This window comes from Enoplosus armatus, chromosome 24, assembly GCF_043641665.1.
Source record: "Enoplosus armatus isolate fEnoArm2 chromosome 24, fEnoArm2.hap1, whole genome shotgun sequence".
Lineage (NCBI taxonomy): Eukaryota > Metazoa > Chordata > Actinopteri > Centrarchiformes > Enoplosidae > Enoplosus > Enoplosus armatus.
In genome coordinates this window covers 6,023,185-6,091,417 of record NC_092203.1, presented here as the reverse complement: position 1 = coordinate 6,091,417, position 68,233 = coordinate 6,023,185, and the positions used below count along the sequence as shown (strand labels likewise).

The following is a 68,233-nucleotide window of genomic DNA, read 5'->3' as shown; positions in this document are numbered from 1 at the left end:
GGAGGGGAGCAGCCCGATTTCACTGTCACAAGAATGCAAAGGATTAACTTTGGAGGGTGCTTGCGCGAGAGACTTAACTAAGCACAGACAAAAATGAACGCACAACCAGAAAGACACTTATCACGAAGCTCTGAAAGCAATCAAGCGCAGTTCTCCCTTCATTATAAACTCTCCTCAGCATTACTGCGAGATTAAGTATGTGACATTTGAGCTGCAGAGGCCTTCTTCATTTCACTACAAAGCCTCATCCACAACAGTGCTGACTCATACCAGCCTAACTGTATTTTATCTAACACAATCTAGATGCTGAATCATAGCCAGGTAATAAAATATAATTAGGGCATGTCACACAGCCTGACGGTTGTAGGTTACAACATGCTGAGCTGGCCAGGAAATATCAATGCTATGAATGCTATGATTTGGTCATAGTGTGTATTTACTTTGTGTGTGTGTGTTTGAGAGGTAGGCAGCTGATGTTGTGGCTAACTACTAGGAAGCTATTCCCGCTGGCCTCAGCTGTTCCTTCGTTTTTTTTCTACACACCAACTGTTGTTCAGCCTCAGCATGTGGCCCTTCTCTTGGCAAAAAAAGTGTGTGCGTGTGTGTTTTTACAGCAAACAGACTTCTTGTAGCAAGGAGAGTGTGTCGGGAAGAGTATGACTTTGTGTTTCATCTATATATGTGTGTCAAAAGCACACAATTGCCTGCTCAGATTACGGGTCACCCCACCCCCTCCATCTCTCTGGTGTAATTTGCACACAGTTAATGTGTGAATTCATTCAGTCAACACAAGGCCATTGAACAGGTGTGGCAGTGACACATGGATCTGTGCAGCTGCAGGGAACACAGTTGCTCCAGTCACAACAGCGCTGGGGCCGGTAGGCAGCTGCTCCAATGCTGAAAACAAAGGCGGGCCTGCAGCACATGCACAGACAAACATAACCAACTTATGATCGAAAAGCAAATGGTCAGGACAACAAAGATCAATTTTAAAAGACTCAAATCACACAATTCTAGTTTCCCCACTAAATTCTGTAATAAAAATGGCAAGAGTATGTAACACTACATACAGAAGTGAGTCTAACAAGGCTTGGGTTAACTAAACTGCTCACAATGCTGCCAGCCAATACTGGCATTTTATATATAACATTCAGATCCCTGATTCTTCCGCAGCACTATTACAGGTCTGGCACAGAACTTGAATGTATAAATGCTCAGGTAGATACACAGAAGATCTGTGGTTATGGAGCCTGTGCATTAAGCTACATAAAGCAACACGCTCTGGAAAAAATATGTATCACTGCCTGTACAACAGTTAGTTTCAACAGACTTTTTATGTGGCCCAGATTGGTGCCCCACTTTAACAACAGACCAAAGGGAAACACAGGGTCCTATGTGGTGGACACAGGTGTGTCCTTGTCCACCCACACATCCCCCATTAACAGCAATCCTTTGGGGCAGCTAATTTCCTGTCGGGGCAGGAAGTGGGAAGGAGGGCAGGGCACTGAGCGAGCAGGAGCGATGATGATGTCACACCAGGAAAAGAAAGACAGCATTGTTGTAGGGGAAGCACAGCAAATGAGTAAGCAGACATCAGGCAGAGCTAAATGCACGATACATGTGTACAGTGAATGTTGGTACTGTATATTTGTCAAATCCCCAATATGTGCCTTCTACTAATCACACTGTGAGAAGTATTTCCTGTGATGAGAAGTTAGCATGATAGATGGGTCATCTATATAAAGACACATACTGTAATATGGTTTTTATGTGACTACATAAAAGACTGGTCCCAAACTGACATTAAAGAAGGGCACAAATGACACACAAGCTACTACTCAGTGTCTTTGTTGGTTAGGATGACACACCACATGGGCAGATACTGTGTACATTATGCCCCTTAGACACCCATTCAAAGAGAGTAAACCCCTCATACTGATATTCATTCACAAGGACTCCAGTTTTGGAACGTTTATACTGTACTGATTATATCTGTGTGCCTGTTTGTCATTCTACAACAATATAATTATCAAAAGTGATAGGAATGAAAAAAACAACAAAACTAAGGCCCTAGTAGTAAAAAATGGATTTTTTTCTCTAGGGTTTTGTCACACAGACACATTAAATGAAAATTCCAGTATTTTTCAACCTGGGTCTTATTCGCATCATTGGTGACATTCTGACTATGGGTCATACTAACTTTGGACTTGCCACCTCCGTTACAGAGACCCCTTTGCTGTGCACTACATCAGTTAATCCAGGCAGCTACTTTTTTATACTGGACTCTGGGACAAGCGTTTGAAATTATTTATGTGAAATGTATTATTATTTGTATTGTATTTGGACAGCTATAGGAGGCTTGCGCATGACCCACAGTATGAAAGGCCAAATTACGAGAATCACACCCAGTTTGAAAACTATGTGAAATTCCCTTTAAATGTGATCTGCTAAGACTACTTGCATAGCTGTTATTTTGTGATCTTTGATCCACAATTTATACCAGCCTAATTTTACGAACATAGTGTTTCAACCCCACACAAAAAAGCAGAAACAACATGTCATAGTGACGCAACTGAGACAACAGATTAATGATGAAAGATGCATTCCACTCATTCTTGTGTTGCATGACAAGATAGCATCTGGAAATGAGATACTACCACATTGTGTTTTGTGAAAAACGGAGAGGAAAAGACCATCCAATGCTATAATCTTTTCGTGACCTCTAATTCACAACAAGATAGATATACTCCCCAATTCACTGAAGATCTGTATAACAATGGCTGGACCAGGGGAGATTTATTGATCAGAACTGCCCAACAGCATCTTAATCTGGTTTCAGAACAAGATAAGGCCTTTGCAGAGAGCGCTCAGCACCCTGAGCGTTCTGGTAAGGGCATTGAGGTAAACCATCAGTCAGCTGATTGATGGTTCGCTCCAAACCCAATCCTCACTGGGAAGGTGCATTAGTATTGATCAGGGCATTGCTTTTATACTAAGGCAAGTGCAACTCATGGCTGCCTGACCTCTTCAGTAGTTCAATACAAAATCACTTCAAAAGTTGTCAATGTCAAATTCCAAGTCTGAAAGGCCCTCGCTTATAGATCCATCTAAGTTGCATATGCCACTTCAATGTATAAAAGATGTTAAAACAAATAGGTCCTATATAATAATTTCATATTCTTTTTTGGATTTCAATATCCACACACTGACATGGCTGTCTTTTGAGGTGCTTTCCTGGTGGATTTCCTGGATGTTTTCGACTCATCCATGACTAACATTAACACAATCCACGTGGGTACTTAATTTCATTCGGTGTAGCCAACATCTACAGACACCAAAGCGCCACTGGGTCACATGACAAGCGAGTCTCCGTACCTAGGCTAAACAAACAACCTGCTCTCTTTATGAGCTTTACCCCATGGTGAAGGTGCTATTGAACTGACCTTCCACTATCACTTACGGACTACTTTTGCTATTCCCACTCACACACAGTGAAGTCTGGTTGCGATTACAAGGAGTTGATCTCCTCTCCTCGGTGGGATTCTCCACGGTCCGTGCAGTGAGCACTCGGCTCTGGAAAAACCACACATGGTGGGAATTATGGAATAATGCTGTGTCAGGAATGTTCCCACGATGGCCAGTGGGATCTGATGGAGGTCCCACTGGAGGCTGGCTGATGGGGTTTATGGGTAATGTAACACACACATACAGAGTTACGTGATCAAATGCCTCTAGTGTTGGTCTACATTTGGACCTCTTACATTGGATCAAAATAGTCCTTTGTGTCAGAGCACTTGAACAAGTGAGCTGGTTTCATTTAGCTGCAGATGGAATGAGTGTGCTCAACTCTCAAACCTCATCATTAGCACAGCTGGCTCACAGCTGATCAGCTTAAGGACAGAAATCTCACTTCTCATCTATGCGGTTTTGTTCTGATGACTTCCCGACGGGGATCACCAACAGCAGTGAGGGGTCAAGCTGACTGACCACAAATATGCCAGTGATCCTCCCCATAGCCTCAAAAGCGGGTCATGGTGCCAAACTCAGGGGTAGATCCCGATTCAGGCACTGAGAGTAGAGTTGCCTGTGTGGCACGTGGGCCGAAATAATCTGAAATCACTAGAGAGTGAAGATCAGCGGAGCAGAGGAAGATTAGCAAGCTACTCAGCCACTAACTTAACCCAGAGACTCAGTCAATAGAGGCTTGGGCTCACTGGCAGAGCTGCCAGGGTATTAGTCAATGAGATTCGGCAAGAGGAAGCCTCACAAGCACACACACAGCGCTATTTTGTGGGATTAAGCCTGCAGGTTTGAGGGACTGTCAAGGGATTCTCTCGCAAAAATGTGTCAATCCAATTCTACTATGGCAAGCACGGCTGTTTTCACATGTATTCTCTCTGCGTTGTAGGTCACTGCAGAAGTAACTGACTGAAACTCCAGATTCCTTCAGTGTCCTACATGAACCCTGATGTAAAAAGAAAAAAAATGAGTAGCCTGCCAACATCAGTCTGTACAGTAAATGCAGAGCGCTAGGCTTGAAGCCAAGTGTTGTGAAAAAGTGTGACTTTCAGATGTTGGCAGAGGACGCAAGGAAAACGGAGAATGACCTCAGTGTTTCCAAGCCGTCATATTTCACATGACATCAGCTGCACTGAGGAACATTTTATTGGTTCTTATAAACCTCTCTTTCCTGTCCTCTCCCTCACTCTGTCTGATATGTCTTTCCTCTCACCATTTCACATTGCTCACAGGTATTCTTCCACTTCCATGAGCCTTTTTGGCAGCTGGCTCAGTTGTGGAGTCACTGGTGACATGGCGATGAGAGGTGACCCTTGTGGCTCTTGGCTAAGGGTGTTTTGAAAGGGCCATGTGACTACAGCAGGCTGCTTTCCAACCCCCCTCTCGTTTCCCTTCCTTGAGGTTTCACCGCACGCTTAAGTACCGCCTGGATAGTGCAGTTACTTTCTAACATGAGCTGGGGTAACTTTCATGATTATGGGTGAGGGCTTAGTTAAAGATTCTGAGGGGGGAAAAGTAGGCTACAGTGCATATTTAATGGCAAAACAAGCCATTTCAGCCCCAGTTTTTGGTGTACTTCTAGTTCGTGGCTTGAACTGAACACAGAAAACACTTGAAACAGTTGGAACATTTAAATAATGTAAGGGAGCCTGTTTCCGCCTTCAGTGTATGAATGTAGTGTAGCTGAATCCCTACAATTGCTACAATTCAACAGGATGGCAACTTAAATCCAGTGCACGCTCAGGTCTAGAATCTATTTTCTATGCGTGGCAAGATATTTGTTTGTTCCAGTGATTCATTTGTAACCGCACATACAAACATGACACCCCCAACACAATATGATGCTCCTAGAAGAGATGCCAGGATAGAACACTGTAATCACTGTAACTGCATCCTTGACTTTCTCTGATAGCCTTATAATGCTGCTATTGTTAGTGTTTTCTAAGTGGTATATAAAACTGAATCCTTGGTGGATTTGACTGGGATGTAACACAGAGGTCAATTGTTGGAAAGAAACTGTACGAGCATAAACTCATCTAAACAGAGGTCATCTAAACATTTTGGGCCAAAAGATGCAGGCATTTCACAGTGGGGTGAGGGAAAACAGTAGAGTTCACTTTGTTTTGCGTCTGTGTGTGTTTGGTGTGTCTCTCTATCAAACCCTTTGCGTGTGACGGACTGTAAGTGTTACCAGAGGAGGGCAAACAAACGGCATCAAACCCTGTACACACACGCAAACTGCTGTTATGGGTTCGTGAGAACTAGCTGAACTCATCAGACAGAGATGAGCTGAGAGGACACAGGAAGTGGCAGTGCTGCTGATGTTTATCGCAGGCTAGAACGCATGGCATGAGCTGCTACAAAGAACTGATTGAATTAGGGATGCAAAATAGCACATGTGAGCAATACAGAGAGTGGGAAATAAATCCACTTTCTCCTTCCATATGTACGCCTTATACCAGACAGATCATACATCACCCAGTCAATAATGCATTTCTTTTTCTATACAGCAACCAGACAGCACATGTATATTTCCTCTGTGTTAGCACTTTGTGTGCTCTTAATACAACTCTCTCTGAAGCACTCCTGCTTGCCTTAAGCATTTTTGTGTTCTCTCCATGTCAAAGACCCATTATCCATGTCCATCCACACAGACAGGCTGTCCCATCCATCAACCCATCCCGTGGCTGTTGCGGTGGAGCTTTAACTGGACTTTGCGACGGATTACATAGGCAGGTGGGGTAGAGAAAGAAACATGATACCATAAATCACCTCCTCCACTCCTCCCTCCGCGTTCTACTTGCCGATACCTGATGCGGCTGCTGGAATTCAAGCTGAGAATTCCCACTGGGATGAGATTCCCTTTTCCAACCTTGGATGCTAAGATCAGTTTCAGGGTGATTACCAAACTTAACTTAAGGATAAATGCAAGTGCCTCAAGGCTTTGTGACAGTCACAGGTGCTGATCATGCGGACTGCATGATCAACTATGTAAGGGAATAACAATCAAGGAAGTATGTTTCACAAAAGGGCCCCCCATTTCCTGTCAAGCGCACTGTTGAGTTAACAAAGACTGACCCCCCTACATCAGAGAACAGACCATCTGTAATACAGTAGAGGAGGAGGGGAGGGGAGGCACAGCATGAGAATCAGCCACCTGCCATTGTCAAAGTCATACTGATTAGTAGCTGCCTAAGCTGCTTAAATAAAATGTACAGTGGAGAGAGGTAGCACACAAAAGGGACAATTAATGAATGAACAATACAACAGGCTGGACATGTATCATAGCAGATCAGAGAGAATATAGGAAAATAGGTCATGGAAGAAGTGGTGTGTAGATAAAGACTGACAGACAGAGGTGGTTATGTAGTTTAATAAGTGGATCACGACCCTATTCATTACATCTGTGTCAAATATCCCCTAAAAACATGCTTTTGAAAACAAAAACAGTGTCTGTTGCTCTGAATCAAAAAGTAAAGGCTTATTTCCAGACCTCCAGATGTACTGATGCTTAACAATTATACAGGGAGACATCCATCTTAAAAGAAGCAGAGGTAACAGTTTCTCCTATTACAGTAGCCTCAGTAGACCAGAATATAATGCAGCCACAACAAGACATGTACTGAGTAAGGGGTCCACTTGTCCACTTGAAACTTTGTACTCACTCCCTCCACCTACAAATTATCACCCACAGCAAGATGCAACAGGTGCAGACCTGTTCTCCGATGGTTGATGAAAGGTCATCTGGGACATGTAGGAAGGTAGACAAGGCAGTTTGAGGGGAAATTACAACATTTCATCATAAAATAACTCCTGGAACACACTGAAAACCATGAATCAATAATATCCAGCAATGTAAACGTATCTAAAAGTGGACTTTTGTGTTAAGAGTGTAAATCCCGTCAGGGCTTACCTGTACTAACAATGCATACACTCGTGATACTGCAAAGCGCTTCGGGGGAAAAAAACGTTCACCCACAGGCACAAATATGAAAACTAACAAAGACATCCAATTGTAGGTCAATCTTCCCCGTTTGTATCTCTAGTTTTCTTTATATAGCGGTGTGTGTGCGCCTGTGCGCTTGAGGGCACCTGCTGAACGAGGTCCCAGATCATGTTATCGGAGAGGAGGGTGCCCTCCATCTGCCTACTCCGATCAGCACTGCAGCCACAGGATAGAGGCTGGTTTAGTAGAGACGGATCTGTATATATATATATATATATGTATGTATATGTATGTGTATATATATATATATATATAGAGAGAGAGAGAGAGAATAGAGAAACTGAGGCATAAGAGTAAAAGAGCATGTTTTTTCAGGCTCCACTACTGACTACTATCCTCACTATTCTCCTTGTCGAAGATCAGAAATCTATCATCACAAAAGAAAAGGCTGCATGTGGATCTCAAACAATTGATTTCCTGCCATAGAGGGCATTGATATTAGTCACTCACTATGTATGAAAAGGCCAACAGGAACAGCAACTCTATCTGGAACAGTAGAGGTTTTGCAGGCTGCAGGCGGGCTGTTTAGCCATTTGTCTTTGTCTCCAAATGGCAGGGGCAGTTGCCACCAAAGGTCAGCAAAATGTTACCAGAACAAGGCCCTATAGAGGCTGGAACCACGTGCCTGTGACAAGAGGGGGGACACACCCAGGTGGAATGACACATAGACACTTTCTCTCTCGTCTTCACCCACACACACAACACACCCTTAATGTGGCTTCTTGTTTGGCATCAAGGAGCTGGGCCCTGATGCAGCTGGCGGAGCTTTCAAGTTTATTCCCCACTCCCCAACCCAAGCCAAGGTGCCTCCTATCTCTGGAAATATCAGCTTACACTCTCCCCTTCGGCTCTCCATCAGGGTGTGTTGAAGCCTACGTTTGAAGTGCCATCCACCCCCTGCCCTCGTTTACCCACCTACACCCCCGGCTGTAACACAACCTGGGTAAACTTACACTAACCACCATCACCGCCCCCCCCCCCAGTCTCATCTCTGGAGCTTTTGTGCAGAGACGTCTTATGCCCAGGGACACGGGTGGATGGAGGTCAGACATGGCCCTTGCAACTCGCACGACAGAGGCAGTAAAGTGCTGACAGCCGGACAGACCCGCACACAGGAGATGCTAACACACACACACACAAACCAAGAATAGCGTTCAAATCCCTAATGCACGTGGTCTCTGAGGATCATTCCTCAAGCCCAAAATTTCTTTGACAACTGTTTTTCTCATCTAATCAACTACATCCCAAGGAAATCAAGCATACAATAAAAAGGATGAAAGGGAGTGGAGGGATAGAGGGAGGAAAGCAGAAGGTTTTTTTTTTACCCTATTTTGGCAAAACAAGACAGAGTGGATGAATGAGAAAACCATGTTTCTGGTTATGTATTTTGAGCTGATGTTTCTTCCAAAATATATACACTCTCACTCCCTTGCTTCTCCTTTCAATGGCCTCAAGAAAGAAAGCTGACAGTTAAAAATTCCTTACATGTGCTTTTAAAACAGGGGCAGTGAAATGACACGGCCTCTTCTAACATATGTTTTACCTCTGTGGCTGGAAATTTAATCCATGACTGAGCTTTTTTACGTCTGAGCTGTATACCATACTGCCTGAATGACTTCAGGACTATTAAGTCTACTGAGTAAGATCCTATTACATGAGGTGCATGTCCATGGTTTCTTTTGAAGTCGTTTTTGTGTTTGCACCCATGCCATCACAACAGAATGTTGCTCTTATATATAGTCTTATATATAAAGTTGATATGAATAATGATACTGAATCTAACAGGCACTTGTTGAACTTAAATTACGTGATATTGCTACAGCTACGACGACAATCATCCTGTTGGAATTCAGCCACAGGCCTAAAATAAGCCCCATCAAAGTTGCCTCTATCATCAAAAACAGAGCAAATACTTTCAAACCCTCTGTTTTATATAACCAGATGATAATTAAGTTCTTAAGAAACACATTTATAATGGGACACAGCACAGGAAACAGAGACACAATAAAAAAAAAATGCCCAAAGGAACAAACACAAAATATCAGTGTTTTCCAGATGTGCTTGTGGCATCACTGATTTTCTGTCCTCTTCTGTGTCTCTGACCAGACAGTAATTGAAATCTGACTTCAAATTTCTATTTACCTCTTGCAAAAGAAACATGACAAGCTTGAAGGCATCTGCCTGGGGGCCAGTAGTTATTTTCAACCCATTAACTGCACTGTAAGCGAATGGGTTGCATTGTTGCTGCACTGTCTCCATGCCCAGAATAATGTGCTTCTAGTCTAGTGCTTTGTGGATGCAAATCAAGCGTGCCTTAAGGACACAGACAGTCTATTATAATGCCACTGTGGGGGATTAAAGGCTTGGCCAAGTGGCTTCTTAGTGGCCTTTTTCTTCAGCAAATACAGTTTGTTTTGTGTATTCACCCCTGAACGGAAAAGATACAGTTAAAAAGCTGTCCTCGCCTGGCCATGGCAGTGTAAATAACACACACAGGGAATGTTTACAGGGTGAAAACCTGGGCCCATATGGTAGCCAGCCAGACAGTGGTATGGTGTGCAGCCCCTCTGCAAATGACCTTTGAACCCCACTGACAGTGAAGGGTCATTATCTTTCCAGTGTTAATGTCTGAATGCAAGCAAAGGGAACCTCTAGTTATTTCTGCCAGTAAAGCAGCACTATAAACACAGTGTGTTTGAGATTTAACTTTTCCACCAGACTTCATTAAGCTTTCTGAACAAATAAAGCTACAAACACGGCATAGTTTTTAAGACTTAGGCTACTTCTTCTGGCTAAAGTGGATGATAGCATTAAACTGGAGATAGCCACTGGTCAAGCTGACTACATGTTATCCAATCTGCTGAACCGGCGGCGTCATCCAACAAAGGGAATTAAAGCAGTGTTCACGAGCTGCAGTGAAGGAGGCAGCTAATGGTGAACTCAACACAGCCACACTAACATACATTACAGGTTTTTAAAGACATAAAATGTGGCATTTCAAAAAAGCCACCAACAAGTTACAAACATAAAGGCGACAAAACCATCGGCCATTACTAGAAGCCGATAGCCTCCTCCCGCTAAACAGGGTGGAGACTATACATCTCCCCTCTGTTCAGATGCAGGGGAGGAAAATTAGGTTGAAAATACGTCCAGCCGGCCACGGCAGAGCCCAAGGGCTTGGCTTTAGCAACATAGCTAACAAATGCAACATAATAATAGGCTCATGTTCAATTGCCTCTCCCATGAAAGCTGCGGCTCTTTTCCAAGTCGGCCCAAACGCTGCACGCCCTTTCTCCCCAAGAAAGGGATTGTTCAATGGCCGCATAGGGGGGCACACAACCCCCCCCCCCCCCCCAATTCAAACAGCCTGCCACAACACACACACTTTCTCTAACAGGCAACAACACATTCATAAAGGCTCGTTTCTTAATACCTAGCGGTCCTTGTCTTTAACAAGTAAAGATACAGTATAGCTACTCCTGTCTCCTCTCCAGAGGACACAATCTAGGATGGGCTGCCAGTGTACGGCATAATAAACTGACATTTATCTATGATTGACATCTTTTTGTCTCTGAGTATGCTTATTTAATGACTAGAAAAAGGGCGTCAGACAATTAAAACATTCCGGAACAGTAAGGAAAAATCCACTTACAGTCGAATGGGATTCACAAAGAGGGTCCTCTGCTCTCCTGTGTTCTTCAATGGGAGCAAATATCCCTGCCCTCAGGGAAAAAAAGAGGAAAAACACCTACTATGATATGTGTAATTATCTGTTTTAAAGAGGAATCTCGTTAAAAACTGCCCGTTGTCCTCATGTTTTCACACATTGCCTCGTCTACATATACAGTCCCATTCCCTTTTCCCATTCTTCTCTCCCGGAGCTGCTGAGGAGACACGCTGCGCGTCTCCGTCGTTTCCTGTCCAGCCCAGAACCCGACGCTGCTTTCAGGGCCTGTCGGAAATATCTTATAGGCTGGTGGAGTCGGCCGCAGAGGAGAGGAATGACCTAGCTAAATGGCAGATATGACTGGAAAAGCGACAAATTGCGGTGATACCCGAGTTGTGACATATTATAGCGCAGTTTTCTGCTGATTCATTGGTGAAAACGCTAATTATATGCCAACTTTCGCTTCTTCATCACGACGCTCCAGTGCGAAGTCATTCTGCGCTCCTTGTTTTCTAACATAAAACAGATGAAAAATACTGTTGTTTCAGGGTCCATTGGGCCACCTCCAAAGCACCAGAATGAGCATTTTTTTAATTTTATTTTACAGATTATAATTCGAAAATCGGAGGAACAGTGAAGGCAGCACCAGCATCCAGTAGCTATTCCCTTAAATCAGTGGCAGTACATAGTAGATAACAACAACAACAACAACAACAACAACAATAATAATAATAATAATAAAAAAAACAATTTATATTGCTCTTTTCAATGTACTCAAATATCCTTCATTTAATATTAAAAAGTAAAATATGTTAAAAAAAGATATTAAAATGAGTGAAGCAGACGCTGGAGCTCTGCATGGGGTCTTGCTGATGCTCGCCTAAAGCCACCACCACCAGACAAAAGGGACTTGTTCCAGATTAGGAGATTATTGCATGTTATCCATATGGACACATGGCATTATTAACCTGTCAATCCCCCTCATCCATTTTCTGAGTTAGAATTACAGACAACATTTTGGAAATGCTTTAATCCTCACTTCACAATCCCATGAATCCGTCACCATGTGTTGCCACACAAAGTAAATATTTCTACCCTTTAATGGTCCCTAATCCCAGTTAAACCGGCACAAAACAGGAAAAGGCTTTCAAGAAAAGCAAAATGTGGTTGCAATCAATGTAAGATTGTTACAAATAGCTATTTTACTGGTTTGTAGCAGTAAAAAAAAACTGTTCTCAACATGCTGATCAAAATAAAATGCTTTGTTGCCATCTAGTGGACCATGAAAGCTATTGCACTTTGAACTCAACCCCATTTTATGGATATGGAAATCAAAGACTCAAAACTTGTGTCTTGATACTGCACCACAGTTACCTTCTCTTATAACAGTACCATTGTTTTCTCACTGATATGTTAACTGTGCCAGTGTCTGTACAAGTGCCTCACTCAATGACTCATACAGTACAGAGACGGTTTCTTGTTCACTTTACCTGTAGGCTTTTCACACTGCATATTCTTAGTACAGGGCTAAGTGCGAAAGTGAAAAAAAGCCTACTAGGCATATTCTCTCTGCCAGTCAGCCTCAGGGCTTCCTCTGCCTTTTTGTGAGGTAACGACACTTTGGCAGTCACACAAATGTCAGTTCAAACTTCTTCTCATTGTGTTAAGTAAACCTTTCCACATGGTACACAGAGTCATTGCACTTTTGGTCACTCACTCCACCTCCAACTGTGGCTGCAACATTATTCTTTCCATACAGCTTGCAGCTCCATGTTGGTATCATCTTTTTTTTCTTTGCACTTTGCTACTATGACCAACATCTGTCTGTACGTGCAAAAGATGTTAAAATGTTGTTTAAATTAGGTAATAAAAGGTGGATGTTTTGTATAAGTCTACCGTGCATGTTTGTGTCTCCACACAATAATTCAATATAACACCCTACATCAAATGTGCAGCAGCTTCCAAAATACTTTATTTGTCGTGCATAGACCTTTGGCCTAAATGAATACACAACCATAGTCTTACCATTAATTACACTTGAGGCATCAAAGGTCACAAACTCTGGGAGAGAGCGGAAACTTCAGAAGAAGAGGCGTTTCTGCCACAGGATGTTTTCCCCTCAAGAGAAAATACGTGAGGCTCAGTCGCTGCAGCACCGTGGGAGTGCCTCAGTCAGAGGCAGAATGAGGATATGATGCATTACAGTCGAAGGAACGCGTGCATGGAACCGGGGTTGATGATATCAGATTGCCACATCTGATTTCTCTGCAGCATACAGATTAATGTAGTTTGTTGGAGGAGCTTGATGTTTTAGGTGATGAGGGAAAGCCTCGTTCTGCTGGAGGCAAGTTCACACTCAGTGCAAAAGATCAAGATGAGTGCTTGCTGGATGTTCATGATCCTCATGGGCTACAGATTATTTCATGCTGCTCAGTCTCAGAGTTCCTGCACCTGCAATGGTAAGTTGTAGACTTTATTGCAACACATAAATTCATATGCTCATTGTGGTAAACATTCAGGTAGTAGTTATCGCTAAGAATATTAGGAATTTGGTAGAAATTAGTATTATTTGAATACTACAACTTTACAAGCCACTTTACTGTGCCCACATGGTTACAGTGGGGAAATGTGTTTCAGGTGTAAACACTGATGTTAGCACCCTCAGATGTAGTCTTGTAAAACCTGAGTAGTAATGCATTTAGAGGGTGGATTGTTAAATTGCAGCAGTGGTCAATATCATGAGATATTCAGGCTAGGTACGGTAACTACTCTCTGGTTGGCAGCTTTGGTTAATGTGGAGGAATGTGTCCCTCTGTAAGTTATAGTGAATATATCCTCAGTTATTGTCTGTTGATTAGTGCCTACAATTACCCTCTAATTCTGGCAGAGAGACACATGTTAATGTGAACAAGCATGTACCAGAGTCAACAGAGGAATATCAAAATAAAGTGTTGCCTCAACTCTATGATAATTGCTGTTTACATACAGCGCAGAAGGCATTAATTTCAACACTAATCCATGCAACAAATAGCACTGCATTACATAAAGCACAACCTCGTGAGTGGCATACTTGAGTCAGCCAGCCGGCTGACTCAAGTATGCCATTCACATACCGAATAGTTTTCATGTGAAATGTGAGGCTAAAAGAGGTAAAAGTGCTTAGATGTGCTGTTGAATTGAACAAATTCCGCGTGGGGGTGGAGTTGCTATGAATGATGGGTTTCAAAGCCTGATTTTCACTCAGGGGGAATTAAATGCAAATAAATCAATCTTTGCAGGAGTTGTAGCTGTAAGAAACCGTTTCCCCTGCAAAGGTGTTTGGTGTAGGTTACAGACAAAGACACGAGCATCCTGACTCGGTTTATTGCAACAACAAACACAATTCTCTCTGCTGTTTCTCTATTTCAAAGTTTCAACGTGTTCTTAAGTCACATTGGTAGTATTTTTGCAAGCCTTAGTACATGAATCAGACTGTACCTATAATCCGAAATCAGAATAAAAGTGCACCCTGACTCATTATCACATTTTTCTTTCTCTCCAGACCAGCTGGAAACGGTCTGCATACCTGCCGGACACAATGTGACTGTGCCCTGCCCAAAGTTGATTGGCGAAGACGTGACATTTAACCTTCTGAAGGACCAAGAAGTGATTTACAACTACACATCCGGTGATGAAAAAAATTCACCAAACTATAAACCAGCATACACCAGGGTGGGCATGGAACTGCATGAAAACAAGGAAAATAACACGGTCAGTTTCATGCTCACTGGAGTGAATGTCAGTCGCCATGGTATCTACAGATGTGAGGGCATAGTCATGTTCCCTCCTCCCTTTATAAAAGTACAAAGTGCTTCGAGGATCCTGGTACTTGTAGAAGGTAAATAGTGCTGAGGTTTTAAGACAAACACCAGGGGCACATCTACTACTACTACTAATACTTCTGAATATGTTTCTTCCAGGACACCAATGCAAAGACAATAAAAACTGCGTTAATCCTAAAACAGATGAAAATCAAAATAGCATATTTCGCTGGATCGGCATGCTGGTGGTTCTCAGCATCTACTGCATAATTGTCACCATCTTCGCCTTGGTCAACTGGGTAAGATATTCCTCAAACACATCCAAACGAACACTTGACAATGCCACCTGCTGCCACTGTGTGTGAACCTTTCAGCGAGGAGAGAGTGGATGTGTGGTGCTAAAATAGAGGCACACCAAAAAGGGTAGTTTACCTGATACCAAAAAACACATCTTAAGCATCTATTTTGCAAGACATGTAGTAAATATAGTGGTCCTGTTGTGATTTTGCAGTGTTTAAGATTTGACTTGACTTGAAAGCTTTATTTTCTTATTTTATTTTTTTCATTCAATTTTAAGTGCTTTCACATTACTGCAAGACGTTAAAGTATATTTCTGCTTGGGGAAATTGTTGTACTTATCCATATATGTATTTATTATTTTTTTCTTGTCCTGAAAATTGTCAGCCAAGTCTAAAAGCATTTGGCATCAGCCTTTAAAAATCCCACGATGTGTTACTTTTAGATTATGAAATGTGAGCTTGTTCAGGTCCACAAATTCACAGAAAACCGCCCACAAAATGCAGCGGACATGACCTCTGGCCACTGAATACACTGGCTCAACTTTCTGAGCTGGCTCAAAAGTAAGGTAACAACTTGCATGCGTCTTTTTAAGTAATTCCAACTCTTGCATTATTGGGTAAATCAGACTAACCCAATTAGATTAGTATAGCAAACACGCTTCACTTCAACCTCTAAAAGTTTAATTGAGTTGAACAAAATTGATATTAACGTGAAAATTGTGGTGATGGTGAGTGGTCAAATGATTTAATTTACGCTATTCTTACAAATTGTTTATTTGTTGTTCAGGAGCTTCAGATGAGCACATCAACTCAAATATCTGCAGGTTTGCAGGAAGTTGCCCTCAAACAAAACAAAAAATACAACATATTTAAATTATTAATATGGATTTTGAAGGACTGATCCCCTGAATGCATACATTTAGTGTTGCAGGTCTTCAGCTCTTTGTACAGACAAAATGTAATCTCACTCAATCAAGTTTAGCACTGTGTGAAAACAATTTCTTGCACTGTGTGCTAATACAGTTAAACATCATTTTTATTCTGAAATACTATATTTTAAGTGTTAGTCACTAACCCTAAGAATCACTTCTGTCCTCAGTGATAGGTCACAGCCCTCGCCCCGCTTACATGCATCATACTGTGTGTGATACACAATGAAGTTTCAGACTTCATGCTGCTGTTCAACGTCTTCTCGTGTCTTCCAGGTCAATCAGAGGAAGACAGACTCCCAGAGTGACTACATGAACACCAAACCCAGAGCACCCAAGGACCGCAAGAAGAAAAGAGGGGTTCAAAACCCTATACCACGACACTTCTGATTCCCCGTGCATCACCTGACCATTTGCACAGCTATCCCCATTAGTTTAGATACAAACACAGGTGTATCCTTGTAGGAGTTTGCCTCAAAAAGAACATTATTGTTGTTCATGTTGTTGTTGTCAGGAGTATTGTTTTGTGTGTGAAAGTAGCAGTTCCTTTTACAGCTGTGGCTGTATAAAACAATAAAAAAAAAACTTGCCTTACAGTTTTCGTTTTGCTCACTTCCTGTTTGACTCACACAGTCTCTGCCTGTCTCTCTCACACACACAGATTTGTAGATGGAACCCCTATCTTTGTGGTCGAAACAGAAGGTGGTGTCTGAATGAGGGGACTTAACCACATTCAAAGGGGCTCCTTCAGCTTGTAAATATGTGTGACATCAAGTGGATCAGAGTGACCACAATTTGAAAAATTAACAAACACAACCGTTACTGGTTTCTACCATCCATGGGGTCAAAAACCAAAATATCAAGCGAGTGACTTCACAAGTTCCAGTTTGCTCGCTCTTATTTCTAAGAAATCAGAATGTGTTCTCGGAGTTAACATTACTGAGGTTGACGAGAACCAGATATACAGCAGGGAGAGGCATGCTTCATACAATAACAATATGCACAATTTCCTGTCTTCCTCCCTCTACTCATTTTCCTCCCTCGTGCTTTCTGCAGATGTGGTTGCTTCAAAGGGACTCTACCTCTACCTTGCTCACCTTGCAGTTTCTGTACAATTATTGCAAGCGCACACTGGTTTTATTGGTTTCATTCAGCAGCATGGTCTTACTCATCAACTACCACAAGCATCAGCAACATTAACATATTGTTTCTGTTAGCTTTTCAAGCCATTCTGGGACAGATGATTAAAAACAAATGCTTACGAGAAAAGATTTATTCTTTCCCCCACAGTCACTCCCCCGATGAAATTTTATTGCATGATAGGATCACTTAAATACTTAAGCCTTTTGCCTTCATCAGGGTGTGGCTTTTCATGTCTTTCAGAAACAACTGATTCAACTATTATTCAAACCGTCATTCACACGCTCACGTAAACTTCATCCACTCGAACGTTCTCACTTTATGTAGAGGTTACAAAAAAATACCACAGAAGGATAAATGGCCCTTCATGTGTACCACAACTGGTTTTAAGATACATTTTTCCAGGGACCACATTTATTTAAATACTTCAATATATTTACAAAGCTTTGAATAGCACAACAAAATCTCTGTGTTCATGATGATTGTATAGGTTGAGACTTAACCCTAACCCTGAATCAGCTGTGGCTCTTGGCATCTATCTAACACTGACATCCGTCCTCAAGATCCCAGTTGCTCCATTGTAGGTTGTGTGTCTGATCTGTGGTGTTCTGGAAAAATCCGTCCCCTGAGAAACTCTGTCCTCTTTTCCTCAGACACAGACTGCAGCTCCTGCTCCGTCACCTGGAGAACAGGATTAAGATCATGTTAATCTCGCTATCACAGAGATGCACTCAACACTGATACTTCTTCCACAATATCTAGAAATATATACCAAGGTTCAGAGGAAGGAGGATGACAATTTGCACAGTAAAATGCTGACACTCATACCTGAAAGGAACGTGGGTGAAGGCAGGTTTTATTAAGTTAATTTAAGTGGCGACAACAAATTTGTAAATTAGATTTTTTCCTCCTTACAACAACTTTAGCATATGAGAAAAGCATTTTAAATGTAGAAGAAATGAAGTTTAAATATGAGCATAGCACTTTGTAAAGTGTCAGTAAATATTGGATCCTTAGAAAAAGAAGAACTCAAACTGCATCATCATCTGAGTCTCACCAGGACAGGGTTATATCCCAGGATCTTCAGATGGCGAGTCTTGACAGCCAGAGAACCCCGAGGATTGGACGTTCCATAGCAAAACCCAGAGTGTGGTACGCAAATTACTGCAATTCTAGGACATCAAGACAAGGGTTTCTCAGCTTTCAAAGGGTCAAAATTTGAATGTAGGTACAATATGACAGGATGAAAGTGGAGGTTTGGTTATAAGAACGTCATTGGGAGGTAAAAATCTGAAACCTGAAAAACAGACAGAGCAGATTGTGGCTTTCTTTTCATTGAGACTGAGCTGAGCTTGGAGCTTAAACTACAGATATTTACTCAGTAGGGTTGTTATAGTTTTGGTTTAATTACTGGACTCCATTTTAATGTCTTTAAAAATTAGTTTAAAATTCTACTTTTTTATGCATAATGGTAGAAGTTCAGAACAGGCGTTGTGCAACCCAAACAACATATCACATTATTGTTAAAATGTATTTATACTAATATTTCAGTACATTGTACATCTTCTGGTTGAATTTGCACAGATAAAATGCACCAGCAGGATCAATAGAAATCAATTTAGTTAAAGCACTGAATGACTTGAATGATTTTAAACAGAACCATTTACAAGAAAGAGTAAGAGACCAAAAAAGAGTAAGAGAGATGACTGCATATATGTTATATAAAATTAAATTACTTAGGAGACTCCCTGTGTAGAGTTGAACAAAAATACTAAAAAAAGGCATAAAAAGTACAAATGTGCACAAAAGAAAATCCATACTATTTCAAGATTGTTAATAAACTAGATGTACACTACACAACTTTCTTTAACAAATAATTTAAAACTATTTCATTGCAACCTTGTTGCTCATTAAGAGCAAGTGACTGAAAGTTTCAAACCTTTAAATAAAGTGCCTTAGTGTAGACTGTATGTACTTTGCTGCATGTAAAGTTGTGGAATCATTTGATGTACGCAATCACGGCATGCGTCAATGCCCGACATTGTCAGAACAGAAAGGCCAAACATCCTCTCCACCTGCTTTCACGTCATCAAACATGACTTAAGCACATTCAATTGAAAACAAAATGTGCAAGTAAAATACCAGTGCAGATCTGACTCAGATTGAGTCCGGTGATGTTATCGGCTGCTGATGTCAACTGATGTTGATGTCTTACCTCTGACTGCTCTCTACTGGAGAACACTCGTCTCCTGCACAGAGACTCGCTTCAGTCACAGAGGTTTGGTTTGGCAGAGTTATCACACCATCTGAGCGTCAACACACACAAACACAGGCGCTTGCTGGCATCACGGGTTCAAAACTAGCTGAAATTGTGTTCTGTAGCCATTTTCTTAAAGCAAAATGCAAACACAATAAACAGATATTAGGGTAATTATTCATTCTATAACAGAAAATCATTAGTCTGCCTATCTTCACTTGTGGCTCAAACTGTCTTTACCTATGAGGTAGAAGTCCTCCACCACCACCATTTCCTGCAGCATTGTGTCCGCCTGGTCCCCCAACACACTGTGCAGGCTCTGCGAGAGCCACAGGTTGACTGATGGAATGTCAGCGGCGGGGTCTCCCAGGAGAGATGAGGGGACAGTCAGGGGCAGAGGGAGCAGAGGACGGTCAAGACGGAGGCACAAGTTCACTGTCTGAAACATTCTCTCCTGGCTTTGGAGAAACTTGGGTGCTGTAGAGAAATAGAGGAGGTTCAGAGGGATGGAATTCACAAACCCAAGTGAGAGGGAAATAAAAGATGAAGAGAAGGCCTTTGTCTTACCTGTAGCATTAAACTGCTCCAGTGTACTGCTCTGCAGGAGTCTCTCCAGCAGTGCAGAGGGGAAGTGGCCCAGTAGACACAGACAGTATACAGACTTTAACAACTCAAACACGGACAGCTTGGGCAGATAGGAGTCCAGAGCCCGGCTGAGACTATCCAGAAACCTGGAACAGCAACATGGCAACAAAAACATCAAGCCTGGAAACCAACAGTCATGGAAGTTAAGCTACTGTTTATTAGCTGTACACAAACCTGTGCATGAAGGGCCTGTGTTTGAGTAAATTTTGAAAGACAGAGACATGCGAGTGACCTACTGTTGTCTCTGGTGCTGCAGATCATAGTTCAGAGAGGAGTACACCTTGAGGACACAGAGGAGGTCTTTAAGTGTCAGAGAGTGCGGATTGGCGATCACCTTCTCAGCAAATGCCTCCATTAAGGCGGCGGGACAGAAGACGAGGTTCTCCAACACAGACAGGAAGAGGACCAACTGAGCAGAGACAAGAAAAAAAAGATTCTTGCTTAACTGTCTGTAGCATTAAGAATATTTAAGATTTCACAAAAGGGGTTAGAAAACAGTTATCTAATGCAGCACCTGTTTGTTGGTCCATATGTCTACCGTAGAGGCAACGTAGTCTGAAATGTCAGTGAACAGATCTAAGTCTCTGTAGTGCAGCTCTCTACAGGACTGCAGGACTGTAAACAATCTGTTGAAGGGGATTCCATGGAGGTTTTCTACCAGAGAAGATAGATGAGGGAAAAAAACATGAAATATAAATCTTAATACATAATATAATATTTCAGGCTCCTTCAACTGATTCTATGCTGACAACACTTAACACAACATTTAATTTAAGACCTCACACTAATGCCAAGATGTTTTCCCAATTTTCTGACCACACCATTACCCCTTATGAAATCCATATATTTCCTTTGAATTAGACTATAATTCAAAGTATTTATCTTTACCTTTGATCTTCTTACTGCAGACATTCAGCAGTGGTTTGGAGTAGAAGCCCATTGTGGCCATAGTGGAGATCATGTACTGGGTGTTGGGAAGGCTGAACTGGTCTGTCATTGATAAAGCCTTTCCCTGGAGGAAGTAGTGCATAAAATGAATGTCAATGTGGAATGGATTCAGCTGCAGGTAAAAAAAAAATACAGGTCATTTTTGGTCATGACCCGGGCCGTAGTTCAAAAACACTAAAATGGGACAATGACAAAGCAGATATCAAGCAAAATAAAAAATCGCTAAGGGGTCACCACAATGTTTTAGATATGATGAGATTGATTGACTTGTAGTCTAAAAACTGTAACTTATAGAATAGGTGAGACAGAAGTACAGGGGCACTGGAACAGAAGCAAAGACAAGATGCTGCACACCAGTATAGTAAATATTTGCTGGTTATTCACCAGATTGCTGTTTCCCAACAGTCGCAATATCATCAATAAGAATAAAAGCATTAAATCCTGCACTAATTAGACACTGTACAGACTGTAAACTGTGGCGACAGTGGCAAAAATGTCAAGGACATACCTGCACAAGAGTGCTGGATAATGTTAGAATCACATGTACAGGGATATGAATACCAAATATGGTCAAAACCAAGACTCATAAACCAACCTCTAGTTTCCGTTTGAGGTCTAGTGGAGCATCTTTCCCGAATAGACGCATCATGGTCTGGAGAGGCATTACATTCTTGATCCCAGGTAGACGAGCCTCAACTACCAGCCTAGGACATAACCACAATAAACACCAATGTAAATTGATCTGAAAAAGAAGTGGTAAAAATGTATATAGTAATTTAGGACGTGAAAAAGTTCTGTCTGATGATACATGGATATCTCTGAGGCTGGAGGGTTTTATTTTCTGCACCAATTCTAAATTTCTGATGCTTGTATTTTGGGCCACATTTGATAATCCTGACCTCATGCCCTCCTTAAGTGCAGCGACGTTGGGGCTGCTCTCCATATGTTCCAGACAGGAGGCCAAGATGGACAGGCCCTTCTCATCAAAGTCATTCAGTTTCTCCTGTTAGTGGACAATAAAGCGTATTAGGATAAACAGCAAAACAAAAGTATTACAAATATGAAAACATGTTTGCTTGCTGCTTGACAATCTTTCACTTCCTACCTGACAGGTTCGGAGGAAAGTCTGGACCACACGGCTTCGTTGTGGAACACCCAGTTTGACCATACTTATGAGAGAATAAGCCATGTCGTCACTACGCATGTGCCCCACACTCTTCATGGCCTTTTGGAGTAGTCTGTCAAATGCAGGATGCTCAAACATCAGCTGCAGCTCATAGCGCCGCTGATCATCTGACATCTTCTTGGTGGTGGACCACATGTGGGTCAGGCTGTTGCTGACCTGTCGAACTGTGACTGAGTATTGGCAGGTGAGGTCTAACACGTCTGATGGGGAGCCACAGCGCCGCAGGTGGTCCAAGAAAGGGGACCTCCTCTGTTTGTGCCTTGAGGCTGTCTCTTCTGTTTGGATCTCAGCGGGCAGCGAAGCCTCTTCCAAGTCCTCATTGTAAATCCTATCCTGTGAGTAAAACCTCAATGAACTGACAAGACTCCTAGCCAGGCATGTATGGCTTTGCCTTGTGCCCCAACTGTGTACTAACTGTTGACTAGGGAAAGATGTGTCTTTGACTGATGTTGTCACCGGGAAACCGCGGTGTTGCCATAGAGACCTGCGGCTGCAAAAGCGCAGGCCCCATCTCATGACCTCCTCTGTCACCCAGACAGACATTAATAACTTAGGTGACGCAAAAGGGGTGAATATGGAAATAAGGCACTATGGCGTCCTTGATTTCAGCACTGCCCGTGTGGAGCAAACATCTAATAACTAACAACAAAGACCTCAGGCATTTAACAAATTGTGTAAATGGTGTCAAAGTAATGGCATCTATTACTCAATTAGCGTTAAGTTAATGATTATCCGACTGTTTCCACGTTACATTCTTGCATAGACTGTTAAATGATGTAAGTAGTTAGTACAAATTATGTATTACAAAGTGCTATAACTGAGCTGCCAACAAGGTCAACATACGTCCTCCTTCAAGTTGTAAAAACACTAGGTAGCTTACATTAGCTGAGGTTAGCTAAGTGATGCCCCCTACCTTATTACTCGCTAACCGTGGGAACATACGAACAGTTGTCCAAGTAAGACATGACACTTGCTGGACAATGTGACATGTGACAGAAAAACGTTGTTCAGCGAAGAGACACAGAGCTACATTACATTGCAAAAATTATGTTAGCTTGCATTCTCACACGCTGTTTCGTCGTGTGTGCGCTGCCATATTTACTCCCCCTGTCAACTTGGTACAAGACGTACTGTCAAAATATAAAAAAAACAGTGTTTATTGTGAATATAAAATACCTCAAGTATGATATTTACTACGGTTAAAAAAACTATCTGTGACCTTTTTAACCCACAGGTCTCACAGTCATCATAACACGCCCTGATATTTATTTGTGTTGTTTCCTACTCGGACTCAAATAAGCGCAACATCCTCGGTGTCCTAGCAACCAACGTCACCCGTGTAACATGGCAAAATTTGTGCTTGCTGGTAAAGTTTGATTGTACTTTTTATATTTTAGCATTTAACAGAAACTATGTGAAAATATCGGATTTCTCATTTCTACAATTTTAACCTCTACAGGCAAAACAGACTGCCCACATTATGCCAAGGCGGAACTATTAGCAGACAGTCTGCAGCGATCTCTGCCTAACTTCAGGATCCACAAGATATCCATCCTCCCAGATGAATGGAAGGTCGTATTCTTATATTAAAATGATGTATTATATTTACAAATAATTCGTAGGCTATATTCCTCGTGTTACTTATTTGTCATTGGTCTCTGATAGGAATGGCTGGAGGTCACCTGCAAAAGAAATGGCTGGAAGCATGAGCAGTCCCCTTTGGTTTGGAGGGAACTGGTAGACCAAGGGGGGAAAGGGATGCTCATAGGGGGCCTCAGTGAGTTCCTAGAGCATTGTCAGGTAGGCATAGATTAGGTTTTCTTAATTAAAATCACTTCAAACTTCCAAACCTGCCAATTTTCTAAATCAATCAGTTTGTGTAGGACTACTACAGCATCACATCAGATATGCCTACAGACATAATGGTGAGTGTTGCAGCAGAGAATCTGGAAACCAAGATGAACCTTATTGTAGAGGAGCAGCATCGTGTCAGTCTTATCAAACCCCTTCACATATGGATCAGCAGGTCGGTTTGTCTGAAAAACTTGAAACCAAAGAAAAAGACACATTTTTCCCCTCTGAAGAATTTGTGTTAAATGCATTTTCTATACCTTTCCAGTGCTCTCAGCCCAACCTGCCACTTCCTGATCCCCAATCTGTTCTCTGCTGAGGTGTTCCCCCACATTTCTGCAATCAGCCTCCACCTACTGGACCTGGAGGGAAACGAGGAGGAACTGCAGTGGCTGAGAATGGAGACGGAGGACCTGGCACTCTGTCTGCTCCATCAAGTATATTTGATATATTTTTAGGAGTTTTCATTTTTAACCATATTCAAAGGAAAATAAAGCCATCTAACAATATTTATTCACAGGTGACCATTCACACAGATCTGGAACAGGCCTTCCAAGAAGCAGATGTCATTCTACTGCTGGATGAGTGGTGGTCTGGTGACAGTGAAACAGAGGATGAGGAGGAAAAGAAGAAAAAGGTAAAGGGAATCTCAGACAGGTACAGAGAGTACGGACAACTGATCGACACAAGGGCCAACAAGGAGGTGAAGGTGATTGTGTCTGGTGACTCTTTTGTCAACCTGAGATGCTCACTTCTTTTGGACAACGCACATTCCGTCGACAACCACCAATTTGTCTCAATGGCAACTCAGCTGGAGAATGAAGCCAGGGCCGTCATTGCAAAGAAGCTGAAAGTGAGGACTTCAGGTAGCTACTGTGAATTTTCTCCCTCTGTTTGGTGAAACTGATTCACATTTTCTCATAGCATCTTAGTCACTTTTCATGCAAAATGAATAATTTCTCCCTCTTCTTCTGCTCTAGATATTACAAATGTCATTGTGTGGGGAAACATCAGTGGTAGTTTCTACATTGACCTGCAGAGGGCAAAAGTGTTAAACTACAATGGGGCAATTAAAGGACCAGCTTTCTTTTCCCAACCAGTCCAAAAGATTCTTCATGAAAGGTTTGTTACAATAACAATCAGGATTTCAATATGTAGTAAGTATTTCTTCAGACTCCTTGTTCAAAAGTATAGGTGATCATTTCTTAGTTTGCTTTAAACGCATAATTATATTGGTCAACTCCACCCATCTGGCACTTTGGCAGGATAAACAAACAGGATGAGGTCTAGCGCTCGTCTACCATCAAATTACAAAACTGCCTACCAAGCTACAGTCTGTGTGTTGATTGCACAATACATCTGACCCATCAGTCTGACTGCTCTGATCAAAGACATCCTGTGCTGGGATATGCAAAAAAAGCCAACAGTCTCCTCCTCTGTTCCAGGAAATGGTTAGAAGCAGACTTTCAAGGCTTGGTATGTTGTCAGCGCGCGTCTGTGGCTTCAAAAACCTGCCGAGCAGCTGCCATGTCAGCCACCAACGGGATCCTCACTGTCCTAAAGGCTTGGAATGGCATTTGTAGTCCAAATGAGGTCTTCTCTATGGGTGTACTTTGCCCAGGTGAAGACATAGCCAAACGTGTGTGACAAACATTGTAATGGGCAGCGGGTAGTATATGCAGGGATGAAGTTCACATTTTAAAATAGGGATCCATATTTTAGTTCTCCTGATTTTGACTGATCTTGCTAGTGTTGAAATGTTATTGTCTTTGGCTACTTGTAGGCTACTACAATCTCCCAGATGGCATCGTCCTCTCAGTTCCAGTAACCTTCACAGACGGTAAATGGTCCGTGCTGTTTGATGTGACTGTTGGAGACGAGTTGAAGGAGAGACTTCAGCTTTCTGCCAGTGAACTCAAGCAGGTATGTCAAGTTACAAAAATAACGAGGTGAGTTGCACAACAATCATTTTCATAGCTACAATCTGTTGTAACCACTTAAACATATGGTGTTTTCAAAAATGCTTCTGAAGTACTAACAGAGGTGTTTTTGTTTTCCAGGAAAAAGAACTTGGATCAGAAAATTGCCCGATTGTCATGAATGAAGACGACAGTTGATAGACATTAAAAACAGACTATAAAAAGCCTCTTCCATATTGACAAAAGACAAAAAACATAGGCTAGAAGTTGGGTAAATGATCAAAGGAAGTAATCCAGATAAATATCAGTGCCACATCTTAAGTTTGTTTCAGTTTGTTCTTTTATTCTCTTACTTTCATATGTGGAGTTGCATTTTATTTTACCAGTTTAATGACAATAAATCTTTGAAACTCACCCATAGCCGTTAGATTTTTAGATGTAAAAGATCAAACTGAGTACTTTATGGAAAAAGGAGAAATTAGAAAATATATTCCTTTTTTAAAATTGTACAGTTCAGTAAGTGCCTTTTTTATAGTTCAAGAAGCAATATTTGAAGCATATAACACACTACTACCATACACAAACTAGTCTGTTAATATCCTTCTCTAAAATCTGATGTTATGACTTGCCATCATCCATTTCCATTTACAGTTGGGTAGTCTTAAAAATGAGGACACATCAAAACCTGTATTCCCCTCGTTGGTAATTAATATTAAACAAACTGAATTGAATGGGCTCTTTTAACCTGAAACATTCAAATTGATTTTTTTTCCTCACAAAATACTTTGTCAGTTGACAAGGAGAACTTGAACAGAGTGCTGTTTTTACATGCAGAATATACACGTTCTTTTTTTTCTTTTTTTTTAGCATTTCTACACTATACACAAGGAGGCATTGTCTGAAAAAAGGAGAGGTTAGTACAAATACAATGCACTACAACAAGTCGGGAAATGGACACATATTCTGCAATGCTATATTCAATTTGTACAACCCACCCCTGAGATTTGGATGCTGAGTGGTTTACAAAAGCAAAACTGGCCTCTTTATACAGTCGAGCATAGTGCTTGATTTTTTCCACAAATCCTCAGCCACAGCCAGATACATAATGTGCCATTTAAATATTATGTCCCTCCAATAACAGAACAAAATCTGCTCCAGTGTAAAAGTAACACTCTTTTGAAAACTGACCTCAAATATTGATGGTAAATACATGCGTGAAGCATGGCATGCATGGACTTGTCGTGGCACAAAGGAGGTTATTTGGTAGATATACATATCCCAGTGATGACTATACATGTACAAATAGTTGGGTATTGATGGGCCTAGCTCACGAGAAGCCTGTGTCTTTCAACAAAGTTGTGGGTCAAGAATAAATTCAATTACATATGGATGTATGAAATTAAATTCTATTCACAATTAATAAAAATGAGGCATCAATCACAGAGAGGAAATTCAGGAACACTTCTTTTATCTTGCCACATCAAAGTCACTCGTGTATGGGTAAAGATCTACGACTTGTCAACATCCAACAATGTCAAAGATTAAGTTTCCATTTCCAGGCAACAAGTGAAAGACCGCTAATGACTGAATGCTTCTGTCAAAACACTAACCTTGGAGACCTTGGAGATAAGGATAAAGTGAAGGACAATACTATTGTTTTACTAAGTCTAACTCTGGGAACACGTAACTACATTTTTAAACCTGGACGTATACGATGTCGTCATTAAAACAATTATTTTACAATCATTATGGGCAACTGAAGGGATTCAATTTACTTTTAAACTCCCCCTCAGCTCAACAGTAACGTTTCAGCGACTGACCGTTAAATTAAATAATTTATAGCATATATTAATAGTTATATAATCCAACATTTCAACTCTTCATAACACCATCTAGATAAACATCTGCTTCTGAATGAAAAAACAAGGTGGGAGGGTTAAGCTCTTAGCCAAAGAGGAAAATAAAGGCATCATTATTGACCCTGAACATGGACAGGTTTTTCACTACGCAGTAAGAAACTTGCTTGCGAATTTGCTAGATGATAAAGCAAAACCAGAAAATCAGAAAAATGCAACCCCCGACAATAATGATGTCTCTATAACAGTTAACCCAAGCCAGTTCTGCCCTGAACCTGCTCTCATTGAACATGATGCTATGAGGCCAGCAGGCCGTATAACACCACAAAAAAAACACTCCTGTAAATGCATAATGATGATTTTCTGTTGTAGTTTGGGTATTTAAGTGCACAGATTAAAGCTGTGTCATTATGAATGCCACTTGATAGCAGCATGATCCCAATAATATGATGGTCCTGGACTAGAAACAACTCAGAGGCTAAGCAGACCCTTGCAAATGAGAGGCTATGAAAGCTGAACGCACCGAGTAATCTCAACCATCTGCCACACAATCACCAACCAACAGTATTAAATGCCAAACTTTCTGATAAATGTTTTGTATATAGCAGTATGTAGGGATATAACGTAGTTCTAACGTACAAATAAAAACAAAACAGTTGGAGGCAACGGGGAAGCTATGACTGTGGTTGATGCTGAGGAGATGGAGGTGTCTCTGGAGCTCCTGAGGCCCCTCCCACCACCTGTCTGTCAGAGCTGAGGTCCAGCCCCTCATCCAACTGCTCCAGTTCACTTTGGTCCAGAAGCTCAAAGTCCTCGTCCTCGGTCGCAACTAGTGTGTCGTCAGGAATCTCCTCACCGGCGCCGCTTTCTGTCGTAATTGCCTCATCCGGGTCCTCATCAGCCCCCAGCGCCCCTATTGTAGTAACTGTAGTGTTAGCAGTGGTGTCGGTGGGTTGGGTGGAGGTCTCCAGAGCACCCGGTGGGGTTTCAGTGGGAAGAAACTCAGCCAAGGTGGGCTCCTCGCTGGCCTCACTAGAGCGTAGCAGGGCTGACAGAGTGTTCTGCACAACAGTGGAGATGGCTGTGCTCACTATCTCCTCGCTCAAGGCCTCCAAGGACAGTTGTGTACCCTGGGTCACTGCAGCTTCCTTCTCCTCTGCCTCCTGCCTCCCCGCCTCCTCCCCCACGCCTGGCACAGGCAACATGCCCTCACCCCCAGGTGGTCGTCCATGTCCGTTGAAGTGTGTGTTCACAAAGTGGAGCGGAGATGCTAGGTGCTGGATAAGAAGGCTGGCGGGGCTCAACGGTTCCCCTTCTGATTGAGCACTGTCTTGGGCTGCGTTACCCTGGCCGGCGCCTCGCAGAGGGAAGTGGAGCAGATTGTGCTCGATGGACGGGAACTCCTCAACTGAGGGGAACTCAGGAAGATCCCGCAGGTAGGACTCCTCTGGGTCGCTGTGTAAACTCTGCTGGTCCAGGTCTGTAGTAAAGATGAGAAAGCAAAATCTTACCCAACCAACTCAAGCATCTAAGCCAAATAGAATTTACAGAACACTTTAAACATCGAGATGTTTTTGGTTTTAGACAGACAGAAAAAGTGCAAAATCCTTTAATTACTCAGTTAAAATAAAACCACTGATGCACAGAAACAGTGAAGTATGACAAAGGACACATTTGACTAAATATGAGAACACTATATTGTGAATTCCTACTGGCTGAACTGAATGTATATGCTGTATAAGATTAAACTGAGGTGTGATGTTGATACGATCATTTACCTTCAGAGACGTCAGTGAGCTGAGGAGTGGTGGCTCTGGAAACTGAGAACCCTCCACTCTCCAAGATGGATGCCTCCTCATCCGACAGCTCTGAGTCTGTGATGGCCATCGCCAGAGCTGTGGTCTTCACATCCACCTGAGCAACAAAATCAGTGTTACACCACTGCTAAAACACAAATATAGCATCATCTTTCTCATAACATAAATAAAAAGGGTGAATATAAGAGAGATTTGGCATCAAGAGTTCAGCATTATGTGAATTTACACATGGCATGAAGAAGGCTGGGGACTGTGACCTTCAAGGACTGAAGCAGACCACCAGTCAGATAAATTACAATGAGTTTACACTCTGCAGGTCTTAATTCATTCCATAGACGGAGCAGCTGAATACCTGACATCACATCAACATTGTCAATCGAAGTACTACGTTCAGGCGACAGTTGCATACATGGAATGTGGAAATACTTGAAATATATTCCTTGACGCCATTTACTACAGAGCTCCATTCTCATTCCGGCCAAAAAAAAAAAAACACGACCACAACACGTGCTTCCTCTATTGGTCTTATGATCTTATGCTATACACACACCCTCATAAAAGTCTACTCTATGCAGCAGTGTAATGTGGGTTGAGTTTTCAGGTGTGTGTCCATACCGTTGGGGCGAAACAGGACAGCTCCTCCTCACTCTCACTCTCTGTTTCAGCTCTCGGCTCGTCACCCTCTTCCACCTCCTTCTTCACCTCTGTTAACAAAACACACATACACACTTTTAAAAATGTCACCCTGGAGAAGGAAATGCATGTGAACTTTATATGCACAATGACACAATGGTGACAAATGACTGTAAGAACTGATTCAAACAACCTGTTACACTGGGAGATATGGGATCTAGGTACAAATATAACCAAAGGAATTTATAATCATACTTTCTTGATATTCAACACTGTTCTATTTACACAGCTATGTAACAGGTGGTGATACAATATCTACTCTTTCTGTGTTTGCAGTGGTTTGCGTCTGAGGTTGGGTATCAGTAAGAGGGAAACGAAAGGTGATCTACATTGATTCAAAACTGAAGCTCCTTGTGTAACACTTCCTCCTAGCATGCTTAAGTCCTGTATTAATGTTTCAAACACAAGCATGTGTTTTAATAGCAGCAGGATTTTAATTTAATGTAATGCACACAAGTTAGGCCTGACGGTGTAGCACTCACTCCTCTTGTCGTGCTTGCGATGTTCGGTATCTCCTTTCATGCTGTAGTCCAGTTTCATCAGGATTGGCTCCAAGCCCGTGTACATCCTCTGGATCAGTTCGTGGTACACCACCAGTGGCCACAACAGCACACTCAGGACTAAATGGGTGCACAGACAAAACTTTGACAACTTTATACTGTCCTTATTCTTCACCAGTATCAAAGCAAGATGCTGCAAATGCACACAGAGTCTATGCAAAAAAGGCTGATTTTGTAATGAGGATCACATTATGTGATACATTTGAATAGTTGTACTGTTACAAACTATTAAAATACAAGTATGACCTATTAGCTAAGCATTAACCTGCACCAACAGGATTCCTGATATTGAGTAAAGGCATTAACGAGGAATGTAATTACTCCCTATTATCACACACCCTCTGTTTGTCATGACAAGCACACATCCAATCAGAATTTAGGGCTTATCATAACAGTTTTTAATGTCAATTAGGCAAGAGGTGACTCACCTATAATATAGGAGATCATGATTCCTGGTACATAATGTCCGACCACAGCAAGTACAAAACAGCCACTGCACATCATCACACAGAACTGGGAATAGCAAGTAAGAGAAATTAGGCTACTACACCTTTAAGCTGCAAGGGTTACAAGACGAAGAAGTGAAAAAGAGGCATCTCTGCAGGTGTGTGGGGTGTTTGTGTATGATAGAAGAGAATGTTTGGGTGCAGCACTTGCTGAGATCAGACAGTTTGCATTGTGCTTTGTTGACTTCCATACTTACAGTAACGTTTTTAGTCTGCAGGTAAACTAAACATAAGCATCTCTTCGTCATCTTTGTCGTTTATTCAGCCATATTGTTAGCAATGTTGACTTTCACACACAGTATTTGGCTGCGTCTGCTTTCAATACGCTCATAAATATCTTCAGTCAGTGACATATTATTTCAATTTGTCTTTATTTTCAGTAGATTAACGGTGAATTTGTAATTGCACGGACTGACCAAAAATGCAAACATTTAGGGTGTCTGAAATATGTGACATAATTTCTGTACATTCCTTTCCTTGTGTTTCAATGGGGGGAGTCAAAGTGCCGTACCTTGCCATGGTTCTGTCGTTTGTACAGCAGCATCTCCTGCAGGTACAGGCAGCAGGTCAGGTAGCTCTCAGCCAGGTGGTGGCTGAGCTCAGGGATACTGAGCAGACGCTGCTCTACACTCATTGTCTCACTGTATGCAAACAAGTACACACACAAACAGACATGGGAAGATAGCGACAAAATCAACACTTGAAGAATGAAAATCTGTACTTAAAGTACTTCAGGCTGTATTTAAATGATTCCAGAGAGGAGGTAGAGTAGGACTCCATGTTCATGTAATGACAGTGGAGGGAGGGAGACACACACAGATGAACACAGACACAACATACTAAACTCGATCAGTAGCCTGTGATTAGTTCTGATGATATGGTGTGACATGTGAGGAAAATGTCATAAACACAAAGACTTCAAGCTGTTAGAATTTAACAAATGATCGTATTTTGAGTTACAACAGGATATGAAAACACAAGAGTAGTGTCATAAATAAAACTATATTTCAAGTAATCTGTTTATCATGTACACACTACATACCTTTGAACGGGGTGAGCCTCTGCATGTTGAACTGCAATAGGAGAAAAAACACACTTTTTTCTGCCACATCTCATTTTCATAAGGTATGCATTACCTGATGCATAAGAATACTAATAATAACACTATGCTGATTTTCAATAGATGTAGGGTCTTTCAGTCACTACTTGATGATTTCCCACCTTCCCACAATGAAAAAACACTGCAGAATCTCAAAATCTCACAAATGTATGAAAGCAAACACCCTTTCTTGAATATTCCAGAACTGTCAGCTATCAGCAGCTTCAAATTAATAGCAACATGGTATTTGCCATGGATACCCCTTCTGATTGAAAACAGAATTTATACAGTATCATGACAATTTGATGTCTCCACAGGAAACCAACCCCCCTACCAGGATGGTGTTCATGCAAGTTGCATAAAAGTATTTTAAAATACATCTTAAGCAGATAAACACACACAATGTAAACAGTGACATAGTTGTAGCAGGCTTCTCCATCCAGTGAAGGTACTGTGTTCCGCAAATATATATTTTAATTGGCTTTAACAACTGTGAACATTTGCTTGAGCAATGAGTGACAAACCCAGAGGACGAGATTCAAATTACATAAAGGCCTGGGCTTACTAGTAATGATGGGCAACTTGGGCTTCCATCTCTCCAGTAGCATAAGTCCCAGCAGGGACACACTCAACAGGAACAGAGGCCGCAGGGAGGTGGATGACAGGAGCCTGTGGAGATAAACAGCCTAGCAATTTGCATATGTTCAACACAAAAACATATAAATGTAGTAAACATACATATAATGTCACGAAACTCACTGCCAACGTAATACATATATCTACATAGCACTTTTGTTAGTTGGCTGCCGGTGACAGCTGGTTAACAAGGCCTGGGCCACTCAGCATGACATGAGTGTTTATTAGGATTAGCAGAACAAAAACTAACTGGAGCAACAACTCAAAATAACTCTGGCTGTTTATTTTGTCAGCGCAATAGTGTTTTCCTGATAGTGTTTAATGCATGACGCCATATTTGCCGTGCTGAAAATTAAGTTTAAACTGGCTTACAAGCTACGTTAGCATTAGGCTAAAGACGTGGGATTAGCTAACTTATCTTGACATTCACTCGTAATATCCTAGCTGACGTTAGCCAGCTAGCTAATGATGGTGAATGCAGCCTTATCGAGCTGTCAAAAAGGTGGAAAACGTGATTTAACACGGACTCGACGGTTACCAGAATAATGTGTTGAGTGTCAGGGCGACAGTGATGCTGTATAACGGCCTCTCCCAGACCAACAGCCTCTGCACCCATAGCAGTAGGGGCTCATACTGCGATAGCCAACCCTGAAGACGCTCCCGCAGGCGGACGAGCTCCGGATCTGAGTCTCCGCAGGCCTGCTCCGATGTCCCTGCAGGGAACAGAGCCTCCAGGCCGACCGAAGACGAGGTAATCGAGGGGCGTCTTCTTGCCTCCTCTTCGCTCGCCATGTTTCCCCCACTTTGTTATGTTGTTTTGGGTATCACGGGGTATATGGAAAGATCAGCGTCAAGTGTGACAGTCTTAAAAAAATAAAGCTTCCGGTGGTGACTTTCGAAATAAAAGACATCGCCTGTAGCGACAAGTACACAAGTAACGAAGCGAACATGATCAATAGAGACGATTTATTTGGTGAATGAAGATATAAGTTTTGAAAAACAACCGAACAATTATAGAGCGACCAGTGCGAAACTAGACACACAAAAAAGATCATGGTTATGACTTTGAAACAAAAAAAAATACACAGAGTACCAAAAGGAAAGTGAAAGCCAAATATGTTTAATTAAAAGATAACTTATATTGAATACATATTTATTTATTCATTACAAACATGATGTTTAAAGTTTACAGACTAAATGCAAAACCTATCCAGGGTGTTATATAGATAACTTTATATTTAATGTAATGACTAATAGTAATTCCATTAAAATTTGATTACATTTATGTCAGGTAACTTTATTTTACTTTGAAGGCAATATCAATTTCCGGCCTTATTCTTGACAATTTCTGGCAACTTGATGTACCAATTACACAGATGGGCGGACAGATCACAAGGCCCGTCACGGATGAGAAAAAAACACAGTCACGTGTTTCCTTGTTTACTGTATGGAGAGAATGGGGTTAAAGCCCAAGTGTACCACCGTGTGGTTGGGGATACTGCTGCATCCATGAACTGTTGCATAAGCTCTCCCAAACATGCACAGCCTCTCACTTCCAGTGCTACAGATACTTCTATTACTGCAACTACTATGACTGATAATCTATTTTGTAAACTCCATATAAGCACACTTCAGCATTAGTCCATTTACTGTATTTCTCTTGGAAATGAACATTGAAAAGACCATTCAACAGCACGTTTTGATACGAATGTTTAATAAAGAAATATGCAGTTTTGAGTAAACATATATAGATCAATTTGATCAAATGCAGCCAATATGGACATTATACTGGAGGCCTATAGAGATTCATTACAGTCTCATGGTCAGCTCACTCTTCATTATTGTTATTTGAACACAGCACATAGATCATCTTAATGTAAACAGCAGCACAGTCAGGGAATCTGTCTTCCTCCTGTGATCGCTCGCTTCATTCACAAGTTGATTCCTGAAAGACACAAGCAAAAGCTACTATCATTCTACTCTAAGCAACTATCATGAGTATCCTCAAACGATATGGATGATCCTTGCTTGCAAAGCATCTGTCAAGCAGATTGAGTTGAGTGAGTGAGAGCACATGCATGTCTATGTGTTTGTGCGCAAGATTTGGACATTTGCACATAACAGTGAATGTGAAAGCAGCATAAGGGTTTCTATTGCAATGAGAAACACATGGAAAGCTGACATGTGGGGTCAGGGCCTCTGGGTGCTGGTTACCACACAACAGGGTGGGAGTGGGATGGGAAAGAGGCTCCCGTGCCTACCTGGCAGGGTACACTGGCCAGGACTCAAGCCTACACAGGTGGTAATGGAGGGAAGGGGGCCCTCTGTCCCCTGGTGCTAGGACAAAAGGGCGTCAATACCTGCAGGGGTTAAGACCATGGCCTGCAGCAGGTCAGACAGGGAGATGATGCCCTTCACCACATCAGCCTTGTCCACCAGGACCAGCCGATGGACCTGGGATAAGCAGGAAAATGATAAGGACAGAATGTTCTCTTGTATTTCTCTGATCTTATGATTTGATGAGAAATGAAACTCTTTTGAAGAAAATATCTACCTCAGCTTTGACTATACGGTCTATGATGGTTTCCAAGGTTTCATCAGGATAGCACTTGATTACTCCCTCAACAAAACATCCACGTCTGCAAACGGCCTCCTGCATAGTCATGTCCAGATTGTTGTAAGTCTTCTGGGCTGCTAGATTCTGCCATGGAGCAAACACAGTTACCCCAGTGTCTGAGCAGGTGTCAGCAAAAACAGCGTAAGACATTCGGTTTCTTGAAAGAAACCATGTTTCTCTATATTACTTACAATCACATCAAATCTTGAGTAGAGTGCCACCACTTTGCCTGAGAAAACAAATTGTTGGATGCTGTTATATCAGTGCTAGAGTTTGGATACTTTCTTCAGTGTATTTAATTGGTAAACTGTAATACTCAAATACTCATCATCGATTTTTAAGAGCATACCTTGTGCATCCACCACAGGTAGTGCAGACACTCGCCTCTCCACAAAAATGGAGAGGGCATTGTAAAGTGTTGCTGTTTGCTGAACAGTGGCGACATTCCTGAAAGTTCCAATGCCAAGCTCCTGGATCTGCCTTCGAATCAACAAAGGCTTGGGAACTTTTTCCCCCTGAAAACATCCACACAGCACAGTAGAAGAACATGATTGCCACAGTCCTTTTTTTCGTGGCAAGGCTATGGCAAATTAAATGAAAGTAAATGAGATGCTAAATATCTGAGTTGCTCACAAATATATGGAGGAACTTGAGGATTCTTTTGTGGGTCAGAATGTGCAAGACATTTCCAGACTCTGGGTCGATGACTGGCAGCCTGTGGATCTTATATTTAAGTAAGGAATAGATGGCATCGAAGAGGCTAAGAGGAAAGAGACATCAGAGGAATTTACTGCCTGGATAGACAGTTGACTGGAATGTAAACAGAGTTAAAATAGCATCAAAAGATTACATCTGAGAGTGTTGTGTGCACTCACCTGGCCTCAGGAGAAATGCTAATAAGGAAGTGATTGGAAGAATGTAAGCAGACATCTAGACAGAAGAGGAGAGAGAGCGCTCTAATGGCAATTCACAGAGATGTGTACGCAGAGATAACATCATCGATCTGTGTGAGTTATTTACTTTGAAATGAATCACCTCTCCATGTCTCAATCTTGTGGCTCTCCAGCTCATACATTTGAACCTTCAGAGGGAAACCCCAAGTTATGAGTCAATAATTACAGATAGAGGACAAATCAAACATTGCGACCCTGCAAAACCTTCTGTCAAGTACGGTGTTGTACTGCCAGCATTGTCTCAAATATTCTAACTGTGCTGATAAAATAACATTGCTTTACGACCATCTGTGGCTAATAATAAAAAGACGTGGTGTCAAATAATACTTAAAATTGTGGGAGAACTAACTCTACAACAATGAAGCTAAACTGAGTTTAAAAGGCTTTAAAGTGTCGGGCATTCATGCTCACCATAGGGGACTTGTAATAGCAATGGAGGATGTTGATGAAATCTGTAATAGTCAGCATACCTGTGAGAGAAGAGCATTTATGTTCCCATTATTATAATTCAAAGTGATCAATGCTTCACTATGGCGATGCTGTTAATCCCTTGTCTTACCCACAAATCTCTGTAACTTGCTGTCCCATAAAGGCGCAGCCCTCAAGCCATTTGCCACCAGTGCAAAAAAGGCCTTTTTCACCTTTGGAAGTAATACATTCACACAGTCAGAGTGAGCATTTACAAGCAAAAACATACAGATGTTGATCCAACCTCCTGTGTGTTTCAGTACTAGTTTTCAGAAATAGTCTTGTCTTAATGTTCCCATTGAAAAGCTGCAGTCTTACTTGTAGTGAGGTATCAAATATGACCAGTTTAGAGCTGGTTGGAATGGCATCGTAACAGCAGTGACTCTTCATGAAATTCATGTAGACTGTGGCATCAGCCTCTGTGAGGAATCACATATTATACCACATATCATAATACACACACCTACACATACATGGTTACAAACAAGCATGGACAACACAGATCTATATACTTGGCATATGTACATACAACCCTGTCATTTACAAAGACAGATCAAAACACACATGTATGCCAATTGTTGTAATCATACCTTGTTTCTGTATTTCCTGCTTCTTTTCTGGGAATGACACCTACAATACAGCAAGCGAAACATTCTCCACATGACATTGTCAAAGTAGTTTGAAATCCACAAGGCTACTCATTTCCTTGGTTCCAATAATAGTTTAAAATCTACAAACACTTTTCTCCTACTTATATTCATTCCAAAGTAACATTTCACCTGTGTGGGAGGCTCCATGAGTCTGTTGTGTGTCCATGAAAAGTTGTTTTCAGAGCAGCAGACTCAAACTGTTGGTGACTCTGCTTGGTTTGTTACCCTTTCCTACAAAGCAGTTGGGTCTATATTAGGAACTGTCAAGTGGTATGTGTCGGGGAGGGGCGCAGGGGAGGAGTAAAAGAAGCTGGCACAGGCTCAGGAGGAGGGACACTCCAGATTCTGCCAAAACCAGACATCTGCTTCCCTTATCTGTAAAACACACTCAACATCACTTTGCCCTCATGGGTGTTTACAGGAAAGCATTGGCTTTCAAGATGCATTTCTCAAGCTGCGTTGTAACACTTACTGCCATCTCAGATCACGCTGTCTTGCCACTATTTATTGGCTGCAGATGGATGTAGCATGTACATATGATCAAGAGGGGATAGGAGAAAGAGAGGGGATGACATGCAGCAAAGGGCCTGGACTGGAATCAAACCCGACGTGCTGCTGTAAGGACTCAGCCTTAATATGGTACACACTCTACCAGGTGAGCTACCGGGGCGCCCCATCAAGGCCCAGATAGAGGGTACAATTTCACCTGCTGTCAGACATTAAAATGGCATGAACTCTTGGTCTATATAGAGTAAATGTCAAGGCTACATACAGGTCTTTGTGGGAGGCCAAACATACAAAGCACATTGATGGCTGTCAACTTGTGACAGTAGTGTGTCCGGGCTTCACACCATGCTGTTGACACAGACGATGATTAACAAATATCACAAAGAAATGCATTCTTTATTAATTCTTGGTTTTTCTACAGATTTGTACAATGTTTGCATTTTACACCATGTACAAAATTAAAGGACTTCAAAAGTGTATCAAATTCAGATGCTCAGAGCAATTTGTCAGAGGTTCAATTACAAAGTAAATGTCCTGGGGACCATGTGTAACTGTGTACATAAAAAGTAATCAATTCTGTAAATTTCTCTCTGGTGTTTAGATACTTGACAATGCAGTAATGATGGAGTGAAATGTCCTGTAGCAATGGAAATGGAGCCAGATGTGCAAATTCCAGACCGCATCAACAAAGAAACACTGCTGTTAGCCTTTAACATGTTACATGCTATATTCAAAATTTTCACTTCAAAGACACCAACCAGAAACCAATGAGAAATTGCATGAAACCCCAGGAGCGAATTCTTTTTACACACACCTTCTTCCCCTTGGAGAATGGGAAACTTACAGGTTAATCTCTTAAATTTGGCTAAACATTACCCTGTTACAAAACAGTTATGAGACATCCTGCTGCCACATAAAATCCAGCAAATATTTTTGATTTCTGTTTGGTCAATAACAATGAGTTAAACTGAGGTATGGAGACGGTGCCTGCTTTGAAAATGTTTCCTTTCTTTGATGCTTTCTCCTGAATAAAAAGGAAACCTTTACGAAGACAGGACACAATTTGTTTCACAAGCGGTAACAAAAAAAAAATCTGGTGTACAAAATCAGTGCTTGCTGCATGTGTATGACCAATGTCTGATGTAAAGCTTCTTACGCAAAAATTAAAAATATATGGTAACACTAAGCAAATATGGATAAGCCAAAATTAAGTAGCAAAAGTAAACTGGTTTAGTCCCTTCTTCACAGAGCCCCCCTTGATAAAAAAAAAAAAAAAAAATACTGTGAAACACTCAACTTTCAGATATGCTGTGAAACCTCCACACGCTTTCATCAACCTGCCACGTAGCAAGCAGCTGTGATATAATAACTCGAAGGACACTCCTCACACGGGCCCTGCATCACCATCCGACAGGTCTGAACAATGGTAAATGTGTGTAGCAAAACAGGTTTGGTTGTTGCCAAAAAAACATATCAAATTATCTTCAAATTCCTTGTGAACTTCTCTACAGTGGCAGAGCATTAACTGAACACTATGGCATTTTACTATGGCAAATGTATTCTGCATTAGAGAACTGAAAGTGAATTTCCACCCTGTGCTGTGTTATCAAATTCTCACCCTGTCTGAAAAGTGCCTAATTTCTCTTGCCTTTGCTCCTGTATTCTAGATCTGGAAAAGTAAACAAAAACATGACGCAGTTGATGAGTCATGAAAACAATGCTGGTTTCATTTCCAGAGTCTATCACTACAGGTTGACAGCAAGGGGTTTGCCAGTCTTTAGCCGGGCATGAGCAGAGCTTGGGCTTTGTCAACAGGTAACATAGACTTTGGATGGCAGGGTCCCAGCTGTACAGGAGGAAACAACCCCAGGCGAGAGTTCAGACTTGGTTCCGCCCCTCCAAGGAGGCTGGGAGACAGCCATGGTGCATGGCGCTGGTGGTCATCAAGGGGACCATGAGTGAAGATTGTTGAGGTGTTTCTAAGCCCGCACTGAAGAGGAGGGAGGGATGCAAGACAGCCAGGACAGAAGAAGGAGGCAGGAGACCAGGTTTTGGGGGCTTCCATCTCAGAATTTGTTTCAGGATGTATGTGACCCATTGAGGCAAGGAGGGAGCCCCAGAGACACAATATTGATGTCTGTGAGGAAGCTGATGGGGGACTTTGTGTGTGGTGCTGGCCAATTCCAAGTGCATCGGTCTGACGGTTCAGACTCTTGTTGGCCAGGACAAAACAGGGGAAGCGCTGGGCTGCAGGCGGAGCTTTCGAGTTTATGTTGGAGGTCTGAAGGTGGGCCAGGCTAATCTCAGCTGGAAGTGGAAGCAGGGACTGGCCGCTTCTGGAGAGACTGAGCTGGTGCAGCACAGCGCTGGTGGCAATGAGGCCAGCCACACTGGTCAGATAGACCAGGCCGAGCATACAGGATACCTGAAAATAAAGTTATGAGTTCAAATCTGATGATCAAACCGAACAATTCTAATACCAAATTCCTCCTTTTAATAATATGACTTTACGGTTACATTATAAATGGAGAACAAAAACAAAAAGACATTTTGAATAAAATACACCTGGAACATCCCAATATAAATATCCTCTCAGCTCCATTCAACTCAAATCCCCTTCTCACCTTGGTAAAGTGCTGGTAGATGGCTGTGAGGGCTTGACTCCATGCTGTTTGCTCCAGCAGCACACAGAGGTCAGTGTAGGTGAACCAGCCACGTTTCATCCCCTGCCGCTCTGCTATGCTGGAGAGAGTCAGAAATAGTCTTTTCACGCAAACTGGTTGTGCTGCTAAAAAGTATTGCCCGACTTTTTCACATTTTGTTTTACAACATTGAATCACAGCAGGCTTGTTTGACTCTTGAAAAGACTCTTTGATGTCCATTTAATGTCAATTTTTAGACATTGATTTTCTTACAGACACTGTATTTTTGTGTAGTGTAAATTATACATAGCTGACCACCAACCTGGTTTCCAGTTGGCTTAGTATATCAAATAAGTCATTTGGCTCGGTGAAGAGGCTCCACTCCTAGAAGATGGAACACAATGGTTGGGACAAAGAACTTGAACCAAACATGCATGTAAACAGACAACACATGCAAACGCACACACACTTACAATGGCATTCAAGAAGTTCATCTCCAGGTTATTGACAGTTTTGACATCCAGCTTCCCAGCTGCTCCCCACTCATCATTGAAAACCTCTTCTTCCTCTCCTTCGTCATACAGGTACTTGCTGGCAACCATCTAATTCACAATGAGAGATCAATGCGTTTGTCAATACAATATTATAACTCGGAACAAAAGATCAAACTCCATGCTAGAAATAACACAGTGACACATTTAGAATGGTATTTGAACCCAACACATACCATGGAGATCAAGAAGAGGTCAGAGGAGGAGATCTTTTGTAGGTATTCAGGGTTTCTATGTCGAAGCCTTTCTATGTAAACTAGAGCCAGCATCATGGCACACGGAGAGATGCAAGCCTCCCTGAAGTAACAAGGTTCATTTTAGATGTATGACTGGTAGCACTACGTTTAGTTCCCGAAATAATGTATAATATATGCATACTTGCATAATATACAGCACAAACCTGGAAACATGAGCAGCATACTTCTTCTGAAGTTTTCGTATTGGGCTTGGGGCAGACTTCTGGAAAATTTCAACGGCAATATCTGTAAACCCAGAGAGTAAAAAGAGTCAACTCGTGTGATTGCATCCATCTATTTAAGTTTAGTGGTTACTTGCGTACATGTAACATGTAAGTTACATACTGGCACAACTTTGAAGTTCTCCCAAAAATGTTTGATATAACATTAACATCCTCTTATCCTGACATGGACTTACAGCAAGTCAGAAAAACAGACTTGTACTTCCAGTATTTCTTATGAAGGTGAGCCGGGGAGGAGCTTAGTTCTTTGTACTAACATTAACCTACTTTAAACGTTAACATTTAACTCACCTGTAACAGGGCAAGAGAGGGCATCAAAAGAAACGTCTTTGTCCAGGCCATAATACAATCGCTTTCTAACTCGTTCAGTCAACTTCTGGTGTCCAGGAAGAAACTGTAAAGACAATAACATTAGCTAGCGTTGCTGTAGTTTTGAGGAACTAGCTAGGTTAGCTAAGTTGCAAAGCAGTAACTATACTTGACGTAAAACGCGTCACCTTAAAACAAAGTAGCTGATATGATCAGCACTAATTATACAAACACGAAATCTTACAAATATTTCCATGAATACCGCATTTGCTTATCGTTTACAGCAACTGTTACCCGTAAAGCCACCATGTCCTATAACGTTAGCTAAGCTAACGCTAGGCCTGTAGCTGATCGACAGAGCGAGCGTAAAATGACACTAGCTATATGAGCTAGCATAACTTATCTTAACTTTAAACCGTTATTTCCATTCAGATTTTTTAAACGACAAAGAGTCGTAACCTTCATGTAACTTGGTATGGTCGTAACAGGATAATGTCATCGGTCAGCATATACGGACAAGGACCCAACGCTAACGCACTAACTTAGCTAATGCGCCTAGCGTTAGCTTCTGCAGTTTGTTGACCTAGTAAGGTGTCAAAGCAACAACATACCGTGAACTCCTGGAAGTCCGAAAACTGAAATGTCTTTTCGTTAAATAAAGCGTCGAAATCCATATCTACTATAGATTAAACATTAGTCTGCCGAATGTTGAAAAGACGACTGTTTGGCCTGGCCCCCGCTTGTCTAGACTCTCGTAGTAGAGATCAGCTAGCAACACGCCCTGACCGGGGACAGCCAGTGACGACTGAAGCCTCCAGCTGTTTGCCTCTCTTTCCCACAGATGCTGAGAGAGGGCGCGCTGTAGAGCACATACATAACAGCTGTAGAGCACATACATAACAGTTGTGAACTCCTATTGGCCAAAGGATACATTTATTTTTTTTACTACTGCTCTACTGATGAGGTTTCTTAGCAACATTTATTGATAAATACCAATAAGTTCACCTACTGGTATAGCATCAGTTATTATGGATGTAAACAGCCCGCCTGTTAATCATGACAGGAAGCTGCAGTTCAGTGTACAGATGTTTTTGTCCAGTTAAAAGCAGAACTAAGTAATGGAATAATTTGTGATGGCTGTAAGTATACTGCTACTTTCGCATGACATTATCAAAGCTGGACTGGAAGTGGTAACTATAGTGTTTTGATTTTACAGACTGGAACACATGGACAAAAAAAACTTTTATTTTTCACAAGTACAAGACAGAATATTTACAAAATGCAATTGAAAAGAACAATACCTTTTGTGAGGTAGATGTAAGACAAAAAAAATAAAGTTATGACAAAATATGACTGTATATACTTATATATTACATTAAGTTGGAATAATGGTGGGTATTATAATTGCATGGGCCACTGAGTTTGATGGTATATCTTTTTCATGGCAGATATTTTGACTTAATGCAGCAAAAGCACAGCTCTAACTAATAACCTGGCTCCAATACATCCCTGTACCAAGTTAAAATGTCTGCCATGAGACAGGTATATTGTCTTTAACTGCCAACAACAGGCAGAGATGGATTGTACAACTTTATATACAAATCAGTTTTAGAAAATCCACACGATTGCCAAATTTTGCCTTGACAACAATTTAGAAAACACAATTATCAGACGAGCAACACACTCCGCTTTGCCTTAGTGATCAAAAGAGGCTTTAAAGCATCACTTTAAATAACAGCAGAGCTCAAAAATTGACAAAGATGAATATAATCCCCGGTGGCTTGTATACCAAACCATTGTCATTCATGAATTCAACAAGATGTAGTGTTGAGGTTATTAGAGTGTATCTTTAAATAATTTGTATCATGTCTAAGAATAAAATGTTGGCTGTTTTGTTTTCAGTAGACAAACAGCACTAACTAACAAAACAAAACAATGTTTAATATGAAAAACAAAGGTGAAAAGGTGGCAGGCTTCTAAAAACAATATCCTCAAAGCAAGTTCAGGTACTACAAATTTAAACACTCAGGATGTCATCTGGATGAAGGCATGAGACAACATGCACTACTTTTCATTCTTTAGCTTTGTAATGAAGTTGTTATGGTTGGAAATTCTGAAAAATCTTTTTTTATGATTTGGTAATAAAGTGACCTTTTGGCTCCCGTTCCCACATAAAAACCTTGGGCATAATCACAACTAATTACCATTGGGGTATAAAAAAAATGTCTTTTGAATACTATCAGAGTGTTTTCACCTCCTCAGTTCTGTTAACACCTTCCCTTTTCTCCATGACTTGCCATCGCACATTCAGAAAAAAGAAAATACATTAATTAACATTAAAATAAACATTTTCATCTTGCTGAGTGTTCTATCATGTTAAAATCATCTATCAACTTTTTACAATTAGGAGGGGAATCAAAATGTAGAGTTCTTTGTTTAGAGAAATACATTCAGTGGCCTTGGTGCCCTGAAGAGGTTGATGGTGGCTGTAGTTTCTCAGACTTGCAGTCTTTGGTTTCTGTCTCTGACGAGGAATCTGAGTCCAGGGCCTGCTGCTGCTTCATCCACATGTCTGCATACAGGCCTCCCTTGAGCAGCAATTCTTCATGTCTTGGATGGAGAGAAAGTGAGTCACTTGGAGTTCAGTGAAAAGGGGGATGTACTGCATAAGTCAAAAAGGCACACTCACCGTCCTCGTTCAGCAATACGACCATCACTGATAACCAGAATCTGGTCTGCTCCGATTATGGTCGACAACCTTTTATATTAAAAAAAAACATCCACACAACTCATTAGATAAAACCTGAAACAAAGGAAATTGAAAAAACTAAAAACTACAGTATATGCATCTCTTACCTGTGAGCTACAACAACTGTTGTACGATTGGCACAGACTTTAGCCAATGAGGCCTGGATGTTGCGTTCTGTCTGTGTGTCTAGTGCAGATGTGGCCTACAGAGAGACATGATTTGTTAAAACCGGATATAACAGAAATAACTCTAGCCATTCAAAGTGGAATGATAGTGAAACAAGTTGGGCAACATGTGTCTGAAAGCCCTTTCAGTTAAGTAAAAGCTGAGCAGCAACTGATTCATAAATAGCAACATGGTAACGTTTTCCAAGGCTTCAATCTTAAGATTCATAAATGACATGACAGTTTCTGGCTTCTGTCTGTTTGTCCACTCAGACGTCATTGCTCCTTTTTGTGATCTCACCTCATCGAGCAGGATGATCTGTGGTGCTTTGAGGATGGTTCTGGCAATAGCCACCCTTTGCTTCTCTCCTCCACTCAGCTTCAGACCTCTTTCACCCACCTGCGTACCATATCCTGCCAGAGAAGAATACAGGTAGGTGGTAAAACCAGAGATCTTACAGTTGCTCTGTGGCACAACAAAAAAAATGTCTAAACTTCGAGAACAGCACAGAAGGGTTAATCTATAGGTTACCTTCAGGGAAGGTCATGATTTTATCATGTATGTCAGCAGCTATAGCAGCCTCCTCCACCTCCTGGTCACTCGCAGAGATGCGGCCGTAGCGAATGTTATCCTGGATGGTGTCGTTGAAAAGCACGGTGTCCTGCGGAACCACACCGATATGAGCTCGCAGAGATTGCTGCTTCACCTTAGGAAAGATAATGAAGACACAGTCCATGAAGATTACTAGTCCAGAGTGTGCCTGTAAACACACACCGCTGCATACAGCTATATTAAAGATATTGTAACTTGTTCTTTGATTGCCCTTGGTAATCTCAAGAGCAACACAACAAGGGACTAATTCATGCTTACAGCAGTTAGATATATTTATTTGTATGTGAAATGATGCACAGTGCCTTCTAATGCATATGAGAACTACTTATTACTACTATATTACTACTACTACTACTACTACTACTATATTACTGTATGCTCAATTGTACTTGGTATTGTGTTGTATTCTCATGTACTAGTTCTGGTGCCAAACATTTACTTTTGATATATCCTGGCCATCAATGCTAATGCAGCCTCCCTGAACGTCATAGAAACGGAAGATGAGTCGAATGATGGTGCTCTTCCCAGAGCCTGATGGTCCCACCTGGGGAGATTAACACATAATTATAATTGTATAGTCAAAACTGAACACAGGCAGTTCAAATGTATGAGTGAGTAGAGGGCAACATCTATTATGATGTTAAGTTGACTTACCAGGGCCACTGTCTGTCCTGGATGTACTGTGAAGGAAACATCCTTGAGAATCTCCTTGCTGTAAAACAGTGAGGAAATCTAAGATCTGAGTATTGTAAAAAAAATGGGTGTATATACACGTTGACTTAAATCTAACCAACTTTACGCAATTTTAGTTGAAACCAGGCTATCAAGTCAAATGTGAACCAACCCATTTGTGTAGCTGAAGTAAATGTTCTCAAACTCCACTTTTCCCAGATTGTAGATAAAATTCCCAGCATTTACTACATCTTTCACCTGCATAAGAGAACAAATACAGAGAATGTAAAAAAAAAGTGGATCATAATACAGAAAACACAGACCAAAGTTTCCAACGTACCTCTTCCTCTTCTTGAAAAAGTTTGAACATGCTTTCCATATCAATGAAAGAATTCTGGATCATTCTGCAGTAAAAAAAAAAAAAGCCACCAGTTAACAACAATAACGAGAATTAACCACAAGCACAGGAATTTCTTATTAAACCAAAAGTAAGAACCTTTAAGGCAGATGGATGAATTTTCCGCCTCCTCTTACCTGTAGTAGGTTCCAAACCAGTTGAGGGGGGTGTACAGTTGGATGATGTAGGTACCAAAGAGAACAAAATCTCCTACCTATGATAAGAGATTTTTTTCACAGTCAAACTAGCACTGTTATTCTTCACATTTTGACCAGTAAAACGTACAATATATGTGAACTTATTTCAAGACATCATTTTAGAAGCTCAAGCAGAGACTGAGAATTATAAAAGAATATAAGCAATATAAGAAATATTTTGGACTATAATGATGTCATGAAACGCCACCTTCAGTATCATAAAGGGCATATCGGTGTGATCAGTACCATAAACCTTCCTTCAGTCACAAAGTAGGCACAGAGCAGGGAGCCTGCCAGCAGACCCAATCCAATGATGAGGTTCTGTGTTTGGTTGAGGAAGGCCAGGGATGCCTGGGTCTTCCACTCCGACACCTATACAGGAGGAGAAAAAGAACCATTAGACGCATGCCTGTATGGGTTGGTTACATATTTTAATAATGGATACATTTTAAATAGGCTTCCACATACAGATACTGATTTCTTTGTAACAATGACAGAAAGCAATACTGGGAGCCACAACAGAGGACTACTCCTCATGTAAATTCAGATTTGATGCTACCAAAATGATCAAAATAAGACCAATCGTAGGGTCAAAATAGAAACCTGTCTCAATATCTCTGACTTACCTGATATTTTAAGATGGCATCCTCGAAACGTCTGACTTCATAGCTCTCTGCATTGTAGTATTTTACCTATTGAAGAGAAAAAAAAGTGCAACAAAATTTGACATCTTGGAATAATTTACACTTTTTGATGAACCAAAAGGCAGATGGACAACAAAACGTTTGATGTACCGTCTCAAAGTTTAACAAGGAGTCCACAGCCTTGGACTTGGCATTGTTGTCTTGCTGGTTCATGTCTCGTCTGTACTTGGTTCTCCACTCAGTGATGATGATGGTCAGAGCTGGTGGAAATATTATCAGCAATCAGAAATCTTTCAGGGAAAATGTTAATGTTTCACATTGTTTAATATTATGAATAAAATTGTAGAATTTACTTACTGAGGTACAGGGCCATGCAGACGAAGATAATAAGGCCGAACCAGGCATTGAAATAAGTGATGAAGTAGATGATCGAAATGACAATATCAGCAATGGTTGGGAAGATGCTGAACACTATGTAGCTGTGAGGGAAAAAGGAGAATAAAATATCAGGAAAAATATGGGTCCAGACAAAAACCCTGGTCCTATTACATGTCTGGAATTTTCTGCTGGATTGCTGATTGTATCTTAGTGTGATGATCAATTGCAATTATTACAGCAAAGCTAGGAGCCATTTTAATTCCTACTTTATTTGACAAGCACTCATACCGTGTAGCTAAACAGCTTAACTAATTAATAATTCCAACATTTATAATCCTCCATCATACATCCAGAGCAATCTAACCTGAGCAGGCTGTTAATGGAGGAGGTGCCACGGTCGATGCTTCTCAGCACATCGCCGGTTTTGCGGCCCAGATGCCAGCGTAGAGAGAGGGCGTGCAAGTGGGAAAACAAACGCACTTGAACCACGCGGTTGGTGTACTGCTGCACCCGGATCCACAGGAAAGAGCGTATGTTACTGACAAACCCTGAGGCACCTGGGAGGAGGAGAAGATAAAGGTGAAAGTGGTGGACAAGCCTTGTCACTGCTATCATGTGAAATGTGAGACAGAAAATCGTTGTGCAGTATCACTTATAGAGTATTTGTCTTTCTCTACGCTATAAAGCCCACTCTCTACATTATGCATCCAGAACATGAATGAGTTGGTCCTACCTGCCCCGCCGCCCTGCATGAACTTGAGCAGGACATAAATACACACTGTCGTAGACAGAGTGTGCCAGCTGCTGCCATCAGTCAGTTCATTCACTGAGAGAGGGACAAAGACATAAAGGTAAATGAGAAAAAAGTCAGACGGTTAGGTATTTGGCTTGAAGATAAGGTAGATAAACAAGGCGATAAATGAGACACCAAGGTATCTTATATTCCTCTCTCTGGCCCTCTGGAGGCACAAAGCTATCCGGAGAAGGGTTATGTCTCAATTTTATCACACATCCTGAGGAACGCTGTGTGTTAAACTTGATAAGTCTGTCTACAAGCCACTAGGTGTATATTCAACATTATGTTGGGATGTTTTTTTATGTGGCTCTTGAGGCATTCGACCCGTGGCTCAAACTGAATAAAATAAAATAAAATAAAAACCACTATTAGCTTGTGGCTTAGGCTTGTTGCAGCAACGTAGCTGCAGAAACAGGCCATTTAACTTGAGAAGCAGCTCGAACATGTGAGTCTACAGGATTAGGTAAAAAGATACGTCACTCACCAATATTCTTGTAGTAAATGGGTACAAAGACGTTAATAGCTCTCTCGATTCCAAGCAGCCCCAAACAGAAGAGGACCAGTAGCTGGAGGAAGATGTTGCCCTGGGGCCACATGTAGGGGAGAAGCAGGCGGACTTTCTTCCTGAAACCCTGCCAGGTAGACTGGTTCTCTTCTGTTCTGCCCAAAAGGCTCTGAGGTGGAGAAATATATTAAATACCCATCACGGCATTGCATAGTGTATAACAGTGAAATAGAGGGCATGCCTGAAATTTTGAAATATTATTGCCAAATAGGGATGTCACAGGTTTTACTGTAGCGAGATAAACCAGTAGGAATAAAGCTGACAATACAGTACAGCCTGATGTTGCTTCAAAACAGGGGGGAAACTTGCTATTTGTGCATCACTAACCTGCCCGCTGTTCTCTACGTCCCGCTCATCTTCGTTTATCAGCAGCATGTATGGTCTCCGTGGCAACCCTGGAGCTTTGAGACCAATAAAGAAGAGCAGCCCGGTGCCCATGTAGCGCATCAACCACAGGGCAAACTGCACCTGAGAGGTTCATAGGCAATTAAGAACAAGATCAACATGGATACCAGACTGCAGTTAATCAGCATGCGATAGTGGAGAGATGCTCGTAACACAGCTGTGTTTGAAGAAATGACTAAACTGATGGCTAAATGAGATGCGTAATTTATTATACAGTGACCAATCCTCTGAGTAACTTATGTCAATATCTTATCATACAATATTTAATCTAGACTCCTTTTATGAAGGGGACTTTAGACTGAAAATTAGGTATCAAATTGAGTAAAGTACAGTTTGAGGAGTAGTATGCATATTACAAAGCAACATTTTAAGTTAAGGGCCAATAAAATAATACAAAGAATCCCTTAAAACACACAAATCATGTCAAGTCATGCTTACAATTATATAACCACAAAGTTGAAACGACTGCAGTTGACTCAGCATGGGAGGGGCCAGATTTTGTCTTGATGATTTGATTGCTTAACAGTGTCTTTTGGGATGTGAACGCCACACTGGGCAATGATTCAGCAAAAAAAGCCTCTAGTCTTGCGCTCACTAACATTGATGGCTGGGTGAGTAGTTTGTTATACTTGACACAAGACAGGCTACACAGCTTTGAGCGGTGACTCAAATGACACACCTGTCTTTAATAAATAACTACACTTTGGCCCAAGAGTTTTATCTTTATGCAGAATAAAGGCATACACTGTCAGCTCATTCTTGGATCAACATTAGAGAAATAAAGTCAACTAAACTTAATCTTGAATAGATAAGAATGGTAATAAGCCAAGCTGCATGTGGAACCAGAGGACAGTGGTGAAGTAATGTTTATGATCTGTATGCAGCATAAAGTGTACAATATTTTGACCAAACTCAGTCTGAAAATAGTGTAAAAATATAGACTTGTGCTACACTGTGCTTTTTTGGGTTTTTAGTTTTAAAATGATGATTACAAAATGGATCTGATGTGACGTTCAATCTTTCCTTACCTGTTGTTGAGTGTTCTCCAGGGCCCACCACCAGTGAGGACTGTACCAAGAGATGAAGGCCAAGTTCTCAGCTGAGAAAGCCACAGCCCAGAACAACAGCAGGGCCGTGCTATGGCCCCTCGTCCGGTCCATCACCAGGACCCTACGTCTCTCCACCCTGAGCAGGACTATAGCCCAGGCCCAGCCCAGCGCAGAGAAGCAGCCGTGCAACACCACATAGCCTGGGAGCTCTCCTCCGCTGGCAGCCCGCCACACCATCCCACTCAGAAACTGGACCAGGAGAAGGACGGAGATTGCCTGCTGGAAACTGTAGAGGCGGGAGCGTGGGATGAACTTGGGTTCCATTGCTGTGCCATATTTCTGGTAAAATATGCAGTGGATGGTGCCGAGGAAGACGGCCATGGTGAGCAGGATGGTGGGGACCAGTGTGAAGTAGAAGCAGGGGGAGATGCCTTCATCCACCCATGTGTGGGAGATGGAGGAATTGGCTTCGCAGTAGCTCTGCATAAACACCATGGCTGCAGCTGGAGAGGGACAGAAATCATTTAATTAGAGATACAGTACAACCACAGATAAAGTGCAAGATTAAATGTAACAGCTTATATGTCTAGAAGACTGTACATCTTAAAATAAAAATACAACCAGATATAAAAATAAAAACTATCCTCCAAACAAAGCAAGTGTTCCTCTCTCTCAGACTCTCTACACCAACTTGTCTGGCTGCTTGCGGCTGCTATATTAGGCCGTGAACTTCAGCGACATCTTTAGTCGCTGACTCATGGCTCACTACTGCACCTGCTTTAGCTGTTGGTTATAAAGCACCACCACACAAACCCTTTGCCACACATTATCCAAATGTTTGCCAAATGGTGAGGGCAGAACACCTTACACAAACACTTCATACGAACGACAAACTACATAAACTGTTTATACACCCACTGCAACATCATTCACATTAAAAGAAGCAAAAGGAATTTAACACTTTTAACATGTATTTCAGAGACTACGCATAAAGTAAGACGTTGTTGTTAGTTGTAACATTACCTTATTTGCCAGGCGGTCGCTGACAACTTCACAAGTACCTCTCACTCCTCAGTCACAGGGGTTATTCAGGAGAGCTAGCGAGTCCACGGACAACTATAAGCTGTTAGCTAGCTTACTCGGCTATACACCACGTTAACACAAACGACAGTTCATAACGTGACGGACTGGTGAGAGTGTAAATGATACAAAACTAGGTGCCTGTCATCGCTACCATCAACTGTGTGTACTCATGCTGCTACGGCTGCTGTCCTTGCTGCGTGCATGTTAAACAACAGCTGACGATGACTCGGCAATCGACCTTTTACACAACAGTGTTTGACTACTTGGCCTGAAAGTCAGCGCCCCCCAGAGGATGGAAACGGATCTGACTCGTGGAGACAGGCAGGTAGCAACATGGACACTTAATATGGGTGGAAGACCTAAAAAGATCTTCTATTTAGGTAGAAGAAGCAATATCACGGTATAAAAGTTCTGCATTCACAATTCTACTTAAGTAAAAGTACAGAAGTAGGCTATTACCAGCAAATGTACTCAAAGGATCAAAAGTAAAAGTCCTCATGATGCAGAATGGCTCCGTTCACAGTGTTATATTTATCATATATATTATTTGAATATTTAATCTGAAATTAATGTAAAGTAACATACAATGGATCAAATGATCAAATAAAGTACAGTAGGCAACTTTAGCAAATGTAGTTACATTCTACCACTGCAGTTAATTAGTCCGAGTGGTAATGGTATTAAAGCCAGTTTCTTTCACCTACAGCAGTGTGTCACTTATTTCACCATAAACCAAGCCTCAACAGTGCTATATATTCGATTGAAACAACTCTAATTACAAACAATTTAGAGATGCTATATATTCTGTACAATGGATTGTATGAAATCTTGGATCAAAGAGGGAAAAATGAGATCTTGCAATGTTACAAGATGATCAGTAGATGGCACTGAATACTAAGGTATTACCAGAGGAAACCACTGTATACAGCACACTCATGTAAGAACAATAGTTAATAAAACCTCCATGACCATAGCTCACAGGAGGTGAGAAGAAACTACCCCTGAAGATGAAATATAATAACAATGCAATATAATGGCATGATATTAACTGCTAACGGCGTGTAATTTTACTGCTATATTAAGGCCAGTGAATGAGTGATTAATGACTATAGCAACATAACCCAAGTGTGCCTCTTCCACTGAAAAGAGTAATTTTCAAGTCAAAGGAACATAAAAAGGACATCGTCTTTCAGTGATGAGGGGCTTTAAGTTAAGCGCTTTCCTATCAAACTGTAAATTCAGGGTTTAGTTCAAAGAAGGGAAGTGACTCAAAAGCCAGCTGTCGTACCTGTCCTTCCTATGTGGTTGAATAAAAGACGTTTCAGAAAAAGCTTATGCGTGTGTGTGTGTGTGTACCTGCATGTGAAAGAAAAAACGGGAAGCATTTCCTGATGGAGTGTGCATAAGAAACAGAAAAAAGAGCGAAGAGCGAAAGAGCTTGTGATGCACATACACACACACAGGACACAGGCAGGGATGGAAAAAAGGGTAAATCTTATCATTTAGAGCCTTCACAATGGGCATAGAGCTGCTAATCTGCTTCATCTCCCCGGCTCTTTTGTGTGAGTGGAAATGGACCTTCTGTCCATCGGCTGCTTGTCACCCTGCTCTTTTGTCTCCCAGTGGATGTGATGGCCTGCCCATCACAGCCCTCATCTTTCTCCCCTTTTGTGGGCGTCTCTACATCAGCATACAGACTCAGCTGGAGCTCTATAAGTCCTTTAGGTGTGTCTTTTCTTGTATTCAATCCCACCTTTTCTCTCATTCCCATTTATGCTTCCTGAGGCCGCCTGACATGTATGGATGGTAACAGACGGGGATAAGACGGATGTGTATGCCAATCTAATCCCTTGATTTAGTGAGAAAGGAATATTGGTGGTGTTAAGAATGCTATGTCCAATCTCATTAGTACTAAAGGCGATCAATAAAGCTTTCAGTTTTGCTGAATGTAGTATTCACTGAAGGATTGGGCTTTGTGAATTCAGTTCTTACCACAAACTCACTGGCAGATGACCTTTGCTATCTTTAATACTCACAAATCACCCATGATCTATTGTGTGGTTGCACGGCTACCAAATGTACGAAAAGGCTGTTCATATAGAGGATGTGGGCTGGCAAGCATTTACCTCTGCTGCGGTGCTGTTGAGCAAGGCAGGGAGTTTCCACCACCTTGCATTGATATCTGAAAAGAGACTAATAAGCCACTTTTTCAGAAGAGAATTTAACTGTTGCTTTTCTTCCAGGGATGCAACATTTAATCATGTTTTTCAGTGAGGATAAATAAAGGTAGCTCTTATGTTATTTACATATTTGAAAGTATGATGCTACATCACGTTCAGGCATAATGTCGAATGATTTTGACATCTGTATTCATGCCACAGCTTCACGCTCACTACTACTGTATGTCTGTTTTTGAAGAGACAAGCTTATCTGCCAGAACCAACCCACAGTTAAAATCACATACAGAATTTCCTGGAAAAGAATTGGGTGCCAAGTTCCTGGTTTAGACATCTGGTCTAGACTCTTCCTTTGGCCCACATGCTGTCTGATGATGTCTGTCTGCAGGGGGAAAAGGGAATTCTCCATTCATGAAGTTTTCAACCTGTTTCATCATTGTGGTGCTTGAATGGACCACCTACAGTTTTTGTGCTGAGTTAAGGCACTATGAATGTAACCCAAAGTGGGTGTCTAGCTTCTCAGCACATTGGGTCGATGACCTCCACCTTAAGAGATATTTGAAAGAGCTTTTCAACGTGGAAAGACTTTCCACTTGACCCACTGAGTTTGACATTGTACCTCTGAGTTTGAGCTTGAACTGTCCGACCCTGGCAGCCCACTGAGAGTAGTTCAGCCACCTTCTCCTGCTGTAAAGAGAACAGCGCAAGGGGATAAGATCTCCTGTCAAACTGCTCTTGGCAAACACAAAGGGGCTCCCTCCGCTGCTACGGAACTACACCCTCGCCACAGTCCTCTATATGTAGACAGATAGAAAAGCAGAGGGGAAAGTGGGGAAGCCAGAAGGTGAGTGAGAAGTGGTAGAGAAAGACAGAGAGGAGAGAGGGAGTATGTGTGTGTGTGTGTGTGTGTGTGTGTGTGTGTGTGTGTGTGTGTGTGTGTAAGATAACACAGGCTAGAGAAACCAGATTGACGCCCCAGTGCCGTCAGTGTGTGGGCGAATCTGTCAGAGATACAGAGGCAGATAGTCTGAGGCAGAGGGGTATTGTTAGAGAAGACGCAGACCCCCAAACTAACCTATCTACACACTTCAGGCACAATGGACTGGAAAACTAGCAGCACCCACACCACACACACAGAAACACACACACACACACACTTTGCACAGTTTAAATGTTAATATAGAGTTGGGGTTTTGAGCTGCAAACTCTAGTAATGTTAATTTCTCTGTGTAAAAGTAATGATTTACATGCCAAAGCTGTCACATCCTGAGTGGCACCGCTCTAAAATCATCTTACAATATTCTGCTTTGACCACTAGGGGCAGTCACACATTATATCAATACCTGTGGCTTCCCCGGAGCAGGTTACATGCAGATAAACAGAACATGGAATAAAATTGGGTGATTGTGCATCTTATGCATTCACATCTGAAGGCAGAAGACTTTACGATGAACAGCAGAAAGAAATATGAACTTGAAAAGAAGCACTTTAGGGTGACTGCTATGCTGCACCAGAGATCATAGTATATCCATACTGAATTAAGTCTGTGCTTTATGGACTGGAAAACAAACAACACCTTTCCCCTTCATGGAATAAAAGTGGACTGAAGGAAGTGTAAAGATATAACATATGTAACATATATATAATAGTATAACAGTCACAGGGGGCATTTTTCTTTTACTTTTAATACTTTTTCCTGATCATATTACATACTTTTACTTAAGTAACACATTTTAACTTATACTTCCTCCACCACTGTTGGTTTCTGAAAACTCATGCAAAATAGTTAAACATTTTAGATATCTATTAAACCCTTTTTAAACCCTCTTGAAAAAAGAATGCCAGTTCAAAATGATGCAGAAAAATGCAGGATTATCTCATCAAAAGCCAAAAAAATAAACACAACCTATTATTGAAGCCAGTGAGCTGAAGAATGTGAAGCTAAGAAATTGAGCCATTTGATGGAGACTGTAGACTGAGATGGTCCAATCTCCACAGCGCAGGTTAAACAGTCTTCTGTTGCCCCCTCCTTACAGTCACAGATTTGTGGACGTGGGGGTTGACACCACCACCAGTGATGGAGGCTTTGATGAGTGAATCCAGCTCCTCATGCCCTCAGAATGGCCTGCTGCAAATGCCGTGAGGTTGATGCGTTTGACCTTCAGGTACTTTAACACAACTTCTGCCAAATCCTCAACTGTAGAGCGAGCCGCAGTGGCTTTTAACACGACCATGGCTGCTTCTGGACATCATGGGTCTGTTGATCAAAGTCACTAAACTGCATCCTCCTTCTCAGTGAGTGAAATAGGTACATAAGTAAATAAAAATGCTTGTCAGGTTAGTCAGGTCTAACAGTCAGCGCCACCAAAAAGAGGTACACTATTGCAGGCAGGAGCTGTTTTATATTTATGTCAAGGAATAAGTCATTTTAAGGGACCACATCATCTTCGCTATCAAAAGTGAAATTTGAAAGCTAGAATTAGGAAACAGGACAGGGAATATTTGATGTTTTATTTAAAACACCTCAATATATATACTAATTTTAAATCTATTTTGTATGTACATCTGTAAAAATATCAGTTTAGCAAAGTTACAAGACAACCTCTTAAAACAGCTGCGCAGCTTTTGCTGAGCTGATGTCAATGTGGCTTTGATTTAACCCATTGGTTATTTTTAAGGCCTTAATTTATGGCCGTTGACGTATTGGGTTGTGTGAGTTTGCTGTTGTTCCTGGTGTTGCATAGATCCCTTATGCTAAGATTTTGTTATTATTAACTTTTTGACTGCGTGAACTTGAATGTTGAATGAAGAGAATGTCGAATAAAACAAAACAATCACTGTATTCTGGAATACACGTCTGGAGTGTTTCCAGTACTGCAGCCACTATTCTCCATGCACAGCATTTGAAAGACACACTTGTGAACTTCACTGAGATCGTTGATCATTTTATGAAAGAAAGAGGTATTTCAGAGGAATTACAGCCCGCTGCAGCCTCAGAGATTGTTTGGGGGGGGCAGCTACTCTTCTGCCAATACTTTCTGTAATGTTATACAGACTGTCAAAACAAATCAACCATGGATTGCCTAACAAAAGCCCCAAAAGTGGTAAGTTACTCTTCTCTGTATCTCCGTTTTTTAAACACTACATTATGTACTTGACAACATTTTTAATGAACAAATGAACCAACAAAAACATTTTCTTAGGAAAATCACCTGAACAGTTTGGTAGAGCTCCCACAATGAGACCCCTTACAACTACAAAGAGGCTTTGGCTCACATGTCAGTAAAGTGCACTGTAGTGCAGTTCCTTATGACAAAACTGACAGGCAAGTCTTGCATTAGACTTCAAATAACTTCAAATGTAAGGTCTGGTCTTCTTACTTTCATGTCAACATGCTTTATGTTGAAACATTAGTTGCTGCCCCTTATTAAAAGCTCTCATTATCACCGTATGCTCCAGATCTCATCTTTCCAGATCCTGCCTTATTTTATCTCAATTATATTTTAAAAAACATTAAAATAGACTTAGTTTTTTTTATAAATAATGAAAATATTTATCTTCTATATTAGAGAGATCAGGTATCAAACATGAACTGGAACCATAAAATCAGTGTACAACAAACTAGAATTTGTTGAATCATCACATCATCAACACTTGCAGTAACAGAGTATTCCCCACATGCATCGCCTTGCCTTGAGACACAAATGCACACTTAGCGTGATTTATCCTTAACAACTTTGAAGAATGAAGTATGAAGTGAGAAGTATTAAATGAACTGGAAGTGCTTCTATGATCCCCCACCCAAGAAAGATGAGTAGGAGGAGGAGGCGGCACCTTACTGCATGAGCAGCTCTGCAGCCGGGCTGACTTCCACACGGGCTTGCCGGGGACGCTGCCACAGAGCAGGGTGTCAATTTTAAAAGAGCATCTCTTTCCTCTGGGCTGGAGGGTGACGGATAATGCTTTTGTGCATTACCGAGAGGGGAAGGCCATCCATCATGGTGACGTACATGCGTTGGTCTGTGTGTGTGTGTGTGTGTGTACAGCGTGTGCATGTGCTGATTGTATGCAGGTAGCGGTGCTCTCCTCAAGGCTGTAGTGTGGTTATGGAAGGGGAGGGGGGAGGAGGAGGAGGAGGCCTTGTGGGTAAGATGCAAGGCAGGCAGAGCATCTGGAGACAAGGACTCTCACTGGTGTCAAGCGGGGGCGGGTTATTTATTTGGTTGGGGGTCGTGGGAATACTGGAAGCATCTTCTTCCTGATGAAGAACTGATGCTTTCAGACACATTACAATGCCGGTGGCGGTGTGTGTTTTGTGTCAAAGGCTACCTTTTCAGCACCAGATGTTGTCATGCAACTAGGCTGATTAGTGGGAAGGACCAAGACACAGTAATGCAGTAACATTTTAGCTCATATTCATGAGTTATGGGAGCTGTTTTTTAATGGCAACATGTCACCAGTGAAAACTCAGCAGGGTACAAGACTGTGCAGCAGGAAGGCTCACATTCTTGTTTGCAGGGGAAATATAAAAAAAACCTATTTTGGACACAAATGGCTGGAAAATACAGGTGAAAAGCAGTGCAGAAGTGAATTTATATGCGCATAATTTGCAAAACCTTTTGTATTTTCATTTCTATATAAATCTGGGAGGCAATCCACTCAATACAGTGGCACCCAAGTACAGAAGCACCTCTCCTTCTTGGCAAGGTGCAGAGAGAGAGAGATGCTATAGTTTGACCTGCTGAACTTGCTCTGCTTAGCATGCCATGCTCAAAAGGGTTAACGCCCATGCTAATACTGTTCATGCAGCCTTTCTTGTTTCCATAACAACTAAATGTGAAGGAGACAGGCCTATAACCAAAAAAATGCAGAGCAGTCTGGGTGGGAGGACACATGGAAATTAAACCCATGCATGCACACACACACAGTTAATGTACAACAAGCAGGTCCATACATGCAAACAAAAATGCAAACATCCATGCAGGTGTAGTCATATAATTTCACATACCCAGACTGCAGCAACCCAGCCATCCACCCACTCTTGTTGTTTTCCCTCCCCGTGTATGCAGGTGGTGCGCACTCCCCTGACTCCCATCCTCTGAGAGTTATTACTGTTACAAATAATCCCATGATGACGCCAAGTCCAAACAGTTTCAAAAATAAAGACGGGATATTGATTTGATATTTACAGCAGTATTTGTCTGTGGATTCGGGTTGCTTGTTTGTTGTTCTTCCCAGTGTATATATGGAAGCTGCAGCGCTGCGCCTTTGTGTGTGGCCTTGGTCATGGGAGGAAGGCCTTTTGTGCAGCTTGCTTATTCTACTACGATGTGTTTACTTGACTCCCAGCTTGTGCCCCAGTGGCCTGATGCTGTTATGTCTCCAAGGGCCCAAACTGTAGCTTGAGAGGGACTGATAAGCAAATTGAGCAGGCCCCTTCCTCTCTGCTCTGTTATATGGTTATATTCAGAATGACAGTTTCATTTTTATGTACAATGTATTTTCTCCTTTTTCTTGCCCTCTCTCTCTTACTCTGTTTCCTCTCTAAATCACTATACGTTTTATGAATACTTCTGAGTTAAAGCTCATGCAACTGTAAGATTCACCCCTGTGATACAATAATTCAGTTGAAAAACAATACCACACAAAAAAATGAGAGGAATGCGCAGAGATAAATCTCCAAAACACTTACTGCAAATGTCCCTATGAATCTACCTCCATGACATCATTCAGCAAGAGCCTGTGTATGTGTGTGTGTTGTTATGAAGAAGGGCGTTTGTGTGCATGTGTGTGTGGGTGAGATAGAGAAAAAGAGAGACGGATTGCTAAGTTGGCGGTTTGAATGATGTTTAACTGGAGCTCAGCACAGTTGAATGAGGCTGTAAATCCGCTTTCTCCTGGGTGCAGTTACTCAGCGCACCATGGTACAGAACCATCACAGAGAGGGACGGATGTCACCACATTACTGTCTCACACACACACACACACACACAATTTCCACCTCCTACAAGGCACAAAATATAACCCATACCATCAACATCATCCCACTCAGAGGATTGAGGGTATACACAGAGCACAGAGCTCCATCCCACATTAACCAAACACAGAGAGCGCTCCTCTCTTGAGGCTTCACATCCACACTGGCCTCCCTGGCACGTAATCTCCCTCTGCCACATCACTTTTCCACACAGTTTACGCTGCTCATGAGCAAATCATGAAAACTAAAGTAAAAAGGAAAACAACAAAACAAGACAGTCGTCGACTGACAGCTACACTTTCATATAATGTGTGCTATAAGAAATATATTAATTTTCTTATATTTATAACTTCACAAGAGGACATTTGTTGTAGCAAGTAGCACCAAATTGAAATACCTTTTAGGTGCAAAAAAATGCATCTTTTTGTTTACAGCTGCATTTCTGCCAACATCATACTGCAGTGTCCAACTTCATCAAAGGAGAAATGTGGTGGGGTGTTCTTACAAGGCCGCTTCGTAAACACACGTTACTTGCGGAGCTAATTTGATTCAGATGAGGAGATTTATGTGCAGAGCCAGGGAGACTGGGGAGGTTGTTTTTTTTTGAAGGGTAGAATCGTCAATTATTTTGGAACAGATGGGTCTCAAAGTGCAATTGAATTTGATTATCGCCTCAATGGAATACATAATGAAACAGCCCTAATTTGAAGAGAAAGTTATGAGAAGGCCATTTCAATTACTCCACATGCTAAACTTGGGTACGAGCCTCACACAACAGACTCAGGCGTTCAGATGATTTTCTATTTCTTATTTTCTGTCTTTCTTCCCCTTTAATGACAGCCAGAGTGAATCGTGATGAGCCCAGCTGTTTATTTGCTTGTTTCTGAAATCTGCCCCAGCTGCATTCTTGAAAGCGCGATGCTTTTGTCATTGTTAATTGATTACCACTTTTCGTGAAATACAACTTTGTTATTTGTTCTATTATCGACACGCTTGTTCAAATAATAACAGGCCTGGCAACTCAACTCTGTTGAAATCGCTTGACAGATTCGGAGTAAAGAATTGTCTACGGTGCCAGCATCGAGCAGATTATTACAGAAGCTTTAAGATGTTTTGTCCAAAAAATGTTAAAATCCTGACAACCTGTCAAGTATGATTGCTCCTCCAACAGCTTTCCTTTACTTAACTTGTGATTGACAGGTACAGATATTTTTAGCTCATTTTTCTTTCAGGTTCAAGAGTTCACATTGATTAAGGTTTCACAGAACTTATTTGATCTGTTTTTAGAATTGGTTTGTGTTAAAACCTTTAAGATCATCACTTCTTCCTTCATCTTTAGAGCACCAACACAATGATCACTCTTTCCTCCTGCATACAATTTTAAAGACTTAATTGCTGATGGGTGGACTGGATGTTTAAGAGAGGATCCTGACAAAGTGGGAAGAGCTTAACACACCCAAAACACACCCAAATTCTAAAAAAGACCACATCTCTGTTTCCTGCAACATCGATTTTGATCCTTTTTTTAAATTGTCCATCGCGAGTCTGACAATGTTATAGAAATGCCAAGTGCTCACACTAAATGGCAAAAACTTTTGTCTAATTGAACATAGACCAGTGGTATAAAAAGATTTCCCTGGGCAAAGTAAACATATGAGTCTTTTTAATTGAATATTTAAGTCAGACTAATAGGTCTACAAACTCCTTAAAGGTCCACAGATTCCTCTCTGAGAGCTGCTGATTTAATCTGGAGCACTTAAACAATACGATCCTTAAAATAAAGAACTTCTACTAGAGTAACAATTGTGCTGGTCCCTGACGTCAACCACTCCGACTGCAACACCTTCACTCAAACCCAACGACAAACACTCAGACAGACCACAGACAGATGGTTAGGACCCAGTGCGAGAAGCCTCCCGCCATGCCTGATAACAAGTTTCTTGTGCTATATAGGGCAACCGTGACTGTAAACACACCAGCCTCAAGTGGAGCGAACAGGTGGCCCACCACATAGGACCACTGGTCACGTTGCGTGTCCACAATAAAAGTTCAGTTATGTGGAAATGCTGAAGTCTTTTCATTGCTCGACACCATACGACGGCCTCAAATCTGTTGAGGAAGAAAATATCAGCGCTGAGATGCTTCTGGGAAATCAAATCCAGAGCTCTGCACCCAAACATTGATGCTGAGCATGAGTAGCATCCAAAAAGCATCGAATCACCCTCAGTATCTTTTTATCGAGTTAATTTCCTCTGTGCTGCTTCACAATGACAAGAAAGCTGGCCTAGTTTGGAGCTCTGAATGGAGCTTTTCTCATTCCAATCATTTCCTCCATGTATTTGTTTTCCAGGGCAGTATCCTCTGGTGGTGGGGAGATGATAATGTCACGGAGGAAGGAAAGTGATGGTCTGCCTGGTGTTTATACAAGACTTTGGCATTTGTTGTCATTGGGTCTGTCGTCATTGGCAGGCAAGTTGCCACAGAGCCCCTTTCCATCCTCCACACACACCCTCCCCACTCTGACCCATATAGGTGCTTTGAACCGCTGGCAGGCCCGACAAGATTATCTGGGCCCCCTTCCCAGGAAGACCGTTGGGAAGTGGGTGCGTGGTGGTGTGTGTGCGCATGAAACATGCGAGCGTGCTGTCAGTCTCTGCATGTGCATGTGTATATGCAACGCTGCAGCAGTTTGTGACAGCACTTTGGATGCCGTTGAAAGAGATGTAAGGTTTAGTCTCCAGGTGGTTCTCTTCTTCAGACTGTCACTGAAGGTGGAGGAAATATGGAGGATTTTTGAATTTGTAATTTCTGAATCTCTCCTAGGAAGGTATAATTCTATTTTATTGATATTCAGCATGACTATGTCACAAGCTATCTAAAGGTTTACCTCGATAGCTTCACCTTGCTGCACTGTGAGAAGCCTCCATGCTGTAATATAAAGTAAATACTAAGTGATTAAGTTAGAAAACCAAAGAAAGTTTCCTCTCAAACTGCCTCAAACTGTGAGGCCTGTTTGCCCTCTCTTCCTTCTTGATTACATAATCCCCAGATTAATTAGCTGTGTGTTTCAGTCACTTCCTGTAGCGCGACCCTCAAATCGGCTCCCTCCACAATCTGGCCTATCGACTTACCGGGTGCCAGAGCTTTTTCTTTGAAGGCCGCCTCGGCTTCAGAGGCAAAAGAACTCTCTGATCTGACGGCTAAAGGAAAGGGCCCCTGCAGTGTGCCGTTACAGACTGATAAAAACCTAGAAAAACAACATTTGGGTAACACACACACTCATAGGGGGAAAAAAATGTAGAATAATTTGGTTGTGAAAACAAGAGGTGGTATGGAACAATGACAATCTGGCTCCTTTGGTAATTTCCTGTCAGTGTTCATTCGTGTGATGTGGTCGTGACTGTTCTGCCGGGATCAATCAAACCTGCGAGCAGATGGCATCGCACTCCTCCAGTGGACTGGGGATTGTCTGTGTTTTTTCAGAGATGGTAATTGGCCCGCTATGTCACGGACCGGAGCATGCTAACAGCCACTGCCATCGCCGCTGTGCAGCGACAACACGTGTCATTCTGCTTTGTGCGGCTTGTAATGTGGTACCTGTGCTACAGGCTCCATTTCCTGTCAACTCAAAGTTGTGTTAAACGTTTCTTTAATGAATGCACTATTTCAGTGCGGAAAAACACATTTCAGGAGAAAGAAATGCAACTTGCAAAGAAAACGACTGTAACGGCCATCATAAGCCCCCCCCCCCAGCCCAGGAGACCCCAAAAGAGTCAGAGATATCACATTCTGGATCTGAAACTCTGTGCTGTATTTGCTAATAGGGTTTGCATTTAGGTGAAGAAAGCTTATGTGAATAAATGGAACCGTGTGTGGGAGACTCAGCAAGCTGTATAAAAGAGAAGCAGAGTAATTGCATGTGTACTGTACGAGCCTGTGTGTGTGTGTGTGTGGCTGAGACGCCGGGCACTTCAAAGCTTTGAAGCTGAAGCTCCTAAATGAGGGCCACCAGAGGTCCAGACTAATGGGACATCATGGGGAGATTAGAGGCCAAGTGTAGCAGGCTGACAACACAGCATTATGTATGTATGTGACAGAGTAAGGGAGCAAGAACATAACCATGTGTGTGTGTGAGAGATTCCCCGGGTGTTTTCTTTTTGCAATTAAAAGTGAAAGTTTGGCTCCAAGTCTCAGATGGAGCTTGTGGGTAATTAGAAGTATTTAGTTTACACAAGCATTGCCGGAATGACAACAATGCTAAGAAAACATTGCATCTAAGTCTAAATGTATCACAGTAAGAAAATCCTTGGGCAGCTTTTTCCTCAGTATGGTATAAATCCTTTATTAAATAATCATAACAATAATTATAATAACAATCATAAAAAGAGCATTTCTGTACAAAGACCCCTTTAAAACAACAACAACAGCAGTCCGAGCAGTGCGAAAGGGGGGATCCTGTCCTTTTACGTGTTTTGGTCCTCCCAGGCAGAAGGGGGCGCTGTGACTGTCACTATCAGTGTCTCAAATTACTGTATCTGATACCGGCTCCAAAGGCAAGCTGGATCCCCGAGGCTCCAAGGCACTTTGAAGAGAGTCAGTGGGGTCCAGAGAAGCGGGCCTCAGAGGAGAGGGGTGTGTGTACATAGTGAGGGTAAATTGGATGAGATGCTGAGTGTGTATAGTGAATCCATGGCAAATATATACCTCAGGCTTCTCAGCAGCAGCCATTGTTCCCTTCATCTTTAGGTCTGAGTGCCTGTCAGTGTGTGTGCGCGTGTTTCTGAGAGAGAGAGGGTGTGTATTCATGTTCTGTATACACATCTGTATATACAAGTGAAGTAATGTGTGTATGTGCATGTGCATGGGCATGGGAGGGAACTCTGAGACATTTTCTTTCACCCTCTCCTTCTCATGGCTTACGAGTCCATTCAGAGCGTGCAAGACGAGACCCTTTCTGATTGGTTCAATACCGCCCCGAAGAACGCCCGCCTTGCTGTGCGAGAGCCGACGAAGAAAACGAAAACTTCAGAAAACAGGCCACAATTAGCCAATAGGTTGAGGTGGGGGTGATCTGTATGTGTGAGCTGGAGGGGGTTTGGAGGGTAGGTCCTTTAAATCATGGCTTTTGAGGTCCACATGTAAAAAGACAAAAGAGATGGAGGCCTCCTCTCTTGTCTTGTCGCCTCAACGTTCCTTTTTTCCACATTTCCGTGAACAGTTTGCTTTTAAGGCTTGTTGTGTGTCCGGGCACACAGTCAGTCGATTGAGAAGAGCTGTGTCTGGCTGTGCATTTTGTTTTTGATCCCATTTGTTTTTTTGTCCTTGCGCAATCACAGGGAGAACATCGCCCCTGTGAGGGGGAGGCAGGGGATTTTAGTGCTCTGTCAGTCTCTCCCATTCTCTCTTTGTTTCTCTTTCTTCAGTGGTTTCCAGTCTCTGCCCGTACCAGCAATCCATAGGTTGCACCGACTGTAGCTCCTTGACCTTTCACCATTAACCACAATGTAAACATGACCTTCTCTTTGACAGGAACCAGTAACAACAGTCTCCGACAACTAAATCTAACAATAACTCTGTCTGTCGTGAAAAGAATGTGTTAAAATGCCCCCCTCCCTCCCCACCTCTACGCACACATACACTTTCTTTGCCTCTTTTTTTCTACTTATCTGCCATCACAGACTGGCAACAGGCCAGAACGAAAACATTAAACAGAAAGAGAGTGACCAAGCAGAAAGACAAACTTGATGGACATCGGTATCTAAAAATACCACAGACTGTCAGGAACTAAGAGGATAACTGAGGCTGATAGGTAGCAGAGTCTACGACGGAACAAAAAAGCCAAAGGGCCACACAAAGGAGCTAAGTTCTAGGCCACTGTGTTCACATGTGATCAAAAAAGACGCTTTCTAAGCACGTTCCTAACCTACCACCTTTCCAACACAATGTGTTCTGACTCAGTTATGTGTAGCTTACAGTATCCAGTTTCAAAACTACACCTCTTACAAATCTATGATGCATTTATAAACAGTTCTCTTTTGGTGGAACAGGAATCTGTAATTGATATGTGTAGATATTTATTTTTTTGAGGCCTAACATCCCCACAATGGAACAATCCATCTGGGTAACCCCAGTCTTTCTCTCATTGGTTCTTTCACCACAAAAACTACCAACACTGGACTGTGCCACGTTTTTCCAAGCAGGAAACGAGCTAAAAAAAAGTGGCTTTCTCGTTCTCGTCCATGTGTCCAGGGATCTGCACCACTGAGGAAGTAAACTGACGCTAAAGTGAACTGGAGGAAATGAAGAAAATAGTGAGAGGTTTTCACAAAATGGCTGTATCTCTCGCTCTCGTTCCGTCTCCTATTGTGTTTCCTCTCTCGACCTCCTCACGCCTCTGTGCAGCACCGCTGTTGGTTCAGTTTGACCTTGTGCTTGAGGCCGTCGTACAGCTCAAAGTTGTAGTTCTCCAGGGTGGTGGAGGAGCGTGACGACAGGCCGCTGTAGGAGCAGGTGCAATACAGGAGGAGGCCGGCACACACTGCCCCGAGCAGGACGCCCAGGGAGCTCATGACGATGATGGTGACCAGGATGGGGTCCAGGGTGTACAACCACGAGTTGTCCTTCTCTGAGATGCGGGTCACCGGAGGCTCAGATGATGGGGAGGCTGTGTTCCACTCAGGGAACTGTAAATCTGTGACAGGAGGGAAGGAGGGAGTGGCTGGTGAGAACCTTTTGAATTAGCTTTTGGTTTCTTGAAACAGAAATGTGACAAAAGCGGCTGAAGTTCTGCCTCTACGGATCAAAAGGTGTCGCGGTGAGTTCCTTGTGCCTTACCTCCACCTAGATGGTCTCTGCCACTGAAAAGTCGTCCATCTCCAAATTCATTGGGTCTCTTCACTGTCAGAGAGAAGCAGAGGAAACACGGCCTTTAAGCATCAAGCAACTTCTACACGTAATTATTGTTACTCATCTAGACTCATCTCCCATTCATGAAGTGGCAACATATTTCTGGCGGTTGTTTTATTGAATATTTGGCTGTTTCTGGTTCCAATTTAATACCTTTTGAAATGCTAACAATCAGCAATGTCAGGTGGCACTGGTTATGATATTGTAAATTCACATTTACTGGCATCCACACACACACACACACACACACACACACACACACACAAGTCTCAAAATAATAGAAAAATATGACTTTATTAATAGACAAAGATCATTATGATACATTCCTGTCAAACACACAGTCATCACATAGCATACTGATGGTATAAGACTGTTCATTCTGTGTGAATAAAGATGCAAACATGTCATCGTCAAATAATTAACATTACCCATCATTATCACCGTTAAAATCATTGACACGATTACTGTCAAGTTTAAGAGTGGTGTATGAGATGATCAAAGAAAAAAAACCCACAAACGAATGGCAACACATGTCAACGTTTAAGTAGTGCTTTCCATTCTGTGAGAGTCACAGCACTGCCAGGCGGTGTGAACTGAAAATTGATATGTATGCGAGTGTCTGAATTGGAAGATTACAAGTGTGGTGAAACTAGCAATGGCTGCAGCACTTTAGTTGAGCCCAATAGCTCAAGTGTACTTCTACTTTAGATGAGTTTTCTTTTCACTTTTTGTGTGTGTGTGTGTGTTACGTGCTTTTGTGTCTATGTGTGCGAGTGTGTTTTTTGCTGCTCTTGGCAAGCATGCAGGAGTGGGAGTAACTGCTTGGCAAGGCACACATCTAGATCCGGAGGTCTTTGATGGCCAATGGCGTTATTAATACTGTTTCCAGGGCAACTGAAGTTGGCAGTGGATTGGGCAACAGAGGTGCGGTTGATGGGAGGGAAAAGTGCTTA

At 41.9% G+C, this 68,233-nt stretch overlaps 8 protein-coding genes across 9 annotated transcripts in view; 2 read left to right on the top strand and 6 right to left on the bottom strand.

The window, feature by feature from the left end:
- Positions 1–13,382: 13,382 nt before the first annotated feature.
- Positions 13,383–16,816, top strand: LOC139306746 (T-cell-specific surface glycoprotein CD28). Its single transcript, XM_070930698.1, has 4 exons — positions 13,383–13,651; positions 14,734–15,069; positions 15,152–15,291; positions 16,497–16,816. The coding sequence occupies exons 1-4, from the start codon at positions 13,510–13,512 to the stop codon at positions 16,608–16,610; spliced, it is 732 nt and encodes a 243-aa protein (XP_070786799.1). The 5' UTR covers positions 13,383–13,509; the 3' UTR covers positions 16,611–16,816.
- A 644-nt stretch (positions 16,817–17,460) lies between these two features.
- Positions 17,461–22,939, bottom strand: fastkd2 (FAST kinase domains 2). The gene is made up of 11 exons (XM_070930809.1): positions 22,316–22,939; positions 22,110–22,213; positions 21,806–21,914; positions 21,151–21,274; positions 20,777–20,916; positions 20,499–20,671; positions 20,185–20,348; positions 19,858–20,094; positions 19,576–19,666; positions 18,418–18,532; positions 17,461–18,041 (listed from the first exon to the last, which is right to left on the bottom strand). Exons 1-11 carry the CDS (start codon positions 22,937–22,939, stop codon positions 17,919–17,921), a joined length of 2,004 nt encoding a protein of 667 aa, XP_070786910.1. The 3' UTR covers positions 17,461–17,918.
- Positions 22,940–23,740: 801 nt separating this feature from the next.
- On the top strand, positions 23,741–26,443 carry mdh1b (malate dehydrogenase 1B, NAD (soluble)). Its single transcript, XM_070930826.1, has 10 exons — positions 23,741–23,762; positions 23,856–23,968; positions 24,062–24,196; positions 24,280–24,422; positions 24,516–24,684; positions 24,768–25,113; positions 25,228–25,369; positions 25,693–25,868; positions 26,031–26,170; positions 26,308–26,443. The coding sequence occupies exons 1-10, from the start codon at positions 23,741–23,743 to the stop codon at positions 26,362–26,364; spliced, it is 1,443 nt and encodes a 480-aa protein (XP_070786927.1). The 3' UTR covers positions 26,365–26,443.
- Positions 26,444–27,617: 1,174 nt separating this feature from the next.
- retreg2 (reticulophagy regulator family member 2) lies at positions 27,618–34,125 on the bottom strand. Its single transcript, XM_070930554.1, has 9 exons — positions 33,872–34,125; positions 33,263–33,366; positions 32,641–32,671; positions 32,110–32,239; positions 31,521–31,605; positions 31,015–31,152; positions 30,455–30,543; positions 29,801–29,936; positions 27,618–29,502 (listed from the first exon to the last, which is right to left on the bottom strand). The coding sequence occupies exons 1-9, from the start codon at positions 34,123–34,125 to the stop codon at positions 28,697–28,699; spliced, it is 1,773 nt and encodes a 590-aa protein (XP_070786655.1). The 3' UTR covers positions 27,618–28,696.
- Positions 34,126–34,527: 402 nt separating this feature from the next.
- Positions 34,528–38,253, bottom strand: prkag3a (protein kinase, AMP-activated, gamma 3a non-catalytic subunit). Of its 2 annotated transcripts, none has more exons than XM_070930916.1 (13): positions 38,151–38,253; positions 37,962–38,001; positions 37,690–37,790; positions 37,463–37,544; positions 37,315–37,373; positions 36,971–37,031; positions 36,826–36,880; positions 36,584–36,710; positions 36,300–36,465; positions 36,142–36,179; positions 35,888–36,034; positions 35,595–35,787; positions 34,528–35,278 (listed from the first exon to the last, which is right to left on the bottom strand). In XM_070930916.1, exons 1-12 carry the CDS (start codon positions 38,166–38,168, stop codon positions 35,671–35,673), a joined length of 1,011 nt encoding a protein of 336 aa, XP_070787017.1. In that variant the 5' UTR covers positions 38,169–38,253; the 3' UTR covers positions 34,528–35,278; positions 35,595–35,670. The 2 variants fall into 2 exon arrangements, with proteins under 2 accessions (XP_070787017.1, XP_070787018.1); XM_070930917.1 differs by having other exon boundaries at positions 36,986–37,031.
- Positions 38,254–38,905: 652 nt separating this feature from the next.
- cnppd1 (cyclin Pas1/PHO80 domain containing 1) lies at positions 38,906–43,220 on the bottom strand. Its single transcript, XM_070930639.1, has 8 exons — positions 43,120–43,220; positions 42,491–42,593; positions 42,122–42,203; positions 41,898–42,018; positions 41,644–41,772; positions 41,493–41,554; positions 41,153–41,270; positions 38,906–40,953 (listed from the first exon to the last, which is right to left on the bottom strand). The coding sequence occupies exons 1-8, from the start codon at positions 43,180–43,182 to the stop codon at positions 40,306–40,308; spliced, it is 1,326 nt and encodes a 441-aa protein (XP_070786740.1). The 5' UTR covers positions 43,183–43,220; the 3' UTR covers positions 38,906–40,305.
- Positions 43,221–44,958: 1,738 nt separating this feature from the next.
- On the bottom strand, positions 44,959–51,632 carry abcb6a (ATP binding cassette subfamily B member 6 (LAN blood group) a). The gene is made up of 19 exons (XM_070930915.1): positions 51,117–51,632; positions 50,011–50,151; positions 49,603–49,792; positions 49,056–49,148; positions 48,687–48,879; positions 48,302–48,423; positions 48,095–48,204; positions 47,927–47,992; positions 47,547–47,672; positions 47,241–47,317; positions 47,047–47,110; positions 46,879–46,964; positions 46,689–46,746; positions 46,474–46,578; positions 45,954–46,128; positions 45,723–45,835; positions 45,365–45,459; positions 45,198–45,266; positions 44,959–45,118 (listed from the first exon to the last, which is right to left on the bottom strand). The coding sequence occupies exons 1-19, from the start codon at positions 51,630–51,632 to the stop codon at positions 44,959–44,961; spliced, it is 2,559 nt and encodes an 852-aa protein (XP_070787016.1).
- Positions 51,633–66,205: 14,573 nt separating this feature from the next.
- nrp2a (neuropilin 2a) overlaps positions 66,206–68,233 on the bottom strand; it is a 56,338-nt gene continuing 54,310 nt past the window's right edge. Inside the window, exons 17-18 of the mRNA XM_070930914.1 lie at positions 67,209–67,271; positions 66,206–67,065 (exon numbers count right to left, since the gene is read on the bottom strand). Of these exons, the coding sequence (XP_070787015.1) occupies positions 66,761–67,065; positions 67,209–67,271 (368 nt within the window). The 3' untranslated portion in view covers positions 66,206–66,760. The remainder of the gene's footprint in view (positions 67,066–67,208; positions 67,272–68,233) is intronic.

Bases quoted from the DNA above. Each gene is read 5' to 3' on its own strand.
- LOC139306746 (XM_070930698.1), top strand. From the start codon at position 13,510: ATGAGGGAAAGCCTCGTTCTGCTGGAGGCAAGTTCACACTCAGTGCAA. The intron at 15,070-15,151 runs GTAAATAGTGCT...TGTTTCTTCCAG, and splicing joins GATCCTGGTACTTGTAGAAG to GACACCAATGCAAAGACAAT. The intron at 15,292-16,496 runs GTAAGATATTCC...CGTGTCTTCCAG, and splicing joins TCTTCGCCTTGGTCAACTGG to GTCAATCAGAGGAAGACAGA.
- fastkd2 (XM_070930809.1), bottom strand. From the start codon at position 22,939: ATGTCTGTCTGGGTGACAGAGGAGGTCATGAGATGGGGCCTGCGCTTT. The intron at 20,349-20,498 runs GTAGGTCACTCG...TTGCTGTTCCAG, and splicing joins CTGCAGCACCAGAGACAACA to GTTTCTGGATAGTCTCAGCC. The intron at 18,533-19,575 runs GTAAGACATCAA...TTGATGTCCTAG, and splicing joins CCAGTAGAGAGCAGTCAGAG to AATTGCAGTAATTTGCGTAC.
- mdh1b (XM_070930826.1), top strand. From the start codon at position 23,741: ATGGCAAAATTTGTGCTTGCTG. The intron at 23,763-23,855 runs GTAAAGTTTGAT...TAACCTCTACAG, and splicing joins GGCAAAATTTGTGCTTGCTG to GCAAAACAGACTGCCCACAT. The intron at 25,869-26,030 runs GTGAAGACATAG...GGCTACTTGTAG, and splicing joins TATGGGTGTACTTTGCCCAG to GCTACTACAATCTCCCAGAT.
- retreg2 (XM_070930554.1), bottom strand. From the start codon at position 34,125: ATGGCGAGCGAAGAGGAGGCAAGAAGACGCCCCTCGATTACCTCGTCT. The intron at 31,606-32,109 runs GTACGGCACTTT...TGCTATTCCCAG, and splicing joins AACGACAGAACCATGGCAAG to TTCTGTGTGATGATGTGCAG. The intron at 29,937-30,454 runs GTATGGACACAC...TTTGTTGCTCAG, and splicing joins TGTCCTGTTTCGCCCCAACG to GTGGATGTGAAGACCACAGC.
- prkag3a (XM_070930916.1), bottom strand. The intron at 37,032-37,314 runs GTGAGCATGAAT...TTCCCTCTGAAG, and splicing joins GCTATTACAAGTCCCCTATG to GTTCAAATGTATGAGCTGGA. The intron at 36,466-36,583 runs GTGAGCAACTCA...GGATGTTTTCAG, and splicing joins TCAAGTTCCTCCATATATTT to GGGGAAAAAGTTCCCAAGCC.
- cnppd1 (XM_070930639.1), bottom strand. From the start codon at position 43,182: ATGGATTTCGACGCTTTATTTAACGAAAAGACATTTCAGTTTTCGGAC. The intron at 41,773-41,897 runs GTATGTGTTGGG...ATTGTGAATTAG, and splicing joins ACCTCTTCTTGATCTCCATG to ATGGTTGCCAGCAAGTACCT. The intron at 41,271-41,492 runs GTTGGTGGTCAG...GACTCTCTCCAG, and splicing joins CTAAGCCAACTGGAAACCAG to CATAGCAGAGCGGCAGGGGA.
- abcb6a (XM_070930915.1), bottom strand. From the start codon at position 51,632: ATGGTGTTTATGCAGAGCTACTGCGAAGCCAATTCCTCCATCTCCCAC. The intron at 48,880-49,055 runs GTAGGACCAACT...TCCTCCTCCCAG, and splicing joins CATGCAGGGCGGCGGGGCAG to GTGCCTCAGGGTTTGTCAGT. The intron at 45,460-45,722 runs GTGAGATCACAA...GTCTCTCTGTAG, and splicing joins AGATCATCCTGCTCGATGAG to GCCACATCTGCACTAGACAC.